The sequence below is a fragment of the Curcuma longa genome, chromosome 7 (genome assembly GCF_044706935.1).
Source record: "Curcuma longa cultivar G26 ecotype Majalengka, Jawa Barat chromosome 7, ITB_CL_G26_1.1, whole genome shotgun sequence".
Lineage (NCBI taxonomy): Eukaryota > Viridiplantae > Streptophyta > Magnoliopsida > Zingiberales > Zingiberaceae > Curcuma > Curcuma longa.
The window spans coordinates 2,748,115-2,820,203 of record NC_133867.1 but is presented as its reverse complement, the minus strand read 5'-3'; the positions used below and the strand labels follow the sequence as shown (position 1 = coordinate 2,820,203).

Sequence of the window (72,089 nt, the reverse complement as noted above, 5' to 3'; positions counted from 1 at the left end):
CTGTCATGGGTTGAATTGGGTAAGAGATTTTTCAACCCGTCAAGTTGGTGGGTTGGTCCATCTTGCCCTGCCCGCCCCCATCATATGATGGATTTTTGATAGATTGGTCAGTCCCGCCATGGATTGGCCCGTTTGATAGCTCTACTCACTGAATCACTAGTGGATTTTCCAGTAAAAAAAATCTGACACTACCTCACTCCCGCTTCATGGGCGAAATCGAAAACCCTAGTTCTCACCGATGAAATCGATATAAATTCCTACTTTTACTTCAGCAGTCCTCTATTTAGTGTTCACCGATACTTTCACTAACCTTGCTCATGCCACATCAACGAAATCGAGATGGTAGCTCTCAGTGCTTCATCAACAATCACATGATCTCCCTTTGATACAAGACTTCCATCCCTTCAGCTAGTGTTTATTCCCCGAAAGAATAAGGTCCGAGTGAGGGTTGACCCCAAGGCTACAGAATCATTAATATTCAAAATGTCGAAGAATCCATTATCTTGTTGAGTAAAATTATTTTGATTATATGTTTTTAAAAATTTTAAGAAAAATATATATACTTATAACTTAGTTTTTAAATGTTATGTAATTGAATTGACTTAAACAGTATTGTATAAATAGATCATCGAACTTAGTTAAAAAAATGTATTATCTCAATATCATCATCAACTAGGAATAATGTTTACAAATAGTTTGATTTGTACAATCAATTACGAAAACTAGTGTTGTCATATTTAGTTTGTATTTAGGTTTGTTAATTATATCTAGATGAATTTGCTAAAAAGTATATTATTTATTTTAACTTTTGTGTCATACTTCTTACCATTGAAGAATTGTCTAACAGAGTGATGTTGGTTTTCTAAATAGTTTAACTTAGTTTGACGAAAATCGTATTATTTGATTGATTATTTACAAAGCTCGAATATTTTATTTGTATACTGTAGGAAATGCGAACATCTACCTCAATGGTTGTAAAAAAGCTAAAAAATAAATTATCACATATGACAGAAAAGTTATATTAGATGAGTAAATTAGGTCATTTTATAGAATTCTTTTGTTAAATTTCCTCAAAGGGTAAGGACACACTACTAAAAAATCATGATTTTGCGGCAGTTATTTAGCGGCGGTTTTAAAAACCGCCGCTATTATTTTTTTCCCCGGCGGTTTCAAGCAACCGCCGCAAAAGTAAATTTTTTGTGGCGGTTTAAATTTGATTTGCGGCGGTTTAGTGATTAGCGGCAGTTTATAATTTATTTCGCGGCGGTTTAAAATTAAACTACCGTTATATTCTATTTTCTCGGCGGTTTAGAATAAATTATAAAACCGCCGCAAATCATCTTCCGCTAATAAATTATAACTCTCGCCCGAACCAACCTCACGCCGCGCCCCCAAACCCTAAACTTCACGTCTTCACGCCGCGGCTCCCTCTCGCCCGAATCAACTTCACGCCGCGGCTCCCTCTCGCCCGAACCCTACGAACTTCGCCGAGCCTTCCACCGCTGAGACTTCCTCTCTGAGACTTCGTCGCTTGCCACCCTACGAACTTCGCCGCTGAGACTTCCTCTCTGGACGCTGCGGCTTCCTGCGATTGCTTGCCGCCGAGCCTTCCAGACTTCGCCACCGAGACTTCCTCTCCGGCCTGCCGCCGAGACTTCGCCGACCATCTCGATAACTTTGGGTTTGATTTCTTTGTTTCTTGGTTTCAAGCTGCTGCATCTTAATCTCTGGGATTTTCCATCCAAATCAAGCTCATGTTATTTTGGGCCACGATCATGTTGCATCTTAATTGCTCCACCTTATTTTGGGCCACGATCATGTTTAAAATAGTAGGTCGTACCAATCAGAAACCCATCGGTTGCATTATTACACATATTATTGGTAGTTAATTGGTCCACCTTATTTAAATTTCAAGCAGTATTAGCTTAGATTAAAGTTGCTATCAGTAAACATAGTGCTTACGAGGATGAAATGTGGAGGTTCTAGTTTATTGTAGCCGTGTTTTGACTTGACTGTGAATTGTAAATTATAAGACATCCATGAGCCTTTTGCTTCTTGGAAGAAAATGATGTGTCCATTAACTTGAATCATATTCCTTGTCACATCTCTTAAGAATCAATTTAATCTTCAGATCTCTTTACTTCTTAATGTTGCATACTATTATTCTGCTTTAGAGAGAAAATTCAAAGAAGTTGCAGATGTCTTGAGGCCTATTATTTTTTTAAGAAAATGAGTTTTTTTTATTTCGTGTATGAGAGTTTCAGTCTCTCTGTGTGAGTTTTTTGTAATACTACTAATAGGATAAACATTAGTCTTGTTTAACACCTTCAATAAAGAGATAGATCTGCCTAGTTTTTTATCCAAAATAATTGAATCAAATTAAATTAAAAGTCCTTGATTTGGATGGAATGTCTATCCTTATTAGAGCCTTAGCCCTAGCCCTTTCCTTTTGTTTTAGCCCTAGCCCTTTCCGTTATCATATTATTAATGGTTCATGTTATTTTGGGCCACGATCTGTATAGTTTGGCATACTTGCAACAACAACATCTTGACAATATAAGTTTTCTGTGCTTAGCTAGTTTTTGAATGTTTGTTTAGTCTAATTAATTTTGATTTATATCTGCCACCTCTGTTTGTTGTTCACAAATTAAACCTTTTGGATGGCAACAAGCTATTTTAATCTCTGTTTGTTGTTCACAGTTTTTTCTACAGTGCTTTTGAATTTTAATCTCAATATCTCTTTTGTGTGGATAGTAACTCTCCCAAAGGATTGACTTAACTAAGGGTATTTATATTTTTTTGATCTACTGACAATAGCAATTAACAGGATTCAAACATAGAACTTGCTATTCTGATACCATGTTTTCAATTTTGGTAAATTTTTATCCCATAGATGTTGGATGTTTTAAAGGGCCAAGTCTATACTTCTATAATTAATCTAGTATTCTCCCAGATATTTTGAAGAAAAAACTAATTTTCTCACAGATTGTACTTGGAACTATGATTCTAATATGTCCATGTGTCGCTCTTAATTTTCACATTACTTCTTCTGATGTACTTAAAGAATTTAGCATGCTAGGGAACCTAAGAGGTTGCACACAAGTATGTGGCTTTAATATATGCAACTTGTAGTTAACTTGCATGCTAGGGAACCTAATAAGTGCCTCATCTCTCGAACTTGTAGTTAACTTGCTATGCCCCCTTTTTTATGTCTTATTTAATGGTCTTTTTTAACAACTACTATAGCGTGCTTTTAATTTAATTATCTATTATTGAATTAGATATGGACAAAAGTTGGATTTTGAAGCCGCGAGATACTCCCGAATATATAGATGGATTATTGAAATTTTTGGACTTTGCATTTGCTAATGCATCATCCGATAATAGGATAAAGTGTCCTTGTTCTCGTTGTGGATTCAGACTATTTCAGACTAGAGAAGAGGTGTACGATCACTTGTTGTTAAGGCCCTTTCCACCGGGTTATGGGTTATGTTGCACAAGAAAAAGGATGGTTCTTATATTCACGACAATGCTGAAGTCATTGGTGTAAGTTTAGTATTAATTACAACATGCTTCTTATATAATTGATAAAATCTAATGTATGCAGGAAAAAATTATCAACATTGAGCGTGAAGATGATTCCTCTAAGGGATTTTCAAAAATTGATTCACTTTCTCAAGCTATAGGGAAGGAGCACTCGGGCCGAGTTCGAGGTGTGGGTTCTGGGCCATGCCCTACTCAGGTCTTTGGTCAAACATCATGTTCAAATGCTCCTGTTGATTTTGGACTCCAAACATATATGACTGAGATGAAATCTGAATTAGAAGCTTCTCGAGTAAAAGTACAGAATTTGGAATCAATAATTGAAACAGAAAGATCAAGAAGACAAGCATTTGAGGGAGCTGTTAAATATATTCTGCAAATGCAAGGAAGCAATTTGCCACCTGAATTTGCCACTTTGATTGGTGTGATGGTATGTATGTTAACACCTTTAAAATTACTTTTAATTTTTTATATTCAATCAGTATTTTTAATTTTAGGCCCCAGATGAAGGGAGTGCACCTGCACTCTCACAAGGTGCAAGACCATCTTCCTCGGCTAGTCATGATGCTCAACAACTTGCTGATCATTCCAACCGTAGTCCAAATTAAATTAGTAGCTAGATTGCATCATAGCTTAGGTATGTTTTATTATTTACCTTTGCTTATGAGAAGTGTTTTATGTAGATACTGTTTTTTTTAAATATATAATCTATTGTTTATGTGCCTTTAGGTCTTGTCTACTGCATGGATTACTTGGAGAAGAACATTGATTGGTTAGAGTCCAAGCTGAAACCTTTTCTTGAGGGTGAGCACAAAAATTCCCAAATTTGTCTATGAAGTTATCAATTATTCTATCCATGCTCATTCCATATAATGAACTTCTATTGTTTATTTTTAAAGAGGGCACTATTTAATAAGAAATTTTAGAAACAAAGCTGCTGATTCCCAACTACTAGTGCACCTGCTGATTAGTGTGATTACTCCGTTTGTCTGCAAAGAAAAATTAGTATAGAAACAAAGCTGAATGTAAGATTATAGATCCTTTCTTTGCTTCTCACAACACTATTTAATATGTAATGTCTTGCTAAATAATATGATGTGGTTTATAATATGTAATGTCTTTCATTTCTTCATTGGGTAATGTCTTGCTTTATAATATGATGTGGTTTAAGAAATTTTGCTGGATAAGATTTGGGTATTTCTTAAGACATTCGATTATAAGTTGTGTCTGAACTGGGAGGTGAAATGGCAATGATTGTCAGTATGTTGAATAGCAGGCATGACTAATGTTTGCCAGACTCTGGAACTTCATTGTGAGAGGTACCAGTGACATAATTAGGCTGTGCACTTCCTGTGACAAATTTACTGTGTACTTCCAACATTTAGCTAGTTTCTGGGAAAGGATGGCGTGGCAGATAAGAAAACTATAACACATGAGGAACTGTTAACAGAAGTCGAGAACCAAAAGGAAGCCCTAGACGATTCTTGAACAGCTTTTGCTTAGATTACTTGTGCAAGACATAGTGCAAAATGTTAGTGTATACATTAATATCTTGCAGCTAGAGACCTCGATGATAATTAATAAATGACAATCCCAAACATAATTTCCATGGATAGTAGGCAACTATAACCAGGACCCCCTGATCCTACACTTGGAAAGGAGTTGATCAGGTGTGCATATCGGTTCCACCAACCATGTGCAGCCAATTAAAGCTTGCTGCCTTTAACTCCAAACCAAAGGACCACTGCACCAACAAACTTAAGCAAATGGCAGATAATTAAGTTGCAGCCCTGAACAGTCACCTTCCTACTCGCGGTTACACTTATTTCTCACCACCATAAGATTTACATGAAATGAAATAAGGAGAAATCGAATGGGCACTGTTTTTAGTGTGGCTTATCAGTCTCGCGCATTGGCCATGGCGTGCGGCTCCACTACTTTTTGCTGGATCAATTAATGAAAAACTGATTGTTTTTTCGTGGAATGATACTGTTGTTAAAAAATCAAAATAGATTTACCTGCTAGTATGAAATTAATGTTGTTAAAAATTGAAGTAGATTTCCTTGAATGATACTGTTGAAATTTTTTTCCTTGAATGATACTGTTGAAAATTGTTTCCTTGAATGATACTGTTGTTAAAAATTCTTTAGGTTATAGTTTGTCTCTTCTAATCTTTTTTTTTTGTACTTGTGCAGGCATGACTACTTTACAAGTTGAAGAGCTCTCCAAGGATGACTACTTTTCAAAAAAACAACGAATTTGCAATCTAGTTGAAGGAAAGAGAGGGATCTATTTCTAGGATTTTTGACATTTGAGAAAGAGATTTCTCAGTTTTTTTGTAACCAAGCAAACTTTCAGCTTTTTTGTAACCTAAATTCACTGTTTGTGATTTGACATCTGACAACTTTTGTAAGAAATTAATGCAAGTAAAATTTTCTATTTATTACAATTTTTGGTTTATTTTTCTATTTATTTGTAAAAATCATCGCATGCTGGAATTTTTGTAATTGCACACTCAAAGCTAAAACTGCCTGGAAATTATTTTGCGGCAGTTTTAGCAAATCGCCGGGAAACCATTTCGCGGCGGTTTGAACAAACCACTGGGAAACCATTTCGCGACGGTTTGAACAAACCGCCGGTAAAGTATTTCGAACCGCCGGTAAAAGAACCGCCGAGAAATTATTTGGAACCGCCGCAAAAAACAACCGCCGGGAAATCATTTCTAACCGCCGTTAAAAGAACCGCCGGGAAATTATCTCAAACCGCCGCAAATACAACCGCCGGAAAATCATTTCTAACCGCCACTAAACAAACCGCCGGGAAATATTTCGAACCGTCGCAAAAACAACCGCCGGAAAATTTACTTTAGCGGCGGTTATTCCAGCGGTTCTCTAGAACCGCCGCTAAATGGTTTAACGACACCGGTATCAGCGGCGGTTTGGTAAACCGCCGGGAAATGATTTTGCGGCGGTTCCAAACCGCCGCTAAACGATTTTTAAACCGCCGAGAAATCCTTTTTTCCTTGTAGTGACAAGGGAAAGGAGCTGAATCTCCATGAAAAACACATTAACATTATAAACAAGTAACCCCTTTGTGTCTTTCCTTAGCATACTAAAAATTCCACTTAGAGGATTACAAGTTAACATATTTGAGAATTGGGATCAAAAGTAAAAAATTTAAAATTTTGCAATGTGGTTGTGACCTTCACAACTAAAGACGTAGCACTATTGCTTGGAATCCCAAATACAAATATTCATGGAAATATGTATTCCAATATTGCTTCTAGAGAATTGTATAAAAGATATTTTATAAGGAAAGAGTTAAATCGATCTAGATTGGAATATCTACTGAAGAAATATTATCCCCACATGGAATCAGATGAGAATGTTAGGTTGTTTTATAAATTTTATATTTTGTATATTTTTTCTTCTATTTTATTTGCTTCTACTTATAAGCTATATATAGGAATTATAAATATTGGTGATGATATAGACAATCTAAGAAATTATAATTGAATTAAGGCAATATATAAATATGACACCTTAACTCTCAAAATTTGGATAAGTATTTGTCGCAAAGACTCATAGCCTTATCGTCGTGCTGCCTTATATGAAGGGATTTGCTAGTCTACTTGTTATAAGTCTTGAATATGTAGTTATTTATTTGCATAAATAGTTAATAGCATCCAATGATTTTGAAATGCAAGAATACAATACTATATTAGTCACCGACGAGATTGATGAAGAAGAGGAGGTCGAAAAAAAAATACAAAGAAGGGGCAAGGCACTCAACATAATGAGGTTAGATGCTATTAAAGTAAGTAGAGAATTATGCAGTAATTCTTAAATATTAATTACAATCCCATTAATATGAATTTCTCTTATGGGTGTTAAATATATTGAATTATTCTTATTTGCAGTATCTTAAAGGTAAATTTAAAATAAAAACCAAAAAGAATAGACAAGAAATAGATGTGGCCTACCTCATATCCAGTACTTCAGAAGTTGAGATGATCTATTTCTGACTTTGTATGGGAGGAAGGCTACTACATATTGAAAAGAAATGTCTTCCTTACATGTGTCTTAGGCATAATTTTTATGGACGTGGAAGTAATTGACACATACATTTCAATACTCTTAAAGGAAACATCCTCGTCTAGTAGGTCATACCAAATATCCATACATTGTTCAACCATATTTGAGGTAGAAATTCTATTTCATATGATAATCTATTAATTTATTTATGATATTATTACACTAAGTATGAATATATCTTGAATTTTACAGTCATACGTGAACACTTATGGGAAACTACTTTGTTATACATTATCAAAACAAATCCAGTTAATCGTGAAATTAGGTATACTTTTATACCAATGAATATTAATGGTGCTCATTATCATTTATTGGCCATGGACACCAACACGAAAACATTCTACCATTATAATTTGATGTCCTACAATAAAAACTATGATGACTATTTTATAGAGCTAGTTAGTAATGATTTTTTAAAATATTCTTTATTATACTATGACACATAATTATATTTTAATAATTTATAGTCATTCGATTGTGTATGATAGATATCTAGATTGAAAATTATTTCAAGCAGTAAACTAAGAGAAATGCATGACAGTCTACAAGATTATCTATCTTTTGATTATTGGACTTCTACTAAAGTTGATTGTCCCCAACAAATAATATCTAAGTAAATTTACGACATTATTAATTGCTTAATTTATATTACCATTTAACTAAGTTATTGAAAGTTTTAAAACTGCAGAAATGATTACGCCTTCTTTATAATGTAATATTACCAACATTGTTGTATGATATGAAGATGGATTTCACGTAAAAGGGCATTCATACATTTAGAGTGGAGATCACAGTCTCATTCCTAAAGGATAAGTTTAGTAGATTCGAACTAGAATGAGTATTCATCAATCTCGTTGGTGGTAATATTTAGTATGTTTGTATTTCTTGCATATCAAATGATGTATTATGTTTATGTTGTAAAAAGATACTTCTTCTACCTATTTGATATGAAACTATTTTAGTCTAAGTTAGTGTAAGTATAAATTGTTAATGTTATTGATGTAAATTGTTATTTGGTGTGGTAAATGTTGTATAAAATCTCATTGTTGTCAGATTGTTATTGTGGTTATTGTTGTCTACATAATTGAGATTGTGGTTTATTGGTATATAATTGTTGCTTTGTCTAAATTATTGCTCTCTTCTATTTTCTTATTATTGAAAACTCAATAAAACTATTGTTGTTGTTGTGTTCTGACTGATCGACAAGTGTAAATTGATGTTGTTTATAATATGCAAGTTGTTTTTCATTAGATTATTAGTGTTGTTCAGATATTGGAGTAGGTATGTTCGAAATTTAGATTTGGTATGTTAGAAATGATCTTGTACTTATTTGTTGAAATATTTGTATCTTAATATATGCTGGTAATGAATTATTGAAGAGATTGTATTAGACGAGTACATGTGTATAATGGTACATATTTTAAAAGATGAAAAAAAAATCTCTTTAGTGCTGAGCACCACAGCTTAAATACAACTTTTAGAACACTATAGTGTTGGTTTCCGAAGACCAACACCAATATGGTGTTGGTCTTTAAAAATTAGCACCACAGTGTTCTAAAAGTTTTAAATCATTTTAAGCACTGCTTGAAGGATTTTAATCGTCTTGTACTTTAAAAATGAAATAAAAAATCACTTTAGTATTATTTTTTAAAAATCAGTACCATGGCTTAAATACAACTTTTAGAACACTGTGGTGTTAGTTTCTGAGGACCCGTACAACAGTTGTACTGATCTTTAAAAACAAGCACCACAATATTGGTTATGATCACACACGGTGGTGTTGATTTCCAAAGACCAATACTATAGTGGTGTTGGTTTTTAGAAACCAACACCACAGTGTTGGTTTTGATCGCACACTATGGTATTGGTTTTCAAGACTAGCACTGTAGTGGTGCTAGTCTTCGGAAACCAATAACACAGTATTCTAAAAGTTTTAAATAATTTTGAATACTACTGGGAGGATTTTAAAATAGTAAAATAGGGCTTATTTGGACTCAAGTTCCCCTAATAAATCCACAGGAGTTGGAATGAGTCCGATTAGAGCTCTCTAGGTCCATCAATAAATTTTGATCGAAATCCATTGATACCTAGGTGACTCAGATTTCTAAAAACATGTAATGAGATGGAAGAAGAGAGTGTGTAGAAGGTAGATATGGTGAGAAATTCTAGTCCTGAAAACATAGTGGGGAACTTATTGGGTCACACGCATTATAAGTTTCTCTGAAGGACTTAAAATGAGTTTGAGAATTGGATTCTCAGATCGAGAGAAATAAAATCCAGTTGGACTGGATGAAGGACAAAGATGATGGATTTCATCTGATGAAGACGAAATAAATCAAACTGGTTTGGTTCTAATGAAAGATATGTTGGCAGATCAGAAGCGGTGATGGGCTTCGTCTTATAAAAATGAAATAAACTAAATTGGTTTAGTTTTAATTAGAGGTGTTTTGGTTATTGAACCAAAAATATTTGATTTTAAGCCAAACTGAACCAACTTGGTTTGATTTTGAACCAAACTTAAGTTAATCGATATATGGGTTTGGGTATTGAGCTAAGGGATGGAGTTTTGGATTGGATCCAAATCCAATAAGAAATGTTATATGAGATATAATATTGAAGTAGGAATGAATCGTTAGTATTAAATCCTAATTGTTAGGATTAATCAAGACCATTCATCCATCTAAATCGATTTGCTACATTAAACCTTAAACCTCAGTTTGCTATAGTAATGATAAAAAAAACTCGTGGCCACCGATTCTCTTCCTATTTCTTCACCCAAAATTGTGATTTTTCCCAAGGAAAAACCTAATCGTGATTTTTCCTAGCTCCGGCTTCCGAGCGATGGTCGTACCATCGAGCGCTAGCTTCCTTTGGCTTCTCCCTAGTGAAGACAAACCAATTGCCGCCTCCTTTTATTCTCCCCAATAAGACATGTGGCTGACCACAAGGAGGAGTGTCCTCATTGCCAGCGTTGGACACCAGCAGGCTGGTCTTCCCTATGAACAACCTCTCCTAGAGCTGTGGTGAAGGACCGCTGGCATTGAATGTCGGTGGTTGGTGCCATTTATGGCACCGATCATATCTGTGGTTGAAAGGTTCATTCGGCTGTCGGACCTGCTCTAGGGTCACTTTCAGAATCGCTGTCAGGTTGCTATCGGAGTCGTTGTCGGGTTACTATTGAGGTTTGCCGCCGAAAGCTTGTGAAGCTATCGGAGATCTTCCATTTTCATCGGAAAGGGTTTTCGACCATTTTTTCTTCATCGGTGGTCAAAGGTTGACCACTAGAGTTTACGCCGAAAATATCATTGTCGGCAATAATTAGAAAGTCCCGAAAAACTATTGCGACGTGTGTTGTTGTGTGTTATTTGATATTAGAGTTTTCTCTCGTATCGATCGTAGTCAATCGTCGACTAGTATCGAAAATGGTGACGTGACTCATGGATTGGGAAGTCGTCCAGATGAGAGCTTGGCATGGATCACTGATAGAGGCGAAATTTTGATAGAGTCGTTCGATTGATATCAATCTCGTTCCATGGCATCTGTTAGGTATACTTAGAATAAATGTTATTCTCAAAATTTTTAATTTTCAACTATGCTTTGTACTTGTTGTATCTTGCATACATGTGTTGCGAGTGCTGTAATAATTAGTCGTAATTATTAATTTTTCTTTCGTTGCATACATTTGTGAAATGTGTAAACAAGCGCAACGCACCGAGCTCAACACCTTTTGTCCACTACTTTTCGACAAAACAAACTTCAACTCTTGAAAAAGGCAAATGGAACAATTTCTAAAGATGGAAATTGATACGTGGATCATCATCAAGAAAGGATTCACCTTGCTCAACACCTTTTGTCCACTACTTTTCGATGAAACAAACTTCAACTCTTGAAAAAGGCAGATGGAACAATTTCTAAAGATGGAAATTGATACGTGGATCATCATCAAGAAAGGATTCACCTTGCCGATTGATGAACTCAAAGAAATGCTAGAAATGGAAAGGTTGACATCAAGAAGAAGGCACAAGTTGACGCTCGAGCCACACACATTATCTAGTATGGACTAATCAATGAAGAATTTGATTAAGTCAGAGGCTTCAACAATGCTAAGGAGCTTTGGGACAATCTAACCAAACTTCACAAGGAAACCAATAATTCCTAGGTAACAAAAATTCTCAATTTAAATATTTTATCTAATAATAAAATGTAGGAATACGAATCATCTACAGAGGAATCGGACATGGAGGAACTCAATCAAGTGAGCCTTCTAGCACTACTGACACAATATCAAGTGGTTAAAATCGAATCCAAGCCCAAGTCCAGATCTAAATCCAAAGCCGAGTCTGAAAGAAGCTACGGATTTGTATCCATTTTAGATGGTTCCAATAATGAAATAGACTCTCCCCTAGTTAAGAAGTTATACTCATTAATCTATGATTTGACTCATGAGCTAACCAAATCAAATATTCAGGTCATGTCTTTCCAAAAGAAGGTCAAAGCCCTCAAGGAGAAGACTGACCTAAGGATTTTAACTGAGTAAGTTTAAATCGAAACTTCAACTCAAGTCTAACAACTTGAGGAAGAAAATTCCAACTTGAAAATTCAACTTGAAAACCTTAAAGGGTCATTGGAATAGTTCACCTCGGGTTCTAAGTACTTTAATATGATACTTAAAACTCAAAGGGTCATATACAATGATTTGGACTTGGATATAAAGCTAAAACATGATTCAAATTGTGCTTATCATTAGTAAATCAAACTAATAGACAATATGTCTAAGCATGGGTTCTCAAGTCTCGCTTGACTAATCAAATCGGATTGAACCAACATTGAATCCCCAAGGTTTAGATTCACTATCTAACCAGATCTTATAAGGGTCATAATCCAGGGGAGCCAATAGAAAAATCATAATAGTTAAATAAATTGAGTGTTATTTTTTGTTTCTTTTTACTTTCTGAACTTTGACTGAACCTAGGCTAGATAAGGATAAAAACTTAACTAACACTTGCCCAACCTAGTATCAGAGGTGGGACGATATGATAGTACATTAGAGAAACTTGGTCTAGGTAGCCAAATAAGGTAAGGAGAACCCTACTTGATCTGTTTAGCTAAGAGAAACTAACTGAAGCTACCTTGCCAAACCCTAGACTAGTTAGATCAAAGTTTTCTATTAAATTAACTAAGTATATAATTTCACGAATTAGCTTTGTCTTAGAAAATGGTCATTACTCCGATACCCAAGAATGCTTCTATGCCTCGCCACGGCCTGGAAGCTAAAACTTGAAATGTATACTTAATTCATCAACGATTAAACTTGAATCTAATTTAAGGTCAATCAAATCTTAGAATTTTAAAATCAAATTAATTAAAAATAAAATTGACATCCATCTCACAAAATCTATAGGACTAACTTGCTTGACAATCTAGAATGGATGAGATGGAAAATAAGAAGTCAAAATCAATCTATCTTAAAATTCAAATACAAGTTGGATTCAAATCAAATATCTTATGTGTAGGAATATAAAAATTTGGATCAATGAATGTTGGATAGTAGTTTCTCCAAACACATGACTGGACAAATTGAAATTCACCAAATTAAAATTCAAAAAAATGAAATTCATCAAATTAAAATTCAAGAATCTAGGATTAGTCACATTTGATAATAATGAAAAACTTAAGATAATTAGAACAAGTAATATTGAACTAAGTTCCAATTTTATTATTTATAAAGTTATGTTAGTCAATAAATTAGAGTTTAATCTTCTTAGCATCAGTCATTTGTGTGATGCTAGTTACTTAGTAACATTTTCAAATTTTGAATACTTAATTAAAAATATTGAAACCCCTAAATTAACACTTAAAGAAATTAGAAAAAATAATATCTACACAATTGATCTACAAAACTCCTCAATTAAGTGTCTACTAACACAACAAGAGGAAACTAAGTTATGGCACAAGAGATTGGGTCACATTTACTTAAGACTCACTCAAAAATGATTCAAAATTGCTTAGTTAAAGGTCTACCAAAATTAGTCAACTTAGAAAACATAATCTATAATGCCTATCAATAAGAAAAACAAACCAAATCAACTAACTTGAATCAAACTAACTCAATACTTGAATTTCTACACTTAGACCTATTTGATTCACATGGGACTAGGTCACTAAGTGGAAACCAATACTACTTAATAATAATCAATGATAACTCTAGATTTACTTGGGTAAAATTCTTAAAAACTAAAGATGAAACATTTAAAAAATTCAATAACTTGTGTAAATTAATAAAAAAATGAAAAAATGTAAAAATTAAAAGAAAAAGACGTGATCACGATGGGGAATTTAAAAATGATAAATTTACTGAATATTATCAAAATAATGGATACCACTATGAATTTTCATACCCTAGAACCCCTCAATAAATTGGAATCATAGAAAGAAAAAATAGAATCTTACAAGAAGTACCTAGGATAATGATAAATGAATATAATTTATCTAATCAATTTTGGGTTGAGACAATAAGCACAACTTGCTACATTCAAAATAGGATCCTAGTTAATAAACATCACAATAAAACCCCTTATGAAATCTATTATAATAAAATACACTACCTAAAATACTTAAAAGTTTTTTGGATGTAAAGTATATATATACTAAACACAAAAGACTATTTAAGCAAATTTACATCTAAAACAATAAATGAAATCTTTCTAGGATATTCCACAATCAGTAGGGTGTATAGAGTATATAACAAAAAATAATCTAAAAGTTGGAAAACAACCAACCTTATATTTGATGAAGAAAATAATTTTGACCAACCTAATCAAAAACCAAATAGTAATCAAAATATCACAAATCAAGAAGAAGATGAAATCAGACCTGATCCAAATACGATCAAACCAGAAGAACCAAATACTGCTACTACCACATGAGCACCCGGATTAAGATCTAATCACCCAATTGACTAAATTTTAGGTGACCCAAATTTGGGAGTTCAAACCCGATCGGTCTATAAAAACTTGAATCAAATAGCTCTAATATCCAAAATTAAACCCAAAACTATAGAAGAAGCCCTACCTAACCCTGATTAGATCATTGTCATGCAAGAAGAATTAGCCCAATTTGAACAAAATCAAGTTTGGGACTTAGTACCTATGCCAAAAAATAAATCAATCATTGAAATCAAATGGGTCTTTTAGGAATAAAATAGATGACAAAGGTGAAATTGTTAGAAATAAATCCCGATTAGTAGCTAAGGGATTTAACTAAGTAGAAGGACTAGATTATGATGAAACCTATGCATTTATAGCTATACTTGAATCTATTAGAATGTTGCTAGCCTATGTAACACATAAATGACTCAAGCTATATCAAATAAATGTAAAGTCCTCATTTCTTAATAGTTTCATTAAGGAAGACATCTATGTAAGTCAATCACCTGTGTTAGTACCCTAGTGTAGAGTTTTTATGTGGGGTCAAATAAGTCTGAAATTACATCTTGTTGTATTTGACACATGTGTTTAAGTGTACAAGGACTTAGGAGATCACATGTAATATCTAGATGGTGAACCTTGCCAAAATACATAAGCGAGCGAGAAGGATGGCATAGGAAATGAGTCGACAAGCTCAGTGCATCCGAGGTACAAAGAGTTATGAAAGAGTACTTCGGTGAAGCGAGAAGATGCATGGGAGCGAGCAGGAAGGGCTCAATGCATTCGAGAGATGAGAAGCTGAGAGGAAAACTGTGCAAGGTGACTAAGGCAGAATGGAGAATGGAGTAGGAAAATGATCAACATGAAGTTGACCATTCCAGGCGCTTAAATCCATCCCGAGCACTCCCGCGTCTAGGCTCCCAAATCCATTTCGGGTGCCCCAGAGTCCAATTGCCTGGATCCATTCTGACTGCTTGGATACTTATCTAAGTCAGCATGAGCCATTGTTGAAGAGGATGAGAATAGAGTCAATGTCAGTAGAGTCCAGGTGCCTGGAGAGGTTCTAGGTGCTCAAATCGCAAGAAGTCATCTAGACCCGTTGAAGGACCGTTGCCAAAGTGGATTGGATTCGACAAATTCAGGCCCTTAGAAGGCTTCCAAGTGCCCGAAAGTGCCACATCAGCACAACGATCAGATCAAGGTGAAGGCTATAAATAGACTGAAGCTTGAAGAAAAAATACACACTCGATTTTAATTGTTTCATTCAGTCTACTTTAGTAGCTTTATTCTTAACCATTATGTGAGGTTTCTGGACCTCCAGAGTATTTTCAACAAGGAGATTTTGACAAGCACTTTCATAGTCTTGGACTAACAATCCGAGAGTAGTAACCAAGTAAATCCCTTGCCTCGTATTTTATTTCATGTTACATTTATATTTTAATTTGTGTGTCCTTAAAATGTTAGCAAGAGAAAAAGAGTTAATTGTATTTGCAAGTTGTTATTCACTCCTCCCTTTAATGATCCAAGAAAAGCTTCCATTGCACCAACAATTGGTATCAGAGCCAGACTGCTCAGAAGGACTAACCAATAATTAAGTGTCACGCCCCAGGAAGGCCGTCTGAAAAATTTCGGCAGCATCTCCTCTGTAACTGTGACAATTTCCCTGAATACATGCAAAAATACTCAGTCACAGGCGGCTGGAATAGGACTACTCGTCCAAACGATACACACAACCACATACAGCTATAAAATAAGGCTTACACGGCCACATAACACTATCACATGCACAATAACTAAGATATGCAAAGTCCATAAAGCAAAATCATCGAAAATCTGAACGTAATGAATACCCACAATGCGATCCAACATAACTACAGTCATAACAAATCCAAACCATAACTACATGTCCACAAAATAGTAAATATAACTAGAGACAACGACAAACCAAATGCAACCAACAGGAAAACCTTCCAAAGTGAGATAGCAGAAGCTGACCCAAATCTCCAAGCTCCAATTACCTATCTGTTATCTGGGGAGAAAATAAAACAATCCCCAGGGTCTGGGTGGTGAGCATTAGATGCTCAGTGGGTACAGAAAATAGCACTACAACAAAAACAGTCATAGACATCGGTGGAAAACCGATGTCTATGAGAAAATCGACTGATGTCTATGAAGGCGTTGTAAAAGGTCTGACATTTTAGACATCGGTTTGTAACCGATGTAATACAACTCAACGATATCGGTTTGTAACCGATGTAAAACCGATGTAATATCACTCAACGACATCGGTTTTGCAACGGTGTAAAACCGATGTAATATATGTTTAACATCAATTTTAACAACGGTTTTCGACCGATGTAATATCACAACGACATCGGTTTTGCAACGGTGTAAAACCGATGTAATATATGTTTAACATCAATTTTAACAACGGTTTTCGACCGATGTAATATCACTTAACGACAACGCTTCCAAACCGATGTCATTGAATTTAAAACTGTTGTAATAACACTTATTTTTTTATGTTGTTTGTCAATTATGATCAAGCAAGAATATAAAATTATCATAATATTATAAATTCACCAAACAAATCACAAATAGAAAAGCACCAATATATTTAATCACCTCAATATTTACAAATAACCAAAAGTAACTAACACAAATATTCTTCTTGCAACATATTACACATTCCCTCAGCGTTTTCATCCTCAGAAGGATCACCTTCAGCCCCATCGTCCTCTTCCTGGTCTTCGCCATCTTGTTCATCATCATCCTCTTCGTCCTCATCTGAATCATCATAACTGTGTTTTTTACAGCACTGCAATGGAAACACATAATATTAGGTACATTCTCATTAACTGATAAGGCTAGAAAAATCAGTTCCTTAAAAAAGTAATAGAAATAAGAATCTAGTAGGCGTTTCAATGGTTTTTTAAGTCATGGATAACACCACTGGCTTGTTTAAAGAGAATTGGTCTATATCTCGTGCTAATTGTCCAGATGCAGAACAAGAACATATATATATCTTGAAAGATTTGCATAAAAACATATGTATAATAGTAAGATCAAAAGAAAATAGATATCTTGAAAAGGAACTAAACCTTGGTTGGCAGCAAAAGAGACAGATTTAACAAGAAGCTGGATGCATAATACAGTCTTTAAGTCATGGATAACAAGAAGCAAGATACAAAAACTTGATTATTTCCAAAAGAATATATAGAAGATAAGCAGATATAAAATGAGATATGGGGATGTAAACTGACAAATGACATGGCATAAAATAGAGAGACATCAACATAATTCTAGTTGAATGAACAAATAAAACCGTTAAGCACTCTTAAAGTATAGCTCTGTACCACATAGATAGTAGAAGTTTGACCGAGGCTATACCACTAATTCCTACAGATTTTGTCTACGGAACACCTACACGAACCACTCCCGATATGAAATAAACCCAACCCGAATATCTTAGTCCATTAGAATGGATCCATGACAGTGCTGTGAATGTTTATAAAAACTTTAAGGTAATATATGCTGTCTTGACACCTATGGCAACTTCTTCCTTGCTTGAGAATTTTCAATAAATAAAGTTTAAAAAAAACAAATCTAGAAACTCCAACATAAAATATTATTCTCACCTTGGTGAACTAGATAATTTACGAGTAAATTGACCAAGCATGGACTTCAACATACCAAGGGCTTCCTCAGCGGCCTGTAGGAAAGATGCAATCTTAAGATTGGAAACACAAATGTACTGCAATGAACAAAAAATTAGAGCATTATCTCATGCAAACACCTGCCCATACTAGCAAATTAGTCCTATTAATACATACCAAGAGGTAAATTTCCCATGGTTATGATAGGAGACCCTATCCCCCACTCGCCAGTCCATGTCAACAATTTTAAAGGGTATTATGTATGTTATCCATATGCATACCGAAACTAATCCCACATAGCCTAAACATGATTAGAGTGACGAGGCTGAGTTCTTAAACAAGAGACTAGTTTTATCTAATCAATTAGTTGAACAAGAACTAGCCAGGTCAAATGCTACCAACTAATAGAAGGTTATCCATCAGGATTATGTTTAATCTGACTCAACCAAACAAATTTGAGCAACCCTAACAAAATCATCAACTTTGTCTAATTATGTAAATAACATAAATTTTCTTAGATGTACTAGTAAACAACAGTAGTTATAAGCAGACACCCGTCATCATTAAGCTAATAGCTCGATAAGTGGTGAAGAAATGAAGAATTGAACCAATTAATCCTTATCCTTGGTAGAGCAAGATACTGTTATCCAAGTAACGTGTGTTACAATTTTGCAGTAATATTTCAACCTCAGCAATATCATCAAGTTGTGTCGTTTCATCCTATGTGATGTTACGGTCTTTATATCACAATGCATGGGATGAAGAAAAAGCAAGTATAATACCTGGATCTTAGCTTCATGCCAGGTTGTTCCAACTCCTCTTCCTAATATCTGACCTGCTATTTCTACCTGAACAAGTAATCACATTTGAATTCAAACATACTTGTTTCACAAACACACATACCATTAGAAAAATATCTTTAAATCGTGATTGAAGATTTTGAAAATAAATGTCACCCTGATAGATATTGTTCATTCTATCACAATAAAAACATCTTTTAATGCATGATAGATATTGTTCAATTTATCATAATAAAATTTATTTAAATATAAGGATAGAACCCAATGGCATAGAAGTATAGTAGGGGATAGAACCCAATAAAAACATCTTTTAATTTATTTAAATATAAGGATAGATATTGTTCAATTTATCACAATAAAAACATCTTTTAATGCATGATAGATATTTCAACCTCAGAAATATAGTAGGGGATAGAACCACATGGCATAGAAGGATCCATATAGACGAGACCTCACTTAGTGGGACAAGACTTGATTGTTGTTGTTGTTGTATCACAATAAAAACAACTTTTACAATAATAACATCTTTTACTGTATACCCTGAAGATTTGAATCCAATCTATCACAGGTCACAGATCTGATAGATATTGTTCTTCCTAGCTACCAAGACCCAGAAAAAGAATAATTTTGGTCGATCGATCCCATATTGACAATTTAGTACATGAAATTGTAAAGGATATATCCCATAACCATAACAATTAGAAGAGTATGGATTCAGAAGAGGTTTAACAAGCAATTTATGAGTTTAATAGCCTCGGACAAATAAAATGGTTCACATTCCCACTCATACCTTGCCAATACTATGCAACCTCAGAAATGATATGCACCGCCGCCTCCTCTTCTTAAGCAAAAAAAAAAAAAAAAAAGGTAAATACTGGAAGTGGTGGTGAAGCCAGTTCTGCCGAATGCTTGGAAGCAGAGGAGGCGGCGTGATGAGGGAAGAAGTTTGTTGTTGTGATGAGGGAAGGAAAGGCGGCGGTGGTGAAGCAGTCTGCTTATCTTCGGAGCCGTCTGCTTCTCTTCGTCGGACCTTTTGAGCAGAGCGGTGCTGCGGTGCGGAAGGCTGCGGTGCGGAAGGAGCAGAGTGGTGCTGCGGTGCGGTGCGAAAAAAGGAGTAGAGCGGTGCGGAAGGTTGCGCGGCGGGAGAGAGCGGTACGGACGGCTACGGTGCGGAAGGGGTAGGAGACGGATGTGTTAGGGTTAATTAAATGTAAGTAACAATGAATTAAAATAATGTAAATATAATTAACGTAAAATGTATAATTAATGTAATAAAATTTATAATGAATTATTTATTTATTTATTAATTTGTAAAACATAAATGATTTATATTATTTATTTGTAATAAAACGTATGATTATTAATTAACGTATAACGTATAATTAACATAATGAATTAATATAATAAATTTATATTATTTATTTATTTATTTATTAATGTAAATATTTATAAAACATTTAATTAAAATAATTTTATAAAACATAAATGAAAATGAAATTTGTATAAACATAAATGAAATTTTTATTAATTTATAAATATTTATTTATATTTATATAAAGAGAATTTTTATTCATTTATTAATTTATAAATGAATAGTTAAATATCATAGAAAGTCAAAAAAACAAAACGAGTTTAAAGGGAGAGAGGGAATGAAAAAAAATAAAAATATACAACAGTTTTAAAACCGTTGTTGTAGCTTCCAAAACCGTTGTTGTCGTCCCACATAGACAACGGTTTTCAAACCGTTGTCGTGATCTTCAAAAACCGTTGTTATAGTCCCAAAATAGCGGACATAGACAACGGTTTTAAAACCGTTGTTGTTTCCTCCAAAAACTGTTGTCGTAGTCTCCAATCAACGGTTTTAAATTGTTATTATAGCTTTCAAAACCGTTGTTGAAAGCGCAAATAGACATCGATTTTAAATTGTTGTTATAGCTTCCAAAACCGTTGTTGAAACTGTAAATAGACAACGGTTTTCAAACTGTTGTCGTAGTCTTCAAAAATCGTTGTTGTAGGCGGACATAGACAACAGTTTTAAAACCGTTGTTGTATCCTCCAAAAACTGTTGTCGTAGTCTCCAATCAACCTCTCAAAGACAACGAAAATATACAACGGTTTTAAATTGTTGTTATAGCTTCCAAAACCGTTGTTGAAAGCGCAAATAGACATCGGTTTTAAAATGTTGTTATAGCTTCCAAAACCGTTGTTGAAAGCGCAAATAGACAACGGTTTTCAAACCGTTGTCGTAGTCTTCAAAAACCGTTGTTGAAAGCGCACATAGACATCGGTTTTAAAACCGTTGTTGTAGCCTCCAAAAATTGTTGTCGTAGGCTCCAACCGATGTCTCAAAGACATCGGTTTTTGTTAAAACCGTTGTTAAAAAGTAAAAGACATCGGTTTTGACATAAAACCGATGTCTTTTGAGTGTTGTTAAAGATCGATTTTCTTGTAGTGTTAATTTATTTACTTTGAATTATTCAATGTGAGACTATTCTATTTTTTTTTAAAGTTAATTTTTTAATCTATTTACCTTAAATTTTTTTTGATATGGGAATACTCTACCTTTAATTTTACAACTTATTTGACTTGAATTTGTTTATAAGGAGACTATTCTATCTTTAACTCATTGAATTTATTAATATTATTTAATTTTCTTAATTATTTGATAATGTTATTTTATTCATTTAATATTAAATTTATAAAAATTATTTGTATGATATATCAAATAATAAACTTATCAAGAAATATAATTTATTTAATAATAAAATTATATATATAGTGAAAGCTATCATTGAACATATAAAATTAATTAAAAGAGATAATTTATATGATATATATATTTAAACCTAACCCCAAGTCGGGTCTGAACCAGACCTTGGACAAGATTTGAATCGGACTCAATTCGAACTCGTAATTATGTGAACAGGTTAGTTCCGACCGTTGGGTTTCTTTTTATAATTTTTTATTTTGTAAATATTTTTTTAAAATAATAATAATCTTAAATCATCACGAACCGTGAACCATAACTATCTTAAATGGTTAAAGTTAAGGGTTGACATTTCAGGAATCGTCGAACTGTCGATTTTGAACCATGGTCAGGGCCGGGGCGGAGGTAGGTTTCCACGAGAGGGGGGCCACATTTTAAATATTTAATAATTAATTATTAATTTTAAAATAAATATATTAAAATATTAATAATTTCAAAAAACTGGAGGGGACGGTAGTCCCTACCTGCCCCCTCGTGGCTCCGCCCCTGGTCGGGGGCGATTTCATGGTGAACTTGTTATCTCAATTTATATCTCTAAATTTAGAGGCACGTGACATGACAAACCTAACTAATATCGATCCTTGTTAACCAAATCTAAATAGAAAGAACAAGAAATCTTGAAACCAAAATAATATAAAATCCTAGGTCAAGATGTAGAATCTAATGACCACGCTAGGGAGGAGAATCAAATGACCTTATTGGCGTCTCCACGTTGTCTGCTGATCTACCATCAACGTTGCTGATTCGATACTTCCAGGCGCCTGTATCCCTTTTCTGGTGCTGCTGACTCGATGTTATTCCGCAACGCTTATCTGGATCCGAGCGCCTGTATGCTGATGTGAAGGTTTTGGATGAACTTCGACTTCCGCAATGCTTATCCAAATCTGAGGACTTGGAATCACTCTGGGTCCTTGGAAGCTGAGGTGTCCCGACCACTGGGATTCTGCCACATCATTGCTTCGCTGGCCCAGTTTCGCTGATGTCCAGTCACCTCGAACCAATCTGGATGCCTGGACTCCGATCATCTGGATCCAGATAAGGGCACCCAGAATCAAAGTTCCCGCGCGCCCTCCTTTCCTGCATTACAAGTTAGCACAAACCAAAAGGTAACAAGAAAGAATAAATAATTTTGAAACTGTTTTTGGTTTTAACTTTGGATTTTCATTGAAATTCTGAGTTAGACCAATGCATACTGTTCCCACACTAGGAACGCACCCTTACCCACTCCACTCGGGAGAATTTACTTATTTTGCCAACCAAGTCCTCCAGACTTGTTGGACTTTCTACTTAACCTCGATCCTCGACCTCAGGATTTCCTACTAGACATCTGGTCTGCCTGACCTGCCTAGACCTCCACCGCTAGACATCTGGTTCACCTGACCTGCCTGGACTTCCACTGTCAGCAATCTAGTCTACCTGACCTGCCTGGACTTTCACCTAGTACACTTGATCCACCAAGACTTATGCCTAGTCCTCTAGACTAGGACTTCCACTGCCAGGCCTCCAGCCAGGACTTCTCTGTGTCTAGCCTCTAGCCAGGACTTCCATTGCCTAGTTTCCATTAGGACTTGACTGTGCCTAGTCTCAATTATGACTTTTTTGTGCTCCCTGCACACGTAGATCAATTCGTTAGTAATTACCACACACTTAACTTGAACCTCTTATCATTATCAAAACTAAAGTTTGATCATCTGGTGTTCCCTGCACTAACAGATTCCTCCCCCTTTAACATTGATTTCGATAATGCCCTTTTTAATTGCACAAGAAGCACACTATGTGCCCATGTTATAAGATTGTTGTTGGGGATTTTCACCTACCAATCAATTGCTTGCCATCATTAATCGATTGTCATATCAGATCCGACCGTTTAAATTTAAAAAATGACTCTTTTTTACTTTAGCAATCAATTACTAAGCTACAACAATCGATTTCTTGCTTCTAGTCAAACTAGCCAATCAATTTAGGAAGCTTCTATTTGCCTGACACATTCTGCCAATCAATTGCATTAATCGATTGGCATCCCAAAGTCAAACTAGGCAATCGATTTGGGAAGCTTCTATTCGCTACTACAATACCATCAATCAATTGCCACATTCCAATAATCGATTGCTAGCCTATCAATCGATTAATAAACCCCATCAATCGATTAATCATGCAGCAAACCCCATTTTCAGGGTTTAGAGTTTAACAATCGATTGCTATGACATAGTAATCGATTGTTACCCGTATTTTAGAATTTTCAAAGCTGAAATCTCATCTTATCTAGTATCCGATCGACCTCAACTTACTAAGACTTCCTTCACTCGACATCTTATCGAGACTTTTCATTGACAAACATCCGATCAACCTTTACCTATTGGAACTTCGTCATTGCCAAACATCTGATCTTCCTTGATCTGTTTGGACTTCTCATATTGCTAAATGTCAAGTCAACTATGATCCACTTAGACTTTCCTCTTTGTAGTGTTCAATTCTCCATGACCTATTTAGATTTTCTATCTCATATTAACTCTTTGTTGGTCAAGTGTCAAATTAACCATGACCTACTTGGACTTTCTTCCTTGTGCCAAGTATTGGTCCTCTATGACCCACTTGGAATTCCTCTTACATGTCAAGTATCCAGTCAACAGTAACTCACTTGAAGTTCTCCACTATCATGTATCTAATCAACCTTGACCTACTCGATTCTTCTTCACCGTCAAGTATCCGATCAACCTTGATCTGCTTGACTTTTTCTTACCATCTTGATCAAACACCATATTGATTAATTATCAAGAATTAGGTCAACCTTGCTCTACCTGACATCTAATTAACATATTGATCAAACATCAAAACCAAACTCAAGTCAACTTAAGCTTGGTTAACCTAGTCAATCTTGACTTGAGGTCAATTACATCAGCACATCTCCCATTAATGTTGTCCAAAGATATGAATGTGAGATTACAATTCACATATAATCTCTCATAGATTACCATTTTTTAGGTTTTCATTTGTCACACATCTTTATGTTGGCCCAAGTCAATGACTTGTTAAATCCTTAATCCTATCAATACATCAAACTCTCTAATTTTATTTCACATACCATCTTTCTCTAGATCACCTATATAGTCCACCTCTTATAAGATTCCCAAAAGTACACTTCCTATCAGGTCTTAGTTCTTCATATACATCAAACTCTCCAAGTTTGCTTTTCATTCAATCATTTGCTAAGTTACCTACCAAGCTCTCCTCATTCTAGGCAATCAAAACTATTAAACTATCAACTTATCTATTCCCATCATCTTAGAATACACAGTTAGAATTTTCTTGACCTTTGGATGTCTATTACCATTTTTCATCGATCACCTTAAGTCAACCTCATACCAGACCTTCTAGCTATCAAACAAATGAAATCAATTTGGCCACACCAAGTAAACCATCACAAGTTTACCACATAGAGTCACAAGCTTCTTGTGTAACTTACTAAGTTCCTACAAATGTGGACACATATCAATAAACTAGACAAATCTAACTTAAAGGATTTATCAAACACATCAAAACATCCTAATCAAACTTTACTACTTAGGACACAATTGCACCAACACTTACAACAATAATAGAGAAACCTCTCTAAAAATCACTAAAGAAAAAAATTTTACAACCCTTATATTGAGCTTCAAGAATGCTTTGATGGTCAATGATCATCTTATAATCAATGATCTCTCTACACTAAGTAACCATAAACTAAAAGAGCGATCAAACTCTAACCTTAAGGCCTCTTTCACCACTTCCTTCCTTATCATTGGTGTCATCACCATTCCTAGGGCATAATATAGTTGATTCTCATGTGGTAGATTCACTGCAATGGGCACAAATTGATTCGTGTAGATTTCATCATCCCAAATGTCTTCCCACCTGAGTCTATTGCGTAGTTAATTTATCTGTCTATATTTCACTGTAGGACCGATGATACAGACTATTTGAGGTGAATAAAATCATCTTTTACTGCAATTGATGTCATCACCTGTCCCTAAAGCAATGGCAGATGAGGGATTCTAACTTAAGCGAGAACACAAGTGAGGGAGGATTAAAGAGCGATCTATGAATAGAAAGAAGAAAAGGTTACCTTGTCTTCTGTAAAATGTAGAATCTGTCATCCTAGTGGTTCCACACGATCGGTCTCATGACTATTTATAAGAAGGTAAATCGAGAAACTGTAGTTAGTCATGATAGAGAAGAATATGAATACAAAAAAGAAAAGGTTAACTTGAGAGAGGAAAGAGTTCACCGATCTTTATTTAATCAAGAGGGGTGGAAGAAAGCAGATTGACACAAGATTGGGCGTGTGTGGATGAGAGAGAAGAGGTGTTGGTCTAACGTCACGGTCCACATAATTTCAAGCCCAACAACCTGTCGAATCCGCCGCTCCACTTTGACACGATCACATTTCGCATGCCGAGTCAAAGTCAAACCCGAGTGAGAAGGAGTCCAAGGGCGGTCGATGGGTCACGCGTTAATGGTCACTATAAATTAGCTATGGAAGCCTCCAGATTGCAGGAAGCAAATTTGAGCAGAGGAAGAGAGGAAGAGGAGCCGGTCGATAGCAGAGCAGTACGGAGATGGCGAAAGCAGCGACGTCGTTGTCCCTCGCCGGGCTCATCTTGGTGGCCGCCAACCTCGCGCTCGCCGTCTCGGCAGCAACAACTCACACCGTCGGCGGCAACTTCGGGTGGACCATTCCTTCCGGCGCCAATAACTACTCCGCTTGGGCTTCCACCCAGACCTTCGCCGTCGGCGATACCTTAGGTAACCACGAAGACAGCGTGTAATCATCTGCTGGATCGATCGTAATAGATCTTCCTGTAATTTACTGACAACTAACTAAATTTGTTCTTGATTCAGTTTTTAATTTTGTGAGCGGGGGACACGACGTGATCGAAGTGCCGAGGGCGAGCTTCAACTCCTGCTCCGCGGCCAATCAGATCGGCTCCACCATCAGCACCAGCCCCGCCACGGTGCCCATCACCACCGCCGGGATGCACTACTACATCTGCGGGTTCAGCGGCCACTGCACGGCTGGCCAGAGGCTGGCTATCGCCGTCACCGCCTCCTCCTCCTCTGCCTCCCCTCCCACCACCGCCGCTACGGCTGGCGGCAGCTCCGGCACCGGGTGGCGGCAGCCCTGGTGGTCGAGTGCCCAGTTCGGGCGCGATTTCGGTTCCATCTTGGGCGTTCATCGCCCTGTCGTCTCTGTTGGCCTCCCAATTCTTGTTCTAAATATACATCTACGACGATACATATGATCGTAGCTTTCGGATTGTAGTGTTGCTTTAAGAGTCATGATTGATTAATTTTCTCCCTTGTTAGAGATGATACGTTGATGCTTGTTGGTACACATTTTATAAAGGTGAATTCGATTGATCCTAATAGTTCTACACGATCAATTGATACAATCATTTGTGAATAGGTAAATCGAGAAACTGCAGTTGGTCACGACGGAAGAGAGTAATATCTCGACTTCGCTCATATTTAATCCTTGTCCATTTCAACAACTCTTATATATCTCGTAACGAACTCAACTATACTCCGGGAACGATGCTTGTTGGTACACACGATAACATAGTGGATGAATTCCATTGAGAAGGACTTTTTTTATATTTCTTGGATTGATTAGTTTCAAACATCTTATGATACTCCTTATTACAGATTTACATTTGATGAGAAATTTAGATATCCAAGATGAAACATTTGTGACACATATCTAAATAATTTGGATATCAACATATCATACTCATTTGTGATCTTTGACCATTTCCTAACCTCCTCCCCTCCTTGCCTATGCCTAGAGATGGTAAAACAAGGTGCATGACTGGATAAATTATGGTCTGAACCTGATTGACTCATTTTCTTACGAACTTGAGACCCAACTGCTGTGTCATGTTGGGCACAGTCCAAGTTGTGCCGGACCATATCACAATCTGTCCGGCTCTTTTTACACCTCTACCTTTTTCGGTGAACTTGTAGTTATGGCTCTAAATTTAGAGGCCTATGACATCCTTTAACAAACCATATTTAATATCAATTCTTGTTGACCGAATCAAAAGAGAAAGAAATAAAAGAAATCTTATAATCAAAATAACATAAAATCTTGAATCATGACCACTTTAGGGAGGAGGAGAGTCAAATAACCATATTGGGGAGAAGGGTGAGGAGAATCAAGTAACCTTATTGGGGAGTGATGCGGGTGTCATTGATCATGTGGCTCTCTCTAAAATAAAAAGTCAAGAGTTAAGTGAAGGACAGGGTTCAAGCTGACCTGGTAAGACCAGTCAACATGAACTTGGGAGAAACCATCCCATCAGGGTGAGATAGCTATCGCCTCCGGCTCGGACTGTATTTCGAGTTCAGTATGGACTCAGTCCTGGACCTCACTTGGGCCTCCAAAGCAATCTCGTCCGGCCCCACAGCTTCATCTCAGCCGTCTCGGTCTTGACCGTCTCGTCTCGACCATCTCATCTCAGCCACGCCACCTCAGCTGACTTCGTCATGAGATCCACTTTCACATCTTTTGTGAACCACTGTCTTATATGGATCCGATAAGAGGGAACGCGAATATTCTTCTAGACACGCGATGGTCCAGGAATACCAAATGATTACGAGGTTGTCAGACCTGGTCCTCTCGAATACGTATTTTTTTACACATAATGCCAAAATGAAACGGAAGCGATCAACACCCATTAGATTTGATCTACTCATACACTTTCATAATAATGTTTCTCTAGCCGACGTGGTGTAAAATACCAAAAATTTAGAGGAAATTTATAAATAAAATTAATCTTAATTTTAGAGGTTTAAGGAAAGATTAGGAAGGTTAAATAAATTAAAAATTAAGTGGATTAGGTTTAATTAATTAAACCCTAACTTATTTAATAAAATAATTAGATTAAACTCATAAATCATAAAAATAGACATTCATTAGATTATTAAATACGAAATATGGGAGAATGTGACTTGTCTAGTAAAGACGAAACCAACAAAACCAAACTAGGACAAATTAGAGATCGTTTGGTTAGTGAACCAAATGAACCAAGATTGAACCAAATGGAACCAACTTAGTTTGATTCGTGATGGAAGAAGTTTTATCAAAACAGATACAATGAGAAGATTCGTCTTATAAAGACGAATCTAACAAAATTGATTTGAGTCAAATCAGAGGTTGTTGGGTTAGTGAACCAAGTAAACTACGATTGAATCTGATTTGTTACAGTAATCGATTCAATTAGTCTAAGTTTTAAATCGGTTTAGACTAAATCCAACAACGGATTATTGTTACTCCTTTTTCTTCTCTCGCCGCGAGGAGCCGCTCCTCCGCGCGATCGAAAACGAGCCCACCCCGTGTCCGCCGAGGAGTAACAATAATCCGTGGGCTATAAAGGGGAACCCTAGCCGCCTCCTCTCGTCCTCCTACCTCTCGCCTCTGATCGCTGCTCTGCCGCCGCATGACGCCCGACGCCGCCCGAACCTGCACCGCCCGCCGCGTGAAGACCAAAGCCGCCGTCCCTCCCTGTGACGGAGAAGAAGAAAACAGCCCGAGCGCCGCCGCCCGCCGCGTGGAGAAGACCAGCGCCATCAACCCCGCCGCCGCCAGCCCTATCCGCCACCACTTGCCGCGATCGCTCCTTTGCACCGCCGCCAGTCAATCGCAGCTCTTACCACCCGACAACTTGGGAACCTAAAGTAAGTATTTCGGTGGAGACAGGTCAGAGATTGCGTGATGTCTATACCTTCCTTCTTCGTGTCTATGCTGCCCTGGTTTAGTTACTATTTTCTTTCTAATCGCTTGATTATGCTAGAATGCGACTTCTTTTGGGTTGCTCTTTTAACTTGATAATTGTCGGACTATGTTGGGACTGGTTAGAAAAAAAATCTCTGCCCCGTCGTTTAGTGCCACCACCCAATCTTTGTAGACGCCAACCTTTGAACACTTGATTTGGCTATAGTTTTAGTTAATAAAAGAAAAAAAAAACTATGTCTTTGCCCCAAAAGTTATCATGTCTCGGTTTCATAGATTTGGCAATTTTCTAATTATGCAATTTTCAGAATTATCCTATTTCAATGTATCATGTCTTTCGCCTTTCAAATATATCAATTCTACAGTATGTAAGCTTGATCTCCAGATTAATTAATAAATGATCCCTAAATAAAGGTTGAGGATTTTTAGATTTCTAATCTCCGGTTGGCTTCTAAATCTATTTTGGTGGATCAATTTAAAAGTTATATTGTGGTTGTATCTAGTGAACCTTACAAATTCATTACTTGTGAATCAGGGTTTGCAACAATAAAATAAATATAAATGACTAAGTTATTAATTGATTGAATTGGATTATTGGTAATTTAGTTAATTAATAAGGTAGTTAATATGATTAATTAATGTTTAATCTATTTATTAATTGGCTAATTAATGGTCTTCTTTATTGATTAAGTGAGGATTGAGCTAAATTGGAATGAGTTTAGTTAGATTAGGTTAGACTAACCTTAGAATTGGTTAGAATTTTTTTTGATGGAAATTTAATAAAATAGTATATTTAGAGGATGTTTTATTTTACAGGATCTTGACTTGTGAATCCGGTTGTATTTGAAGACGATTCGTTAATCAGGTGGGTAATCTCTGTATTTGGTCATCTATATTCTCTTTCCAGTGCTTATTTTTCTTTTCTATTGTTGTTGATTAGTCTCTTGATCACTTTCCTATACCTGTTGGTAGGTACCCTGTACTTGATCACTACAGGATTTCTCTCAGTGCATGATTTACTTTCGTTGTTGTCTACTCTATTGATACTGTTGCCACTTGTGCTACTTATCTAGTTGATACTTATTGATATTCGTTGTTTGATACCTTCCAATTGACCTTTGTAGGATCTGATATTATCCTGTTGCTATCGTTGCTTGATTATTAGTTGTTGATACTTAGACTTGAAACTTAATCTGATGCCAATGTCCTGTTTGGCCCCTCAGTTCACTGCCCGAGGGGGGGTGACTGGGGAGTGTAGAGTGCGGACAGGGACTTGCATTCAATTATGTCCTGTTTGGCCCCTCAGTTCATTGCCTCGAGGGGGGTGATTGGGGAGTGTAGAGTGCGGATAGGGACTTACATTCAATTATGTCCTATTTGGCCCCTCAGTTCACTGCCCTGAGGGGGGGGGGTGACTGGGGAGTGTAGAGTGCGGACAGTGACTTGCATTGTAATTATGTCTTGTTTGACCCCTCAGTTCACTGAGCTCTGGGAGAGTGACTGGGGAATGTAGAGTACGGACAGAGACTTGCATTTGTTTGCGATGGTTGCTGCGTGATTTTACATGCATTCGTTGGTAGGATTATTACATAGTTTACTTTACTCATGCGTTTGCGGTTGTTGCACTTATCTATCATGATTGTTGCACTTGTTGCTATATGATTATGAAAGTGTTGTTATATGACTGCTGCATTCGTATGACATGACATACATGATTAACATATTGCATATTGATTTTGCTCTTGTAGTATCATGTTGAACTGTATACCTGTTGATATCTATGCTTATACTCCTTTAATACCTTGACATATTGTGCACTTTCATTATAATACCCACTGAGTATTTTTATACTCACCACCCAGACCCTGGGATTTTCTGTCTCCCCAGGTAGCAGATAGGTTTACTTGGAGCTTGGAGATTGGTCGGCTGCTTCCATCTCACATCCGAAGATTTAGTATGTGTTGGTTTATTCATTTTTACTCGTAATTCGATATGGTTGTATATATAGATTTTTATACACTGATGTTGGTACTTGCGTAGATGTGATTCTTATCGTGTTTTTCCGGTGCATGGATTTTACAATTCATATGGAATTTCGCTTATACAATTTTGGTTTTCTCGTGGTAAGTTAATATAGTATGCATGTGTTAGTGGTTAGTTGTTGTGGTCGTGTAGGCCTTATACCTTCTATGTCATGTATATGTATGTGTGTTCATTGGACGTATTGTCCTTATTCCGGCCGCATGTGGTCGTATATTTTTGTTTGTATTCAGGAAAATTGTCATGGTTACTGGGAAGATGCTACCGAAATTTTTCGGACGGCCTCCCGGATCGTGACAATTTTCCGACAGAATCTCCCCAGTAACCATGACAATTTTCCTAAATACAAATAAAAATACATGGCCACATGCGGTCGGAATAAGGACAACACGTCCAATGAACACACATACACACGATATAGAAGGTATAAGGCTTACACGGCCACAACAACTAACCACTAACACATGCATACTATATTAACTTACCACGAGAAAACCAAAATCGTATAAGCGAAATTCCATATGAATTATAAAATCCATGCAGCGGAAAAACACGATAAGAACCACATCTATACAAGTACTAACGTCAGTGTATAAAAATCTATATATACAACCATATCGAATTACGAGTAAAAATGAATAAACCAACACATACTAAATCTTCGGATGTGAGATGGAAGCAGCCGGCCAATCTCCAAGCTCCAAGTAAACCTATCTTCTACTTGGGGAGACAAAAAATTTCAGGGTCTGAGTGGTGAGTATAAAAATACTTAGTGGGTATTAGAATGAAAGTACACAATATGTCAAGGTATTAAAGGAGTATAAGCATGGATATCAACAGGTATACAGTTCAACATGATACTACAAGAGCAAAATCAATATGCAATATGTTAATCATGTATGTCATGTCATACGAATGTAACAGTCATATAATAACAATTTCATAATCATATAGCAACAAGTGCAACAATCATGATAGATAAGTGCAACAACCGCAAACGCATGAGTAAAGTAAACTATGTAATAATCCTATCAACGAATGCATGTAAAATCACGCAGCAACCATTGCAAACAAATGCAAGTCTCTGTCCGCACTCTACATTCCCCAGTCACTCTCCCAGAGCTTAGTGAACTGAGGGGCCAGACAAGACATAATTGAATGCAAGTCCCTATTCGCACTCTACACTCCCCAGTCACCCCCCCTCGGACAGTGAACTGAGGGGCCAAACAACTAATAAGTTTGAACTGAGGGGCCAGATTAAGTTTCAAGTCTAAGTATCAACAACTAATAATCAAGCAACGATAGCAACAGGATAATATCAGATCCTACAAAGGTCAATTGGAAGGTATCAAACAACGAATATCAATAAGTATCAACTAGATAAGTAACACAAGTGGCAACAGTATCAATAGAGTAGACAATAACAAAAGTAAATCATGCACTGAAAGAAATCCTGTAGTGATCAAGTACAGGGTACCCACCAACAGGTATAGGAAAGTGATCAAGAGACTAATCAACAATAATAGAAAAGGAAAACATGCACTGAAAATAGAACAGATCTGTATCGATCAAATACAGAGATTACCCACCTGATTGACGAATCATCTCAATAAGAACCCTCAAATACCATTGGATTCACAAGTCTAGATCCTGTAAAATAGAACATCCTCTAAATATAATATTCTATCAAATTTCTATTAAAGAAAACCTTAGTCGATTCTAAGGTTAATTTAACCCAATTAGGATCAACACAAGTCAATCCAACTGTAACCCAAAAATCCAACCACTGATCAAATTAACCTATGTAATTAACCCTTTTTTGATCATAGCTTAGTCAACTATTAGTTAATCAAATTAACTAATAATTAAATCAGTAATACACAATTATTTAACTACATTAATTAAATCGATTAATAACCTAAATTAATAAATCTACCTTTTAATAAACCGGTTCAAGCTCTAATTAATTTTAATTAAATTCGTGCCAATTACATTTAAGCTAATTTCATTTCATACCAAACCTACTCAAATCAACACCAGTAAATTTAAACCTAAGTTAACTCTAATTAATTTTTTATTATCACTGTAAGATCATAATTCGAAACTCAATCTAATAGGTAACTCATATCAACATATCAATCTTAACCTCCTAATCGAACAAATCCTAATTTAATCATGGTAATTACAATCCAAATTGAATTCACAAGGAGCTTACCTTTGCTACCCTAATCCCTCCTCTCGGTTGGATACCTAGGATGGTGGCGCTGGTTAGTGGGGATCAGGAAGATGGCGTTGGCCTGTGCAGCGGCGAAGAGGAGGAAGGAAAAGGCGGCGGAGGTTTGTGGCAGCAGGGGCAGCAGTGATCGGCTCGGTGTCGGCATCGGGCAAGGGAGACGGCGACATCAGGCTGGGCAGCGACAATCGGGCAGGAGGCGCTGGCTCCACGCGGCAAGTGACGGCGTCGTCGTCCTCTTCTCCACGGTAGGCGGCGGCAGTGCCCGGCGGTGGAGGAAGGAGGTGCGACGGTGGTGGTGATGAGTTAGAGTTTTATGCATTTTTAATCGATTCAATTTTGAATTTTTGCATGAAAATAAATTGTTAAATGAATCGATTTGATTATATTTGTGTCATGTGGTATAATTGAAGGTTTGATTATAATTTCTGTGATTTAATGGTAAATTTTGCATTAATTAAGTTTAATTGATTGTAGGGTTCAAATCAGATCAAATTCGAGCTCAATCGTGGTCAAATCGAGCCAATTTACCCAAATTGATCAAGCCAACATGGAGGACATGACCTAGATCAAGCCCGATCAAGATCTCTCAAATTTTTGGAAGCCCTAAGCTGCTCTAGAGCCTAGATCAAGTTTTGACCGTTGGATTCAAAATCAAGGGCTGAGATGCAGTGATTAATCAACGGTATATAATCACAAAGCTTACCCGATGAACAGTGTCTGGCAGCACTGTTCATCGTCCCCATGGAAACAATCCCCTGCGCAAGGACGTAGCAGCTTGGTCATTCCCGTCCATTTCTTCCACTTCCGTTGCAATCCTGGATCCCTGAGGAGCTTCAATCCGGTTTGTTGGGCGACAATCGGCGACTGGACGATGCGCGACAGCAGGGGTTCTTCCGGCGGCGCCAATCCCTGTTTCTTCGAGTTCAGGCGAAGTGCTGAGAAATTCGAAGCCGCAAGCTGAAGAGGGGTTCTCTGAAGGTTGCGGAACACATCCAAAGGGTCAGAAACTTCAACAACTCCTTCTCCCACACAAATCAGCCCCGAAATAGATTTTACAGTGTCACGGGTTGAGTTTAGTTTGGAGGATGCATTGGTTACTGAGGAAGATGATATAGAGCCTATTTCCGATGCAATTGCAGTTGAAGATGTTCAAATGGGTGTAGGGGATTGCACTGAGCCCCATGGACCACCACTTTTGATTGATGTATCAGAGGATTTAGAGGATAAATGTATGAGTGTAGGGGATTGCATGGAGGCAATACCCTGAGAATCACTTCCTTTTAGTATGTATTCACTTGAGTTAGAGCAGGAACCCTCATCTGAGGAGGATGAAGTTGTGGAGCCACACAGTCAGTAATTAGGGCTTATTTGTGATCACTCCAGTATTTATCATGCTTCAGGTACCTCTTATTCATCCATGGTTAGTATTTATGCCCATCATTCAGAAAATGTCATAGAGGTACCAATTTTTGATTTTGTTGGATGTGATTCATTTCTTTATGCATGCCCTACACAGTCTGATATTGTTATTTTTGCTCTTTCTTACTCCACATGCGTGTGGAAGATGGGTTCTGTCTTTGGCTTTACAGATTTATTTGAAAAATCAGATTGCATACTTCCAAGGTTGATAAAGTCTCCATTTATGCTGAAAAAGGCCCTAATAATTCAAGCAACAATCGAGCTTCCCAAGTGGGTGCTCCATCTGAATCTTCTCCGACCACCAGAAAGAATATTTGAGGAGATTATATCAGAGGAAGTTCGATTCACATCACCCACAGCAATTCCACCTCCAGGCTGGGAGATATTTCTGAGTCGACTTCGACCACCTGAGATGCCATCCAAGGAGGTAAAGAATTCTAAGGAAGTAACTCAGCACATTCATGACCATATTATGAAGATGCTTACCTCTCCCCGATCCATTCCATTACTGGCGTGGATTTTATTACTGAATCGTCTACAACCGTCAGGACTTAGGGGAGTTTGTTTCAACTATACACTTTCTTTTCATTGTTAATATCATGTTTAGTTTTTATTTTGCATTTTCAGTTTAAATCAGTAATAAAAATCATTTTCATGAGCATTTTTAGTTAGTTAACTCATTGTAAATACCTTTGTATGCATGGTTTAGGGTAGGGAATAAATGTATCCCCCCTAGGACTTCTTTATATCATGTTAGAAGCTCTTGAAAGAGAGTTAAATTTGATTGATTATTCTAGAAATTTAAGTCCATGGATGAACACTTTTGAACGCTTGAATGACCCTTAGTAATGGAACCTAGAATGATGAAATTGAGAAAATGTGATTTTTATACCTAGTGAGATTAGCCATTTTGTGTGATGCACTTAGGTGATTGCCACACTAGAACTTGCTTGTTTTCTTTCAAGGTTACAATATCTATGATGGGTCCACATTTATCTAGGTTTTTTAAATTTTTCCATAACCCATACAATTCCATGTTTCATTCATGCTTCACCACTTATTTTTAACCCTTTTTCACCTCTATTTTTGGCTTAATTTTTATATTCTCTTGGACATGGGTATTTTTGATTGTTATTAATGTTTCTTTGCCCGAGACGGTCAAAGATTTAAATGTGGGAGAGGAGGTGTTCTTTATCATAAAATTTTTTAAAAATTTTCAAAATTGGAGCTAATTTTGGATTTAATGCTACAAGATTTTGGATGTTTCAATTTTTTATGATTGACCTACTGTTTTGAGATGAGATTTGAAGTGTTTCAAGTTAAGATGAGTTGGCATTAGAGAAGATCAATGAATGTGGCATTTAGTGATGTTTGATCAAAAAAAAAAAGAAAAAAAAAGAAAGAATCAATGTGCTAAAATGGGATTGTGTGTGGCAAATTCTGATTTTTCAAGGGTTTTATGGATTGATTTAAATGACAATTGACTGATCTATATTGCTGGAAATGAGTCAAGTTGAGAAGGCAAAGAATTCAGAATGCCAAGTGGTTGGATTGAAGTCCAAACAAATGAAAAAAAAAGAAAAAGAAGAAGAAGAAAAAGAAGTGTTATCTTCATGAGTTGGTGTGGATTGTTTCCAATAATTCGATTGCAAATCAATTGAAGAAGCTGAATTGGAATGCAAGAACTTGTGAAGCAAGATCAGCAAGATCAGCAAGATCAGATTGAAGACAAAAAATCAGAAAAAATGAGAAGAAAACAGTTTGAAAAGAAAAATTGATGAGGAAGCTGTTAACAACAACAAATCTTGATTGGATTGTTTTTAACAAATCAGTTGAAGCTCATTTGAAGAAATAGGATTGAGATGTGAGAATTATGGATGCAAATCAAATTCAAAATGCATCAGATCAGCAGAAAAAAAAGAAACAGAATCAGAAAAAAAATCAGGAAACAGAATTATGTCAATTGGTTGAATGGTTTATCAAAAATATGATCAATTGATGAATCCAAGGAAACCTACTTCAATTCAGTAGCTTTCTAAACAACAAATTCAGATGTCAAGTTGCCCAAATTGTCGATGGCAGCATCAAGAAAAATCAGAAACAAAACAGTATGAAAAAAATAAAGAAAACCAGATTTGCAGTTTGGTTTTTTCAACCCATTCCTACAATTTTTGAACCACTGATCTGAGCTCGAATTGCAGGGGAATTTGCATGTTGATGAGCATTAGTAATCAAGCTACAATGTGGAAAAAGAATGGATGAAAAACAGTGAGAAAATAGAGAGAAAAAGGAAAGTTTCACTTTGATTTTGAATTGTTTTTGACATTGAATGTGCCATTGATACATTGAAATTGTGGTTTCATGTGAAGTGAATTTTGGTTCCTAATGATTCGGTGCTATTTCTCAGCTCTTGTCAAACTTAAATGTGAAGAAATTGGGCTTGGTTTCAAAGGAAATCAAAAGATGGCACATATATGACAACATTTGAAGCAAAATGAAGGAGGAAGAGAACTATGTATCAAGGAGGAGAATTTCAAAGATTTAGATCAGAATTTCTTCATGGATTCGAAGAACACACTTAAACAAATAGAATACAAGAGAAAGAAATCAGAAAAAGGGCAAGGTTCATTGATTAGCATTTAACTATACCCATGTCTACCACTTGCATCCACTCTCTTATTTGAATTTCTTTTCTCTTGAATTTTTATTTCTAAATTCTTATATCAATTGCCTCAGTTCATGAACTTTTCTATGTCTTCAATAAACCTAGTAGATGTGGATTCCAAATCAAGAATGGTAGTGGAGAGTCGAAAACAAGCAAGCCTATGGTAATGCATGAACTTGAGTTGTTTGAGTGAGCTCCATTTCCTTTTGATCATGAATTAGAATGTAGGATGAGAGCCACTGATATTATTTGCTAAAAATAACCTCGTGAGATTTAGTGTGATACATTTATCTCAATTAATCATAAAGGGTGAAACTTGCTTTGTAGTTAACCGAGTACAAGAGTCTAATCCATGGGTTTAAGCTTTTGAGACTTTACAACTTAGATAATTCCCTTTTAATTGTTTCTAATCATGATTAAGAATGACCTAGGCGGGGGTATGATTTTAGTTTATTTTGTTGACTTGAACGAGACGCTCAAGGGCAAGTGTGGGGGAATTTGATGAGTTAGAGTTTTATGCATTTTTAATCGATTCAATTTTGAATTTTTGCATGAAAATAAATTGTTAAATGAATCGATCACTCTGATTCCAAATAACACAACCTCTTCGACTCATTCATCGGTACGATCACCTCGACTCTAGAAGATACAACCTCCTCGACTCTTTCATTGACTTGGTTATCCCGACTCCTAAGGACACAACCTTCTTAACTCCCATATCATCTCAGTCACCCTGACTCCAGAGGGCACATCCTCCTCGACTCCTCCATCAGCTCAGCCACTCTGATTCTAAAAGATGTAGACTCCACGATTCCTTTAAAACCTAATCATCCTATAGGGGGCCTACTAACGGTTATTGCGAATATTCTTGAATATATCACCATGAGTGAATAGAGGAGCAATCAAAGAAATGTTTGACTTGGTCCCCTAGATGCCCAATCGGATACACGTGGCAGGCAATGAATGAAGAAGCAAGTAATAGCTATCGGATCTGGTCTCCTATTATCACTGACGTGGAGATGCTCTTTTCAGTGAATATATAAATCTTGGAGAAAACATGCAAGGGTAACATTATCCTGTTTTCCTTCTTCTTCTTCCTCCACTGTTCTACTATTTCCACTTTTCCAAAAACCCTTATACTAACATAAACGTTAGAGTGGTCACACCAAGCTCCCTCGATGATCATTTAATTCTCATCGAAGTGTTACAGGTATCTTTGGCATTTTTCCTCTCTCTAAGACCTTCAATATTGCTGCCTCCACTGTTCTATCCTACTGACTCACTAGATCGAGGTCTCATATAGAAACAAATTGATGTCGTATGTGGGTAATTCTCTCGCCTAAATTAAGACGTCAAGATGGTGGAACAGAAAAAAACTATTAGAGGCCCTAACACCTCAAGAGATGCAGCTCGTGGTGAAGTTATCACTATGTCAAGAGAAGATTTTCGAGCATTGGATGTGGACGAAGCAGTTTGCACAGACTGTTAGATTTGAGGGGTGTCCTAAGGCCATCGCCTTACGGTTATATTATTTATTGGACAAATATCAATTCACTATTTGAGTGCACATTCCATATATGTTTGATTGGATCTTAAACTCAAATACTAAATGTCTGCAATACAATTCATAGCATAAGAGAATTTATGATTGGATCACAACTCGTAAGCATTTCTACATGTGCAATTATGAATGTATTGAAATTATCCCTAGTCGAGAAATTGATGAGCACGGACGTCATCGATTCGGTCGAGACTAGCACGTTTAGACTCCTTAGTTAACCAAGCAGCTGATCTCACTGCTGGAGACATTGGATGTTGAGAGTTAAACGTGAATACTGGTTAAAGGTAACCAGTTCATTGGAGTGACCTGCCTTGAGACTTCATATGGTTCGATATATATATATGTCAATGAATATCTCAGTACAGCTTAAGTGCGAGTTTCCTTTGACTTGCGGTATTCAAGTCACTTTGGTCATGGAGACTTATACTTTGACATCTTAAGCAAGCATCTCCGAGGAGGTGTGGATATGAAATGATTGGGTATAAGTCGAAGTATCCGAAGGTGTTTGAATAGCCCACAAAGGATTTACCACTCCTTGGAAAAGGAGATGTATACCTTACGGTCGCTTGTCAGGATTGTTACTGAAAGTCTTTGGTCAAAGTATTACATGTCAAGAGTACGGTACTCTTGGACACATGTACAAGTAACTTGAATCCACAGGACAAGAAAGTTAGTTTGAGCTAGGTGTGACGTAGTCAACCTAGTAAGGACCGACACATAGACCATGTCCTGAACCAAGCGGGTATAAGACGGTCGAACGAAACATGTTTAATTGGAGCTGCTGAAAGGTTTAGAAGTATTCTGAAATCAATTATTGATTTTTTAATCAATTGGGGATCATGATGTACTATTAGGTGTCACTCATCATCGTTCCGTAAATAATGGTTAATTAAAGACGACCAACATAACCGGAAACTTATTAGGTCACACGCACTACAAGTTTTTCGAAGGACTTAAAATGAGTTTGAGAATTGGATTCTCAGAACGAGAGAAATGAAATCTGGTTGGACCAGACAAAGGACAAAATGATGGAACTCATCTTGCGAAGATGAAATGAACGAAATTGATTTCGTTCAAATTAGAGGTCGTTTGGTTAGTGAACCAAATGATTGAGTTTTGAATCAAAATTGAATCAACTTAGTTTGGTTCATGATGGAAGATGTTTTGACAGAACGGATGTGACGAGAAGCTTCGTCTTGTGAAGACGAATTGAACAAAACTGATTTGGACCAAATGATTCAGTTTTGAATCAAAATTGAATCAACTTAGTTTGGTTCATGATGGAAGATGTTTTGACAGAACGGATGTGACGAGAAGCTTCGTCTTGTGAAGACGAATTGAACAAAACTGATTTGGATCAAATTGAAGATAGTTTGATTAGTGAACCAAGCAAACCAAAATTGAATCTGATTTGATACAGTAAACCATAGAAATTTGGTTTGCTACAGTAACCGGTCGGTTCAACCCTAACCCAAATTCCAATTTAGGGTTTTCTTGTTTCGGTTTCCTTTTACCTCCGCATGGCACCTCAGAAAAGAAAGCAGTCGCGACTGCTTCTCCCTGCCCGAGTTTGCCGGCGCCGAAATCGGGAGAAGCTGGGATATAAGGGCTCGTTGGTTGTGATCGAAGAGGGGTGAAGAAACCCTAATCGTGGAGATGAGAAGCTCTAGGGTCGCTAGCCGCAATTTCCCTTCTTCCCTTTTCTCTGTTCGCCGCCACCTCTGCTTGCCGATTCCTTGGAGAAGATGAGGTGGAGAAACCCTAGATCCCGAGCCACCGACCATGGTGTAGATCGACGGAGGAGACGACTGCGACAAGAAACCCTAGGAGAGGAGCTCTGTCGACCACTGCCTACCTGCTCGACTTGTAAAATACCGGAAATTCATAAGAAATTTATAAATAAAATTAACCTTAATGTTAAGAGTTTGAGGGAAGATTAGGAAGGCTAATTATGTTAAACACTAGAGTAGATTAGGTTTAATAAGACAATTAGATTAAACTCGTAAATCATCAAAATAGAAATCCATTAGGTTATTAAATATAAGATACGGGAGAATGAGACTCGTCTTGCAAAGACGAAACCAAATTGGATCAAATCAGAGATCGTTTGGTTAGAGAATCAAACGAACCAAGATTGAATCAAATTGAACCAAGTTGGTTTGGCCTGTACGGGAAGAGGTTTGATAAAATAAAATGGATGAAAAGATTCGTCTTGCGAAGTCGAATCCAACAAAACTGGTTTGAGTCAAATCGGAGATCGTTTGGTTAGTAAACCAAACGAACCAAGATTTAAACCGGTTTGTTACAGTAACCGATTCCGCCGTATAATAAACCCTAGGTTTTAAGTTGGTTTAGCCCAAGTTACTGTTACTCCTTGTTAAAACATGAAGTTGGCGATTTCCCCTACCCCGCGACCTCGTCCTACCCCTCCCCACGACAGCGACGCCGACGCCCGCGTCCGGCGCCGGGATTTTCGCGGAGGAAGGGCTATAAAGGTGGTGGACGAAACCCTAACTCTGTACCCTCTCTTCCTCCTCGCTGCCGCCGAGGTCTTCTCCCTTAGCCGCACGCCGTCGCCCGACACCCGAGGCCGCCTCTTCTCCCTCGCCCTTAGCCGTCGATCGCAATCGCCCTCAAGCCCTGTCGTTGCCTTTGATTCCTCTTCCTCTCTGCCCACCTGACAACCCTAGATTTGCAATGTGTCACGAGTAGGGTTGCAAATTAGAATTTATAAATTTATCGAAAATCCACGATAAATACAAACAAATGAAGTATAGGGGCCTCGAGTCGTATTTTTTCAAGGACTAGTAGACAATTGTTCAATTTAAGCTTACGTATCGTTCTTTTTGGGTTTTTCGATATAAATGGGGGTTTTGGTGTTTTTCGAATGAAATGTAAATTTAAAAATCAGTAAATGAAATAAATTGCAAGTTATCAATCTAATCTATAAAGAAAAATCTAACAAGGGTAATGAATCAGCAATTCATGAAATTAGGAAAGAAAGAACCTAGGCTTAGTTAAATTTCTAAGAAACTAATCTAGCTTGCAAAACAAAATGCAATCTAACTATCAAATGCAATTAACTCGTGGAACAACCCTTGCTTAAGCAAAACAACCCTAAAACCTTGATACTGTACAGTATTGGCTGATACTGCACAGTATCAGTTCTATCAGTTCAGTCCAAATGCAGAAGTTAAAATGAACATTCTAAAATCAATCTGAATCCAAACAAAAAGAATTACAACATTAACCTAATAATCAAATTAACAAAGTTGTTAAAGATTTAGATTAGCAACAACTCAGAAATTGGAATTTTAGAAACAATCAGAAACCGAAAGTTCAGAAACGAAGAATCAAGAACAGTAAACATCCATCCTCCCTTATCCGATTGTTTCTCCTCAAATTGGTGTCAACAACTTGTTGAATCCACAATGTGGCTTCAATAATCCATAAGGAGTCTTCACGTCGGTTGTTGGTGCGGTTTACTTGCTGCCCGAGCCACGAACAGCCGAAGAAACCCTCTCCGAACAGAACAGCATGTGCAGAAGCTTGTTTTCAGCTGGCAAAATTGGATTTCTCTCCTCCTCCTTGCGCCGGCAAAGTTTCTGACCCTTTGGATGTGTTCCGCAACCTTCAGAGAACCCCTCTTCAGCTTGCGGCTTCGAATTTCTCAGCACTTCATCGGAACTCGAAGAAACAAGGCTTGGCGCCGCCGGAAGAACCCCCGCCGTCGCGCGCCGTCTGGTCGCCGATTGTCGCCCAACGAATCGGATTGAAGCTCCTCAGGGATCCAGGATTGCAACGGAAGTGGAAGAAATGGGCGGGAATGACCGAGCTGCTACGTCCTTGCGCAGGGGATTGTTTCTGCGGGGACGATGAACAGTGCAGCTAGACACTGTTCATCGGGTAAGCTTTGTGATTATATATCGCTGATTAATCACTGCATCTCAGCCCTTGATTTTGAATCCAACGGTCAAAACTTGATCTAGACTCTAGGGCAGCTTAGGGTTTCCAAAAATTTGAGAGATCTTGATCGGGCTTGATCTAGGTCATGTCCTCCATATTGCCTTGATCAATTTGGGCAAATTGGCTCGATTTGACCATGATTGTGCTCGAATTTGATCCGATTTGAATCCTACAATCAATTAAACTCAATTAATACAAAATTTATCATTAAATCACAGAAATTAATCAGGATGATCGAGCCGATGAAGGAGTTGAAGAGGTTATTGTGTCCTCTAGAGTCAGGATGATCAAGCCGATGAAGGAGTCAAAGAAATTGTGTTCTCTAGAGTCGAGGTGACCGAGTCAGTAAGGTAATTGAGGAGACTGTCCTCCAGAGTCGAGGTGTCCGAATCAATGGATGGAGGAGCCGAAGTTCTCGAACCAAGCTAATAATGTCGAAACTAGCTCTTTGACTTCCATCAAATTTTGATTTTTAACCTCCACCAAAACTTGGCTATTAACTTGACTTTCTCTTGTCTGATTCTCTCTTCTTACCAAATCAGTATCAATTCATTGAGCACATCAAGCGCTACAAGGAAGAGAACATGTCACTTACGTGGGGGAGAATTTCATAACCCGTCCAATTTCAACCCTAAGAAAAATTCTTGATCCACCCTTAGGCCACTCTCCTGACTCATGGCTAATCCTTCCTTGAGATCATTCTAGATAACTTTCTAAAATCTTATTGTCATTTAATAGTGTAGGAATCTTCTAGACTAGTAATATACACCTTGGATCAAATTGATCTCACCTAGCTATTTAGGAGGAGGATGTCTACAAACTCCTCCCTCCCCTTCATTTGCATTCATTCTTAAAAATGATGATTTCTCTGTACTTATATTAATCTCTTAGGCATTAGGCAAGGGCGGAGGCAGGTTTCCACGAGAGGGGGGCCACAGTTTAAATATTTAACAATTAATTATTAAATTTAAAATAAATATATTAAAATATTAATAATTTATTTCAAAAAAATAAAAAGTTGAGGGGGGGGGGGGGGGGGGGGGGGGGGGGCGGTGGCCCCTACCTGCCCCCCTCGTGGCTCTGCCCTTGCTCTTAGGGTCTCTCAATTAACCTCTCTTGTGTGGGGTTTATAATGCGTTAGTCTTAATTAGCAATTTTGTTAGAAGAAGTCCGTCACACTAAGCTCCTCAAAAATACCACAAACTAACAAATTAACCTCACGTTCCCCTTTGAAGTGAACCAAAATACTTGTCCATTCAACCATGGTTCAATCATAATTGAACCAAATAATATAATTCCAACTCAAGCCAAGCTAAGTCATATAAAAGCCAATGCATAATCTTAATTTTTGAATCGGTTCCCACATATAATCCATGTATATCTCCACAATGATATGATATTATCCATTTTGAACCCAAGTTTTCATTGTTTTATTTTTAAATTTTACTCATAAAGTCTCATACCAATAAAGAAGATATCTTCTATTTTATAATTTCAAGATCTTTTTTATATATTTCTAATGGAATTTTAATTGTATCCCAATGTTGACATGCCAAACTTGGTCACAATCCCTATCCCACTTCATGATTCACTCCTTAAAATACTTGTCACAGTCGATATATACATCGATCCACATGCAGTGGAAACACTACCTCATGTGCAAGTGGCATGCACACAGATTCGTACAGGAAAACCCTAGCTATGAAACTTAAACTATCACCTAGACAGACATCGATCAGACTGCATGTGAAGCACCACTTAGCTTGTTCCCATTGTGATCATGAACGCTGCTTATGACTTTTATTCCCCAGAAGTACGTACGCTCGTGAGACTGCACTGATCTGTGTGCACCCCCTAGCTAGTCACATGTCCACTCTCCATCTTAGTTAAGTTGGTAGCATAGTCGTGACTCTGGAGTATAGTTGGGTACGATGCAGCAGAGTTACAGAAGAGGACAAGGGACATTCGAATCTTGCCGAAGTCAGGCAATACCTTCCTACGTTATAATCAATTGTAATTTCTCGATTTACCTCCTCACATATGGTCGTGGGATCAACTGTGTAGGACTGCTATAAGGTAGCAGATTCTATTTTTTACATAAGAGATAAGCATAGTCACATGTTCAAGTTAAATCTGCAGTGACAATTAAACACAACAAGGAGGCTTAATTACTCCATGGCATCAAATTTCAGTGACTTCTTTAGTGCGTTGAGATGCAAGTTTAATGAACCACTTCACTTCCCCTGACGGTGAAGGAGAATAATAGGAGCATATGTATGGCACCGCAGTCACGCAAACACCCTTTATGCAAAGTTAAGAGGAGAGCAGGAAAAAGCAAAGGCTGCCGCGTTATGATTAAGACAAGGCTTCGTGGAACTGCATGCGGAATTAAGGCGTAGGCTTTATCAGTTGTTTAGGAGAATTTGGTGGCCATTTTTAATTTCAGTGCTCAAAAACAAAAGTTGTAGAGCCTTTCGGCGTCGGAAAATGCTAGCTAGCCCGACGTAAAGCAAGAAGATCAGAGAAGTGTCTGAATTTGTGAGACGATCAAATTAAAAGATGGCCGGCACCGGCGATCAGTACTTCCAGTAGAATACATATTTTCAAACTAAACGCATCCGGACGACAGAACGCAGTTGGTCATCCTCGGTAGAGTGGCCCGGCGAACCGAGCCGAGAAGGACCTCGACAAGTTGTCCGGCTCCGCCGACGCGAATCCCTCGTCGAAGTTCTGCGCGTAGGTGTACGGGTCGTAGCACGGAGCGTGCGTCGGATTCGAGGAGCGGAGCATCCTCCTCTTCTCCTCCATCATCCTCCTCAACGCCCCGCGCAGCCTCGCCCACCGCCCGGGCTGCCGGTGGGGAAATGGGTCGTCGGCGGCCCGGGTGAAGCTGGAGGCCCTCCGGAAGCCGCTGCACAAGTTGCTGACGTGGAGATCAGGAGGGCGCGCGTAGGACCTCTGCCTTGTAAGGGAAGGGATGCAGTCCATGGCGCAGTCGACCCCGTCGGCCATGGCGACTGGCCTTGATATATAGAGATCGAAGGTGATTGATTAGCACAGTAGTGAAGAATATTAAAGGTTAATTACGGCGGAATTACATTAAAAAGAAAAAGAAAATCATAATTTCAAATATTAAATGTTGTCATGCTTTTAAAAGCCAGCGAGGGATGCAGCGGCTGCCAAGAAGAAGACGCAAATCATGTGAAAGGCAGTTATTGCAATTCATCGTAAAATTCTCCTAATAAGGGAAGAAATAAGGAGAGGTTGAAAATAAATAAAAATTATTAAATTTAGATTTTTCTAGTAATGGATTTGATCTGCTAAACTCCGAGCACATGCACGTGGGAATGGAAGGCCAAGACTGCAGCTCAGGGACATATTGTGCGAACAAACTGGCACAACGCGGCAAGCACAGGAGATGCCGGTCAATTGGTACCAATCTGTCCAACGGGATTCAGCAACAGCATTCGAGTTTTTTCGACCAAGAAATTAGCACAAAGCTTGGGCGAAGGTGATGTGGGAGCCTTACTTTATGCCAAAGCATCAATTTGCTCTTAATTTTTGATTCCTTGCAAATGGCAGCCTACGCACCAACGGTCAGTTCTCGTATCAACCGTGCAATATCTATCCGCTATGTACGCTTGTAGATGATTTAGGTGTCCCGGGGCCATGGTGCCACGGTAGGACATCCATACGAACCCGCGGTTCGATCCCTAGCTACGGTGTATTTGCAGGAATTTTTCTCCAAATGAGGATCGCAATCAAAGGATGCGGGCATCTGGGTTGGCCGCTGTGTGCGCTTCCCGATTTATCCTGGTGGCCGGTGGGAAACTTCCGTGGGACCGGGCCGGTCACCCCCAGGGATTGAGTCAATGCGACTAACTAGGATTATCATTTTTTTTTAGATGATTTAGGGATCTTACACAAAAAATCAAAATAAACATGATGAAAAAATCGATCCCTCTAGAGATATAGTATACACGTTTATTATCTAGTTGTCACCTTTGTTGCGTGAATGTAATAATCCTGGAAGCAACTTTGATTCGGCAGAACTTAGCACGATCAGAATGATCGTGTCTTTTCGATGTCCACACGAATATGCCCTTCGTTCATCCCATGAATTCAGCCTTCAAAGAAGAACCACTTCGTTGTGCTAGCAACTTGGATGGTTTGGTCAAGAGGAGAAGAAGAGGAGACTAGAAAATGATCATCCACCAAATGTATAAAAAATAATTTTTTATACTCATCTAATGAATACAAAAGGTTATCTAATGAATACAAAAAGTCATTCAATGAATACAAAAATTTTTTACTTTTTGCTCTCCTTTTCATCAATGCTATTAATGCTCCATTAATTTCTATTAATAGACATTAATCCTCTTTAGTGATTGAGTCTAATCCAATGAATCTAATTCGGAATAGACTCAATCCAATAATCCAATAGTTGGATTCATTTGAGTCTAACTCAATAAGTCTAATTCAGATTAGACTCAACCCTATAATCTTAGGATTCATCATATTTTAATCAAACTAAAATAAACTCATCTTCAAATTAATATGTTCTTTGTGTGTGACCTAATAAATTCTTATAACGTTGGCAATGTATCTAAAATAACATTTTAGATATATAAACAATGAGTGACATCTAGATATGCATCATTGCTACCCAAGTGATGAGAATGTTAAGATCCGACCTAACATTTCTATGTGTATTATCTTATATAACTTGGTCCTTCTATCCTCAATATCTAGATTGATCCATGAGGCATAAACCGTGTCATCCCTTTATCAATCTTTGTGTTTCTTGATCTCCAAGTAGACTCATTTAACCAAATGAGCTCAATATCTCATATTGACTTATTTGAGCATGTTTATGCATTTTAGTAGTCCTATTTAATCAAGGGGTCGACAGATATCACTTCCATCATATGGAAGGGATAGATCTCATCTACATCACTCACATCTCTCCGCATAAATTATTATATACTAAGTGATCAACTTTATAGTTCACCTTATTACAGGTGATATTTGTCGATACTAAAGTACACAACTCCTTATATAGGGAACCGTAATGACTTCAGGTCTAAGGACTATTTATACTAGTAGTCACTATGAAAATGTTTATAACACTCATATAACAATTCATGAAACATACTCATAGCGGGTCAATTCAGTAGATATTTTCTAATATATACTCATGTATCAACTTGATATTTTATATCCATGACTTGTGAGATTAAGTCATCAGTTGATCTACATGCTAGTCTCAACACATTAATATTGCCCTTGTATATTAAACCTTAACAAGGAATAGTTAAAAGTAATATTCTATATATATCTATAATCTCTCACTATCAATTCAATCAATTAATATATTGTAGACTAAAACCTATTACCCTAAGATATTATTATACCTATTCATCTACACAGATCTGAAGTATATATAATAATCATAAACTTTATCTTTTATTAATGAAATATAATAAAAAAATTTTCTTATCAATTATCTCATAATTGGCTCTAAAGGCTAACACTAACAGATGAAACACTGGATTATACTTTCTTCAGGTGTCCTATTAGCAGCACCCTTTGGGAAAAGGTGAAGACATGGTTGCAACTATGAAACGAGATTGTTAGTGCAATCTGTAAGATCGTTGAGAGCACTAGAGGGGGGTGAATAGCGCTTTCGTAGCATTTTTGAATTTCATAAAATGCTCGTAAAACCTTGCAATCAGAGAAGTGTAGAATGTAGTGGAATAATAAACGATGCAAGGAAAGAGCACATCGATATTTACTTAGTTGACAGCCACAGGTTGCTACTCCAAGGCCCACGATTAAATGATCGTTTTCGATGGACAATCAATTATATAACTCCCCTCTTACGAAAGGGAGTTAACGATTACAAAATGTAGGATCGGTAATAACGATACCATCCTTATAAAATTAAGCACAAATTAGATTACTGAAAGAGTGAAGATGTCGACTTCTGGTGCAGCTCTTCGGTGTTACGATGACATTCCTGGGGGATGCTTCGCGTGCAAATGGTCGTCGCTTGAGTGTTGAATGATACTCTAAGGGGTCTCCCTCGAAGATCTTTTATTAGGCTTTCTGGGTTCCTGGAAGCCTTTCTAGGCGTCTCCATGTTGTCCATCGATCCACCATCGGTGCTGCTGACTCTGTATTTTCAGGCGCATGTATCCCTTTTCAGGCGTCTCTATGCTGATATAGAGGTTTCGGATGAACCTTTGACTACGTAATGCCTATCCAGATCCGGGGCGCCTGGAACAGATCCAGAGGCCTGAAAGCTGAAGTGTCTCGGCCATTAGGACTCTGCCACCTCACTACTTCGCTGGCCCCGTTCCTTTGACGTCCAATCACCTAGAACCCTATCTGGGCGCCTGGAGTCCGATCGTCTAGATCCAGATAAGGGCGCCAGAAGCATAAAATTCCTGCCCCTCCTTTCCTGCATTATAAGTTAGCACAAAAGCAAAAGATAACATGAAAGTTAAACAGTTGTTAAACTGTTTTGGTCTTGACTTTGGATTTTCAATAAAATCCTGTGTCAGACGTCTACTGTTCCCCTTACCTGGAACGCGCCCTCACCCACTCCACTCGGGAGAATTTACCTGTTGCCAACCAAGTCCTCTAGACTTATTGGACTTTTGCTTAGCCTCGATCCTCGACCCTCAAGATTTTCTACTAGACATCTGGTCCACCTGATATGCCTAGACTTCTACTGCTAAACATCTGGTCCACCTGACTTGCCTATACTTCCACTACTGGACATCTGGTCTACCTAACCTATCTAGACTTCCACCTGGTGCACTTGATCTGCTAAGTCTTCTTGCCTAGTCCTTGAGACCAAGACTTCCCACCTAACCCTCCAAGTTAGGTCTGCCTAGTCTCTAGCCAGGACTTCCACTACCTAGTATCCACTAGGTTTTGCTTGTGTCTAGCCTCAACTAGGGCTTTCCTGTGCTACTTGCACACTTAGATCAGCTCATCAGTAAACATCACACACTTAACTTGAACCTCTTACCATTATTAAAACTAAGGTTCGATCATCTGGTGCTCCCTGCACCAACACAATCTACCTCCAGGGTTTCGATGTTTGATGATATACATAGGTCTGGTCAGTTTGACTAAGGATTGATTCAAATAAGACTTAATATTTGGATGTGAGTAAAGTCTAGTCAGGTCAAAGTTGACTAGATGACTAGCAAGGGAAGTTCTAGTTGGAGGCTAGTCAAAAAGTCCTGGTCAGTGAGATTAAGCAAGAAGTCTTGGCAGATCAAGGACACCAGGCGGGAAACCTAGGCGGGTCAATGGATCGAATTTCTAGTAGGTTGATGGGTTAGCGAGAATCGGACATCGAAAGGAAAGTCCTGAGGGTCAGAGGATCGGATGCTGAGTTAGAAGTCCAAGCAGGTAAAGGGTGACCGAATGTTTAGCAGGTGGAAAGTCTACCGAGTGATTAATCATAACTAGAGATTAGGTACTCTAAGTGGGTTAAGGGTGATCGAATGTTTGCAAAAGGAAATCTTGAGAGAGTGACCCTCAGGTAAGCCTAGTAGGTTAGACCTACAGGGTAAGGCTTAGGTAAGCCTAGTAGGTCAGACAGATTGCAATTAGGTTTAGGTTATTTGCTTGTTTGCTATATACTTATCTTATAGGAACCAAGACTTGAAAGCAAGACTAAGGAAGCATGATAGAAGCAGCAAAACCAAGCCTGGAGTCAACTCAGGTCAAACCGGGTTGAACCAGCTCCGAGCGCTTGGATCATATTCTAGGCGCTTGGATAGTCCAGGCGCCCTAGTCTGGTCTAAGCACCTGAACCAAGAGTAGCTCCGGGCACCCGAATCTTATTCCAAGCACCCGGATGATCCAGGAGCCCTAGGCTGATCCAGGCACCTGGGCTAGGATGAGAATTAGCTTGGATAAAGACCGACAGAGCTGGATCAAATTGAATCAGTCCGAGGCACCCAAAAAGGGATCTGGATGCCCGAAAGAGTCTTTATAAAGCCTCATCAAGCAGCATCAAAGAACAATCAACTCACAACTACTCACAGATTCTATGGTGCTTGTGAACATGACCGAAGCTCTGCTCGTACAACTATGGAAGTTCCAGGAGGGGTGCACTGTACTCAGGACTTCCACATCGACTCGACTTGAGTGTTTGTATTTAATTTGACCTCAATGTATTCTTTATGCTTCATATTTTCTCTTGTACTTCGACTGTAAGATGAGTTCTTCACCTCTAGAAAGAGTTTCAAAAAGAAGACCACTAGTGGGCGGACACCTCTCATACTTAGGTTTGTTTCAACAGTGACATAAAAATTTGACATAAAAGAAGTTCTTCATGACATTATCAAATTTTTATGTCACTGTTTTAGAGCTTCTTTTATGCCATATAATGACTTCACTAATCTACAAACTTTATTTTCTACATTAGGACAAAGAACCATTCAGATTGCTCCATATCAATTTCCTCTTCTAAAATCTCATTTAGAAAAATTATTTTTATATCCATTTGATATATTTCCATATTCCATAGAGTGGCAAAATATCAAAGTAATCAAAGTATTCTCGTTGTCGATAACCTTTAATTACTAATCTTGCCTTGTACTTATCAATAGTTCTATCTGATTTCATTTTCTTCTTGAAAATTCACTTATAACCCAATGATTTACTTTCTGGAGGGAGATCCATCGGTCCCAAGTATGATTTTACAAGATTAAATCAATCTGAGATGCAATTACCTATTTCCATTGAGGTCCAATAGAAGAACTTATTGCTTCTAAATAGCTTTGAGGTTTGCTTTCCATCGTGAAAGAAAGAAAATCTAAACCAAAGGATTTTTCTACACAAGCTCTTTTACTTCATCTGAGCTTAACCTCATCTAGTTCATCTTGTTCTTTTGTTTCATATGCTCATTTTTAGGAACTTACTTCCTCTTTGGAGTTAAGCAGAAACACATGTTCAAAGAATGAAGCTTTCCTTGATTCTATTTTCGTGTTCTTGTGTATTTTAAGTATTTGAGATTCATACACAAAGAACCAATAAATAATGTTGTTGTGTGCACATCCTACAAATATGCAATCAATAGTCTTTGGTTCTATCTTCATCTTTTTTGGGTTAGGCACAATCACTTTGGTAAGACACCCTCTCACTCATAAGTATTTGTAAGAGAGTTTTCTTTGTTTCCACAACTCATATGGGTGTTTATCTATTTTCTTCTAGGGTATCTTATTTAAAAGGTAATTAGCTATTAATACAGCTTCCCATTACATGTTTTCTGATAAACATGCGCCAACCTCCCCTAGATCCATGGTCGAGGTTGGGACCCAACCGAGCAGAGGTTAGCGTAAAAGATTGAGTAGAGGTCGACGCATGAGATCGAGCAGATGTTGGTGCATGAGATCAAGGTTGGGACCCAAGACCAGGATGAGGTCGGTGTAGGAGCCCGAGGTTGAAACCCGAGTCTGGGGAGAGGTCGGCGCACGAGGCCAAGGTCGAGTCCCATGGATCCAGGGCTAAGGTTTATCAACTAGCTACCCTTCGGGATTTGTCTAATCCTCCTTGATCTTGCCAAATAGCTTCACATCACTCCAAATCTAGAGCCACATGCCAACTTTGGGTTTCCACTGTATCATTGTGCATGCAGGATGATTGGTCATTCCTAAGCCATGGGAGGCCATTTTTTTTATCAATGTTTGTTTTCATTGCGGTATATGTTTCTGGGTCTCTATATCTTAGCTCCCGTAAAAGCCTAAGAAGGTCATCATAATCCTTTTTGAAATCATCTATCACCTTTGTTAGAGCTTTTTGATGTGCATTGTATGCTTTTCGATATAATATGTCTACTATAAATCATCATCCTCTCATCTCTCTCTGAATCATTTTGGGTTTATAATCATCTATAGATAGAAAATGACTTTCAATCTGAGAAGCTATAAAAGAAGTTATGCATGTAGGATGATCGACCATTCCTAAGCCAAGACCACACTGGTGTTCATTTAAATATTTTATAATAGTTAACTCTATTTCTCCCTTTGCAATTATTTCCTATGTACAATTTTCTTCATCACAAATTGCTTTAACTTTGGTTTTTCTAAGTCCTTTATTTTGTAAATGAACTACATCTTCATAGCATACTTAGCAAGTGCATCTTTAAAATATTTTTAGGTTGTGAATACCTACACAAGAATCTATAGTTTTTCAAGTTAATACTACTGCAACTAAGTGGAGTGAAGAATATGAAAGTTAAAGAAAAATACATTACATGACTACTTCAATTGTGTGCAGATTACAACGTCATTGAACAAGTCAAGAACCCTTTTGTAGCAACTACGATTTCATACTTGATACAACGTCAAGTCTATGATATAGCAGTTACGGTTCAGTAGCTGCTATAACATGATTGAACAAGTCAAGTTTGCATTGTAGCAACTACAACACAGTAACTACTACAATGTCAAGTTTGTGTTGTAGCAGTTATGGTTCACTAGCTGCTATAATGAGACTAACCAAGTCGAGTCCATATTGTACAACACTCACCCATACACTCCATGCAAGCATACCAGACAAATGGGCCACTCAACCATACCAATAACCAAAGCAGACATTACACTAGTATTTCAAATAAAGTTTTTTTAACTTATTAAAGATTAAGCTTTACATTATCTTATCCACAAAAAAACATCACTCCCGTCTGGTTCTTGCCCTTGCAAAGTAATAAGTGTTGAGTTTATTACGTAGGCATCTTCAACTAATAGAAAAGCATCTTCAAGGTCACTATTACTAACAGATCTATTGAATAGTATATATCATTCACTATAAATTCATCAGTGAAGATTTCTCTTTCAATTTTTGCTAGCATTCTAATGTTGTAATATTTTGGTTTAGTCCACACTTTTTCTTTCAAATTGTATCTAAAATTTATACTTTCTCCAGTACTCACCACAATACTAGCAGAACTGGAAGATGACATTTTACTATCATTGGTATTTATGTTTGATGTACCATCACTGAGTTGATTTTGTTTTTGTGAATCACTCAATTCCATCTTATGCAAGAGCAATTCATCAAAAAATGGATCCTTGCATTGATGCAACCCCAAATAATAATTACAAGACATTGCACTATTCGCCAAAAAATATTAGGCACCAGCTTGACATTTGCCAACTTCTCTCCATTCGGCTTTTTTGCTCATTAGAAGATCACCCTTCGTTAGATATTATGTTGCACCATTTGTCAACTGTTGAAGATCATCGTTCGTCAGAAAATAAGTTGCACCGTTCGTTGGCCGTCACTTTTGGTTTAGACGAAGGTTACTTTCTCCGAGAAATACTTTAGAACGCAGTTCAGAGTGGTCTTTGCTTTGGACGCATGTGATATTATCATGCCAACAGGATCAAGGGTAAAATGGAAAATAAACCCACTCTAGACTAAATAATTTGGACAATCTCAAAACTACCTATGCAATTTAGATAAATCACATAACCACCTACGCGGTTTGGGAAATTATCATTATCATTTGAAAGGTTCTTTTTGTTTTGTATTCTATTTTTATTTTCTCTTATATTTAACTATTTTAATCTTTTGTAATGAGAAAAAAAGGTTTTTTATATGAGGTTTCTCCACCTATTTAAAGGAGAATTTTATTAAAGTGAGGTCTTCAAAGAATGACACACCTAACGAGATAAGTAGGGTGCAGAGTAAGATTAGGGTTATGAACCATTTTAAATGATTTGATAGCATTGGTTTTATTTTCATTTATGATTCCACTACATATTAACTGATTGGTAATGCATTTTGAGTCTCGTTTTAAGAATAGTTGATCAAATTTCAAGTTTTGACCATTCACCCTTAGTCATGTCACTATCCTATAAGGTCATTACACTAAAAAAAAATAAATTTGGGACGAATTTAGTAATGAATTTTATAAACAAATTTGTCATAAAAGTATTTACATAGTGTTGGGATCGTCCCGGTGCAATGCGCGTGTCTACACGTTTCGTAAACGTGCGCAGCGGAAATAAACAGATAATTAAAACTAATTATTATCATACAACACACGCATGCATAAGTGGAAATAACATGTACAAGGCATGGCAAGAAATTAAAATTTTACAGAATAAAATTTATTCTACTTGCATAATTAAAATTTGCAGAATAAAATTATTCTAAACGTGTACCTCGCGATGACGATGTTGAGCCGTGTTGAATCAATCGAGCGATCCTCGTCCGAGTTCCGCCTCTACTGGTGATCCACGCCAAGCTCCCGTCTGGACGGCTTCGTAAGCCACGAGTCGCGTCATCGTCTTCGGTACTAGCCGATGATCGATGACGATCGAATCGAGAGAAGCCTTATTCCGGAACTACGCAACAACGGTTGTCGCGATCGTTCCGAGGCTTTCTAACTATCATCAAGAATCCATATTCTCGATGTAGTTTATAATGATCAACTATTGACCGTTAATTTAAGACAAAATCGAAATACTATTTTCGATCATGATGGAATAATTTCCAGAAACTTCACAAGCTTCCGGAACTAACCCTAACAACAAACCATGACCTTTTCGGTGGTTGAAACATATTTTCAACAAACCATGATCATGTGGTCTTCCCACGGAAACAACCAAAATTGGGTCTCTGTTCTTTTGTTGTCAACAACACAAAGCACAAGACATCTCTTTGGCTTGCGGTCGGCAGCACAGAAAACGCACAGCGTCTCTCCTCCCTCTCTCGCGTTCAACCCCAAAGCACAGGATGCTCGGCTGAAACATGGATGCTGGGGTCCTAATTTCCGGCGGAGAGGGAAGACGGCAGCCTTGGGTTCCTCCGGTCGCTCAGCCTTCGAAAGCTCCCTCTAGAAGAAGGCCAGGGCATTCCTCTGGTTTCAGCAGCTTGCGGCCGGCGCATCTTCGGGCGGAGAAGGCAGGGCAAGCTCGGCGCGTCTTCGGGAGGAAGAAGCAGGGCAAGCTCGCGTGTCCTCGGGAGGAAGAAGCAGGGCAAGCTCGGCGCGTCTTCACTCCTCAAGGCGGCCTTCGAGCAGCGACGCCGGCAGAGGGCGGCGCGTCCAAAGGGCGGAGCAGTCGCGGGAAGTTTCAGATCCGCGGCGATCCCTCTTTGCTCGCGAAGAGGGAGAGGGCGAGGGCGGCGCCGTTCAGCTCGCGAAGAGGGAGAGAGGCCGGCGCCGTTCAGCTCGCGAAGTGGGATAGGGCGACGCCTTCTGCTCGCGTGGAGAGAGAGGGCCGGCGCCGTTCTGCTCGCGAAGAAGAAGATCTCCCAGAGTTGGCGCCGCGCGGTTGAGAACGAGGAGGAACAGGGAAAAATCGCTATCTTTATTCTGATGAGAAAGCTACAGTATTTTAAACCCCTTTTTCTCAATCGGCTAGGGTTTATTAACCGGGTATGCAATCAAACCCAACCTAGGTTTTTCCTGTTTGAACCAAAGCCAAACACTGTAGCGAACCAGACCGGGTTCAATTTGATTCGTTCGGTTCATTAACCAAACGAACTCCGATTTGACTCAAACCAATTTTGTTCGATTCGTCTTCAGAAGACAAAGCTTCTCATCTCTTCCATTTTGCCAAAATCTCTTCCATCATGAACCAAATCAAGTTGGTTCAATTCGGTTCAAATCCGAATCATTTGGTTCAGTAACCAAACGGTCTCTGATTTATACGAAATCAGTTTCGTTCGTTTCGTCTTCATAAGACGAGTTCCATCATTTTGTCCATTGTCTGATTCAACCAGATTTTATTTCTCTCATTCTGAGAATCTAATTCTCAAACTCGTTTTAAGTCCTTCGGAGAACTTGTAGTGCGTGTGACCCAATAGGTTCCCGGCTATGTTGGTCGTCCGTAATTAACCATTAATTACAGAACGATCATGAGTGACACCTAGTAGTATGTCATGATCCCCAATTGACCGAAAAATCAACGATTGATTCCAGAACGTCTTCTAAACCCTTCAGCAGCTACACTGAATCGTGTCTCGTTCCTTTCACCGTCTTATACCCGCTTGGTTCAGGACATGGTCTATGTGTCGGTCCCCACTAGGCTGACTACGTCACACCTAGCCCAAGCTGCTTTCTTGTCCTGTGGATTCAAGTTACTTGTACATGTGTCCAAGAGTCTCGTACTCTTAACATGTAATGCTTTGGCCAAAGACTTTTAGTAACAATCCTGACAAGCGGCCGCAAGGTATACGTCTCCCTTTTCAAGGAGCGGTGAATCCTCTGTGGGCTATTCAAACACCTTCGGACACTTCGACTTATACCCAATCATCTCGGATCCACACCTCCTTGGAGATGCTTACTTAAGATGTCAAAGTATAAGCCTCCATGACCAAGGTGACTTGAATACCGCAAGTCAAAGGAAACTCGCACTTAAGCTGCATTGAGATCTTCATTGACATATATATATATATAGAACCATATGAAGTCTCAAGACAGGTCACTCCAATGAACTGGTTACCTTTAACCAGCATCCACGTTTAACTCTCAACATCTAATGTTGACAACAGTGAGATCGGCTGCTTGGCTAACCAAGAAGTCTAAACGTGCTAGTCTCGACAGAATTGATGACGTCCGTGCTCATCAATTCCTTGACTAGGGATAATTTCAATACATTCATAATTGCACATGTAGAGATGCTCACGAGTTGTGATCCAATCACAAATTCTCTCATGCTATGAATCGTATTGCGGACATTCAGTATTCGAGTTTAAGATCCGATCAAACACATATGGAATGTGCACTCAAATAGTGAATTGCTATTTATCTAATAAATAGTATAACCGTAAGGCGATTGCCTTAGGACACCTCTCAAATCAACATATACATACAACACAATAACTTACATAATATCTAAAACAAATATAAAATAGTATCAAACATTTAACAATACAATTTCAACTTAAATGGTTGCGGTCGGGCGAGCTCATAGTGGGTGGCGATCTTGCTGCCAAAGGGGAGCTTGCCTCGCGTAGGGCTTGCGGCTAGCATGGGGCTCGCTGCCAGTGTAGGCCTCGTGGCCATCTGCCAGTAGCCAACAGGTTGCTGCCAGCGCCCGATTGCCCGCAGTCATCGACCCGCGGTCTACTGTGATCGCCTTGCAACTTGCGGTCATTGGCCCGTGGCCACCGGCCTAAGGTTGGCTGCTTGTGGCCACCAACCCTAGGCCGGCTACCAGTCGACCACCAACCTAAGGTTGGCTGTCAAGGGCCATCGCCCCGCGGCCTCGCGATTGACCACCGGCCTGTGGCCACTAGCCCAAGGGCGGCTACCAGTTGCCAACGTTGTGCAGGCCTGGGCCGATGATCATCTCGATGGGCAGAGGGGGTGGAGACGAGGGGAAAGGAGAGGGGGAAGTACCATTAAGTTGTCGCGTGCTTCGCTCGTTGGAGAGAACCGGTAGCTAACAAGTGGAGAGGGTGACGACGGCATTGGGAGATCGATCGAGAGTGGGAAAGAAGAGAAAACGTGGATTGAGGATTTAGGGCTTAATGCCCTAAATTTGACGGTGAATTAGGATTCATCGCAAAATTGATGACGAATTTGATTTTCATCGCCAATTTAGAGACGAATTTGATTTTGATCGCCAATGTGGTGACGAATTTGATTTTCATTGCATATTTTCGATGAATTTTCTTTCGTCGTCAAATTTATAATGAATTAATTTTTCATTACCAAATTGACAACAAATGTTTTATTCATCGTAAATTGGCAACGAAAAATTAATTTGTCGCAAATTTGCGATGATTTTTGTGACAAAAATAAATTTCACGATGATTTTAATGGCGAAATTATTATATTGCTAATTCTGCAACTAAATTATTTTTATCGTAAAAGTTATCATCAATTAACGATGAAATAGTATTTTGTCACAATTTTTATTACTAATTAGCGACAAAAATTATTCGTCGCTAACATTCGTCCTAAATTTGCTATTTTTTGTAGTGAATTAATGTGTTTCCAAACTTTAATACTTGCTTGTCTTTCATTGTTTGTTTTGGATAGGTATGTCCATAAATGGACTCTTAGATATCCAAAATTGTATTGGAAAGTCTACTCCTACAAAATGAATAGTGGAAGACAAAGATCCTCAATGGTTTTAAATTGGCTCCTCCCCTATAAATAATGTTAATCATGGATTTTGACCTACAATGACTAAGTTACCTATTCATATTTGATATACTATTTGAGTGAGCAAGTTTTGATAAGCCAATTTTGTGATTAAGATTGAGTGAATTGGACTCATGGGTACTAGCTAGCTTGCTAAGGAGATTGAACTCGAGGGTAGGTAGCCTAGATTGAGATGAAGCTTAGATGATAGACATCATGGATTGATTGTGGTGATTGAGTTGGGCTTGAAACTTGAAGATTGTCATCAATCTTGGATGTAAACCTGAAGACATGTGACCCATGTATTATGCTTATGATATTTTTATTTTTGAGATTGTTTTATGTAGCGATTGTATTAGATGAATTCAAGTTACTAGGTAGAATTGTTAAAGATCATCTTGGATTATATGTGGAGACCTAGAGGATCATAGGCAGCCTCGTGTTAGTATCTCAGAGCTCTAGGGTAGGCTATGAGGTCAGTGATCACCTAGATGAGGCATTAGGGCGATCAAGTTCTCTTTGGTCAACCAAATATTTTTCCTTGGCCGAACAAATTCAAAAGTCATAGATTCCAACGATTCCATTTATTGATTTTGTCTACCAAAGCACTTTGTTTGATTGATCTAAATTGGACAGACAACCTCATTTGAGAGCTATTGGAGTCTTAGTTTAACATGCTTTTTGGATACTTTGGACCATAACTAACATAAAAGATACTCTCAATAGTGCTCCATTATTCTCAAGTGTCCAAAGCAACTAAGGAGCCCATACACATCAATTGAAGGTCTCATCATTCATCCTTGATAGTTGGAATCGAAGGGAAGCCTACTTTAGAATTAGAGGAAGAAAGAGAAAAGGTTAAAGGAAATCTTGTTCTCCTCTAAAGGTTAAAAGAATTAGCTTCTTTTATGTCGCCATGTCTTCTCTAGTAGGTCTTAGTAACTTTGCAAGCATAAATCGCTTAAATGTTGCATGGTTAGATGATACTAAAATAAGCCCATGGCACAATGGTCATATATATGAAATGCTTGACTTGTTTATCAACGGTTCTTTTAGGATTCCTCCCATAATAATAATCTGTCATCCAATTGAATGTTATCACACTTGATCTAAAGAATTAGTAAACTCGTGCATCTTCACAAAACCATGTATTCTGCCAAAAATAGAAACAAAAAGATAAGCAAGAACATTACTAGATGCGAAGAGTAGCATCATTTGATGGCCTATGTATTGCAAAGTCCTTAAACAAGAATGGAGTGATGAACAATTTTAAGTACTTTTGAAAGATGGAACAATATTAGCTACTGTCACTATGACACGATTTATTTCTCCTAATAAATTTTTCGACAAGTTGCTCGTCAATCTAGTTTCAAGTTGTTAGAGTAGTTCGCTAACTCGGTTGCAGTTCATCACCCATGCAACCATTTCCATGCACAATTTTCAATATTTTAAATACAGAATGGGAATGGCATGGATCAAGTTGTATAGTTGATCAGGGGAAGGTTTTCAGTGGAACTAGTAATGTTCAAATGCTGCTACTGAAACTCTTATTACTTTCAGTATTGCTAAAAGTTTGATCTACTAACCATAGCTCTTGGGAAGCTTCACTAGTGGTTTTCTACTTGAGCTAGCTATGCCAGATTGAAGTCGAATGTTTCTGAAATTATAACTGTTTCAGACTCAGGAATTGACACCAGACTTGATACTGATTAAGTATCGAAAGTTTCTACCAGATTGAAAAAACTGGAGCTTTTGTGTTTGGCTTTGGAGTTGGTTACTGCAAAGGTTATATCTGCTGAAACAATTCAGATTTGGTTGCATCTGCTAGTTGTATTTTGGTTTATTGAATGTTGTCTTTGAGTGAGGTTTAAAGTGTGTTTATCAGTATATATGTTGATTGCTTGACTGAAAGGTTACTGAGTGAGTTCATCATTCTTTGTTGAGTTGTAGAAAGGCATAACAAATTTTCTTTCGGACCTTTGATTTTGGTTTGTGTGAATTCATGATGTGTCTGAATGTTGTTATTTACTGGGAGTTTGATATTGTAAATTATGGGGATTTTTTTTTTTGCTTTACAGATGCTAAATGCTAATGGAGCAATGAGGACTTTTACAATCTTTTGAGCTTTTGTTCTGTATCTTATTGATTTTTACATGAATGATGATCATTCCTTTCGAGATTTGCAACTTGAATAGATAATCCAAGGATAGATTTTGTATAAATCTTAAAATTCTGCAAATAGGAAAAAAATTTGAAAGTTTAGGATAGTTTTTATCAAAATTTCTTTAAAATAATGAAAATATTCCTAGTTCTTTTAGCCTCCAACACATCATTCAATCCTTTTTGAATTTGATGATATTATTTATAGTTATCCATGTTGATGTTGATGTCCTTCCGTAAGCTCAGGCTCCTCCTCTCCCTTTCTCCTTGTATCCACAACTACGTCATTCTTCCGACGGATTGAATTTCGATCGCTTGTGATTCAAAGCACATCAGGGTGCTCGCTTGGTCAGTATGACCCCTTCAACGGTCAAGTCAACTCAGAGTCAAGGAATGGAGCTCACGGGAGAACGAGATGAAAAAGGGATAAGAAACAAACCAGCAAGGAAGAAGAGTAGCATTTACGTGCGAGAAAAAAAAATCATACATTTGCTTACCTTCATCAGGCCTTATATAGCCGTTGAATGTGGGCTGCCACGTGATCCCTAGGCGAGTCACGTAGGTGATTGCACAAGCGCAAGTGTCACCCATCGACTAGCCGCACGTGAGGAGATAGTTTGTTAAGGGTGACAACCGTTGGGTCATACCTCTAGTATTGTTGAGCTATTAGTTAGATGTTGCGCTGCCTCACTAAAGTCGTATCGCTTCAGAAAATATGGAAATTGAGGCCAAAAAGGGCTCTTTTGGGATCCCTCATCGAGAGATTGTTGTAGCTGAGAGTGGGTCAAGGAAAGTTAGATTCGGCTAGGACCATTAGAAGGCATTAGCCGTGCGGGGTGGTAAAGAAGGCGTGATCCGATGGATTTAATGACATTCTTTTAAAAGCTAGTCGTCCTTTATTCCTTGTCGAATTTCTAAGTATTCCTGTGCACCAAATAAAATAAAGAAATACATACTTTTTGGTTATTTTATTGATTGGAATAACTTTTCTATTTTTTTTTTATATATTGATTTGATTAATCTATATATATATTTTTTGTATATCTCATTTGATTAATCTATGAACCAACCATATGAAAAATAAATTATTAGATTTAGGAAGAGGTGGCGTGGATATATGAGTTAGCAAAATGTTACACTTGATTTTAGCCTAAAGGCCGAGAAAGGTATTAAAAAAAATAACACCTTAATTAATAGGTACATGCTGCTAAGAGCACTCAAACCCAGGACCTCAAGCAACATATATCTTAATGCTTACCACTTAGGCAGGAGCGGAGCCAGGATTTTTATCAGGGGGGTCATTTTTTTAATATCGCATTGTCACACTAATAAAATAAATTTTGAATTAACTAAGAAATAAGTTACATTCAACGCAATATAAATTGTGCTCTTCACTTTTTTATAGACTCAAATTCATCTATGACAGAATTGACATCAAAACTGCGAACAATATCCTTCTCAATATACATTATCAAAGAATTTGATAAGAAATCATTTTCTATTTTGTTCGATTCTTCACAATTTTCATTACAGAAAATACACGCTTTGATGTTGCAGTAGAAACTGATAGGCGGCGACGATGGTGGCGTCAAGTATACATTAGTCTTTGAGATCCCTTTCAATCTACATTTGATAAAGATATTTTTTTTAAATGATGATCTTCAAGTAATTTAATCTGTGAATCAAGAATAATTTCTATATTGATTTACAAGGACCGTTTGAATTCCTTTAATTTGATGAAGATTTAGTATCGAATTATATTCCTTTAATTTTATTATGTACCTTTTATTTAGTTCGACTATGTCTTTTTTATTTAATTCAAACAAATGCACTCATTTATTTTATTTTATGGTTTTCATGAGTGACTTTATTTCTTTTAATTCAATTAGGTGTTTTCATTTAGTTTATCTAGACTTTAACTAGACTCCTTCATATAATTTACTATTTATATAAGATAAAAGTATTTTAATCATATTACCCTGTGCAACAGAGTTATCAATTAGGTGTTTTCATTTTTTCATAATTTACCTCTTCCATCATGGTTAATTGTAATTTTTCAATTTACTTCCTTATAGATGGTCGTGTGATATAGACTGTTGGGATATACCTTTTACAAAAGATCAGTTAGCAAAATGTTGATTAGACATGATCCCTAACAGATTTATTAACTTTTCAATTAGGCAAGGTTTCAATTTGATCGAATATATCAAAATTTTCGTTCACTCGCGTAAAACCAATCATGGCCGTTGGCCGGGCGGACGCTTCCAAATTCCATCCCAACCGTTCAACTGGAATCAAGAACCAAAGCGAAAACCGGGGCCACCCACCGTGTGAGTGTAAGCTCAGGATTCGGGAATCGGATTCGTTGCTGCGGTTTTTTATTTGGTAATAAGGAGAAAGAAAAGAGTAAAGAAGGCAGGAATTCGCCGCCGCTTCTCCTCTCCATTTTGTTCCAGGGAAATCGTCGTTTCTCTTCCTCTTCTTCTCCATCGATTCCGCGACGAAGAGCAGATATCATCGTTGTTACCACAAATTGCTTCCTTGGCGTCAATTTGGTGGGTGTAGGTGTTCGTAGGTTGGGAGATCTTTTGGTTGATGCTAGATCTGGACGCGGACGCTGGATAGATGCTACTCTGCAGATCCTTCTTCACTTGGATCGGCCAGCTTCTCGCCTGCATGGGGTACATACGTACACCGACCTGCCAACATGCTTCTCTCTCTCTTTTTTTCTCTTTGTTATCGATATCTTTGTTTTCTCAGCGTCCATTAGCTAAATTGTCAATTATTACGGTTTCATGATTTGTAGCGGAGGGTTAGTTCTGGAATCGAGAGGGGAGGGGGAAAATCTATTGAAAATATTGCTTTTCCCGCAACGTAATCTCGTTACTTTGATTTCTCCAGCTATAATGTTACTCCTCTTTGATGTTATTGGTGCTCCAAGTGATGCTTTCCCTCTGATCCTCTTGGATTGTGTTTCATCCTCTTGGTGATTGGCAAACAAAATTAAAGGAATCATGATAAGTTAATTTTCTTATCTTATTTCAGATGACTTTGGCCTAGAAAAGGCTTGTCTCTATGGATACCATCACAGCTATGTGTGACATTTACTTGTGCCTATAGAGTATCAGTATCAGTCAAGATCAGGATGATACGATTAGTTTGAGCTGGCCCATACGGACTGACACTTGAAACCATGCATATGTGAGAGTGCTAAATGAAACGATAAAAATTCTCGAGACTACTAGTCTGACTTGGGGTTCTATTCATGTTGATGTTATTTATTTAGATTTAAAATTCCCTCGAAACTTCAGTTCTGAGTCTGGATTTATTTTGTTTATATGATGACTTGTTTGAATTCCATGGGCCCATTATGGTATATTATACTAATTGTCAGCTTGGTTAAACCTGCTTTGTAACAGAGCAGAGGTTGTTTTGGATGTTGTACTAAGCCCACACCAATTATTGCTGTGGATGAGCCGTCCAAAAGTTTGAAAATCCAAGGCCAGACAGTTAGAAAACCTAACTTTTCTGAAGACTTTTGGAGTACGAGCACTCATGAGATGGAAAATAGTGGAGTTCAATCACAGAGGAGTATTTCTTCAATCAGCACATCAGCGCAACCCTTTGACCACCATGGTGGAGCAGGAAGCACGAACAACCCTTCAGAATTTGTGAATCATGGCAAGTTTGACTGATCTACCTGGGTCTTTTGTGCGTATTAAACTCCTATGCTTGTGACTGAAATGCATTCCCTATTTTAAAATCTTCTACAATTTAATTGTGTTTGATGACTGAAATCCTCAGAACAGTATTATTATGATTCCCAAGTGTTTGTTATGGGATAGAAAATGTTGTTAGGCCAATAAAAAAATCAATTTGATTTCTTTGCTACTAGATTCGTAGACAAATTTTGATGCATGTAGTTTTTAAGACACTATGACCTGTGTCAATCAATATGGTCTTACACCATTTGTTTTAGAAGGGACCTCTTCTACAAGTAAAGAAACATGTGTTTAGTTTGCTACAACTGAGTATGAACTTAACTATAAAATTGAAATTGAATAGGATGGTAAAGATACATAATTTCACCTTTTTTCAGTGATTACAAATTACAATACAGAATCTAACGTGCATCAGAAGATTTCCTGGATGGACACTGATATGTTTTTTTTTTGTTCTCTGTTTTTATCCAACACTTGGAATGTTCACTCAGGTCTTCTTCTATGGACTCAAACCAGACAGCATTGGACTGGAAATAAAAAGTCGGAGACCCAGTCACAGCAACTCCGAGAACCAAGATTAAGGTACATCCATCTGCATGCTGAAAAAGCAAATTTACTGTTTACATTAGGTGCCACTACATGTAAATTTTAGCTATCCGCCGACCCGTAGATGAGTTTATGATCTTGAGGCACGACTTATTGTATATACAGTCAGCCTTTGTTTTGATACTTGGAATCAATTGACTACCGAGTGAATCTCATTTCGGTAAAGGTCAAATTGACACTATGCAGGCTTACTTGCTAACTTTGCTGAATTATTTTTGGAAAGATAGGGGCTGCATTTCCGTTGAAATCATCTTTACATTTCCAAATTGACTAGTTAATCGGTTAGATATGATCTATGACAAACAAAACACTTTTCATACTTATTAGCAATTGGATCTGAATTTGCCTTTCATGGTGATTAAGAATTTCTCATGTGTTCATTATTGAGAAATGATTTTTTATACCTTTATCAAATAGTTTAAATTTTAGAGCTTGCTACTTGGAAGGAAAGAACAACAAATTATACAAAAGTTTTGTTCTTGACGATACAAACAATTTATTATTCCTTTTATGCCTATTTCCTTTCCTCTCATTTCTTTCCAAGTTAGCTGGTCATCAAAGCAAAATTGGGAAAGGGAAGATAAATAAAAGTTGGTCACTAGAAGTTTGTTGCTAATCTATCTTGGTTCTAGATTGCTGTTCTACTGAATATATCTCATATCTAAATTATTCTGACTACAAATTTGGTGAAATGTGAGAAAGCCATGTCTCTTTTTAGGACTAAGAAATGCACCATTTATTATTGTCTGGCTAGCATCAGCTTAAATTGAAACTACGTAAAGCAAGTGTAGCTAGTCTCTATCTTTTTCTACTAAGATGATAAATACAATTTTGTAATCATACTTGGATCTAGCAACTTAAGAACATAAAGGGCATTAAGAAGGGAAGAAGAAGTAGACTCTTCTAGACATCAGGTTGCTGACCTTTGTTATTTGCATTAGGATTGGGCTTAGCATCAAATTTACACATTGTCAGTTAAAAAAAAAAATACTGATTTCCAACAGCTCGTTGATCTTTGGAACAAACGAAGTGATTTTAGGTTATTGTGTTCAGTAACCTCTACCTGGCATTTGAAAGAGCAAAAGAAGCAGAATAGAAATAGCAAAAAGACAACAGGGTAGTAAAGGACATGATAAACAAAGAGTTAACACTCTATCAGTCTCCCTGATATCATATTATAATTTATTTGAATTACCGGGGTATTTCTCTAGTAGCATTTTGCCATATCAGGTTTTAGTTAAGTTCAGATGGATCCAGCATTTATGAATGTAATAACATCAGTGAGCACATGAAGCTGAAATTATGTGTTTGCTTTCAAGATGTTTGGATGACAAGCAAAACTAATATAAAACATAAAACTACAAGACAAAACTAGAAATCCAAATAGATTTTTAGTTGCACTTGCATCACTAACTTTATTAACTTATGAGTTTAAATAACAGAACAAAATTTATATCATTTGATGTATCTAGTTGCATAGTTTTTTTACTTATAAATGCTTCCTATGCACTTTCTTATTTCTTTTAGTTATTTGAAGTTTATATTATTTTTTAAAAAATTCATTTTGTCTTCTTAGCTCAGCATCAATTGTTGCCATTGTCCTATGCATTCCTGATTTGCACTATGGGGTTGCAACTTCATGTATGATTTGGATGTCCTTGGTGACACGCCTTGCATGAAGTTGGCTCATTGAGGGGCAAGCTTCGCTTGCCACATATGGTCTATAAAAAAGCAAGAGCAAAGCACAATAAACTATCACATACCACAGGAGAAACACAACTCAAAATGCAATTGCTACACCAATCAAAGGCCAAAAAAATTACAAAGTGAGCATAACAATAATTAAAATTCACATATAAGAATTTTTATCTTGTATTTAGAGTTCAAGAGAATAACAATAATTAAAATTACATTAAAGCATCAACATATTATTTAAGCATACAATTACATTAAGAATTGTTACTCTTTAGCATACTAAGCAATATTTCCACTTATTCATAATCACTTTAATTTAGTTTTGCATGAATTTATTCATCTTCACATTATATTAAGCAAAATTGATCTACCAAGGGAATCACTAGAGCCAAGTCCATAGCCTATGAGTGATATTATTTGACATGTTTCGATGATAGATAGTGATATAGCATAACATTGGATAGTGACTGCATGCAACATGCACGCCCATGTAAGGCGATCAGTTGCTCATACTTGAAGGCTTCACTTTTTAGTTTTGGTTCACCAATTTAAAGTCACACATTCTTTTATGGTTTCATAATAAATGATGTTTCACTTTTGAGATTACACATTGTACAACTAATTCACTTTTAAGTGTGGCTAGTGACTAACCCAGGTCACCATTTAATACAAATTACACTATTTAGATAATATTTTACAAGATGTTCATGATCTAGTTAAGCAGAAACTATAGAAACATGTACTATCAAAGTAAAACAATGCTGAACATGAAAGGAGTGGACATGTACTATCAAAGTAAAACAATTCTGAACATGAAAGGAGTGGTAATTAAAGGGCATGTATCAACAGACAACTAATCCCACCTGATAGCCCACATGATAAGCATGAAAGGCAAGCCATTTGCTATCCCCATTAGTTAAACCCCCCGCATTTTAATACAAGTAGATCCCATTCCACTAATTAAACATCATTCTCTGATATGCTATAGAAAACTCTTAGCAATTCATTAGGTCAGAAGATGCAAGTAGAGAAATCATATCTTTAGACCCATAAACATTTGAAAGGACATCTTCTCATGGTTCAGCTTATATAATTATAAGAAAATTGAGCAATTAGCAAAATAAAATTTCAGATCCTTGGTTTTCACCCACTAGATGTCTAAGTAACTTTGATAAACTATAATTGACAAACTCAGTTTGACCTTTACTTTGTGGTTGAGGTGCCAATGAAAACTCAAGTTGATGTCATTTATGGCTTGGGCTTGGTTTAATTGAATTATGTTTGGTCTGGTTGACTTGATATTTTTTTCATTGTATTGAAATGAGTGTTCATTAACGAGTTATTAGGAAGTTATAAAGCTAGGACCTATAAAGCATGATTTGAACAATGTTTATGGGAAGACTGCCACTATATTTTTTTTAGGAACTTATTTAGATAGGGATTAGATATCTCTACATAAATTGAGGTGATGTTTGGTCCGTCTGTTCAGCTCTGTAAGGACTCTATTAAGGTTCTGGTGTAGAAGGATTATAGTGACTTTAGCGAAAACTGCATCATACAACAGTAACTATTTATGACAATTTTGAATATTCTATCCCAACGTTTAGTGAAATATGGAAAATGTCGATGTGTTTTATCAGATGTGGCCATGGACAAATACAATTTTCCTCTGGGAAAGATTCATTTTCTTATTCGTCCATTGTCCTACATCATGAAGTAGCTGATATGTTTTGCAAGAGAGCTATGAAACTGCATATTAAATGTACTGAATTATGATACAACTGATTTTGCATGGAGTCTAACATGAAACTCACAAAGAACATAAACTAACATAAATTTTACTGAACTGTAAGATGTTTTTCATGTAAATTGAGGATCATTTATACAGCAAATAATGGTCTATTCTTCTAAAATTGGGATATAATTTACCCAGTTTATTATGACTAGTAAAAGTATAATATAGGTTATACATAATATTTTTAGAAATAAAAAAAATGATAAGTAGCGTGTTCCATGTGGGCATCCATAACATTGTTGTCACTAGATGGGATTGATGCTTCTTGTTAAAATTTGACAAAATATGTTCCATGGTGTAGGTAATTACTTTGGTACCTATTATTTCATATATGCGACTAAAACTATAGAAAATTATTTTGTTAAAAATTGAACATCATTTTGCTCAAATTGGTAATATTACATGTTGAGTACAAACATCTAAAAATTGATATTGCATTGTTTCCTTATAAATGTTCAACTTATGTGGATGCAGTTGGAATGCAACGTATGAAAGTTTACTTGGAAGCAATAAGCCATTTCCGCAACCCATTCCCCTATCAGTAAGACTTGTAATGTGTTCCTTTCGTGACTCAAATTAACTTTGGTGTTTAATATGAAAATGGTGGCAGGAAATGGTAGATTTTCTCGTGGATATCTGGGAGCAAGAGGGATTATATGACTAAGCTTGAGATTTGTCTATTAAATGCTATTGTGATTTGTGGTGTAAAAAAGGAATGGTTTACCGTTGAACCACACTGACTATCCAAGAGTTAAAGGTGGGGTGTTCAAGTATTTCAAACCGGAACGTTACAGTAATGATAAATACTGCTCCTGATGTAGTGTTTGCATAACTAAATATACTTAAGAACTGTGTGGCAGCTGCCTCGGCCATGTGCTTGCTGATGTTAGACCTCAGATGTAATTTCTGTTTCTATAGATGGATTCACTCTTCAATGTCTAATTAATCAATACTAATGTAGCCACTCTTGTGAGGTGCTGAATGTTTATTTCATTTGCTACAGGTAATTGATTCTAACAATTATCGCGAAGAAACTGTGCCTGAACTTATGCTTATTCATGGAGGTCATTTATATCAACTCCGGGATCAGCTAGGGGAAAAAAGTCAGGTTTTGTTTAATAAACTTCACTCCATTAGTGCTTCTGTAGTCTTCTAGTCGCCATCATCTTAAACTTAGTGAATTCAAGCCAATTATGGTGAGAATGAGGGAAACCAAATACTTTCTCCAGTTCAGATCAATGCCTCATTTTGCAGTTCTTTCCATCTTCTTGAGGAGTCTATAGCTTCATCTTCTCTCTATTGTTTAGATATGAATCTCAGTCCCTCCGTCAATATCCACCTTTCCACAACCATCAAATGCCTGTTTGAATGCTGCTTGTCTCAATGTGTTAGGGTTACTAATATCCTTGCTTTCTGCTCAAAGTTAATGATCACTCAAGGTTCTTTGCTTTGTGCCATCCTTTTTAGGAGACTGTGCAATTCCTATCTCGTAAATCCTTCAAGGTTAGGATATACTCACATCCATCACCCACCCTTGATCTTACTTCCATTCACGTCAGTAAACTTGCCATTTACTAAGTGTTCCAGTATAAACACTATTCAATGATGCGCGGGAAACCAGTCTCAGGCCTGGAGAAAGCCTAAGGGTAAGGTTCATTTGGTGGATAATGCCGCTAAATGGAAAAGAAATGGAAAATCCAAGTCTCATGGAATGCTAAAAAAAATGAAAGGATACACTTCTATTACAAGAAATCGAGTAAATACAAATGCAATCGCAAGGAGTTTCTTGACGAGGCAAAGAAAAAAACTTTGGATGCTTCTACTTAAAATATCTAGTGATTGAAGTGAATGTCTGTACCTCTAATTATCGACATCCTAGGTATTAAATATTAAATGGTTAGGATAAATGAACCTTGTCCATGGCAACGATGAGATGGTTAGACCCACCAATGACAGATTAAACATCTGGAGTTCGGTATTAATTCAATTGCGATTAATTTGTAGGGATATTCTTTTTAATGGGTAGTGGATTTGAGAACGTTGATGATGGATTATCATCTTTACTTCCTGATTTACCCTAGTGGTCAGTATAAAACTTTCATAGGATTAGATCGATCACCCTCAGGATTAGGATTCGAGAACGTTAGCTATTAGGTTCGATCGTCATCTTGACTTTCTGATTTATCTTAGTGGTCGGTGGGGAATTTCTAATCGATTGGTCCGAATGATGATTCGAGAACATTAGCTATTAGGTTGGACAGTCATTTTCACTTTTTGATTGGTCGGACCGATCACTTTTAGGATTAATTGGTCTGAATAGTTAGATACTTGATGTCAACTAAAAATAAATATTAAATGTAATGCCCATATTTGTACTTTTGTGTAAGGATTTAAGGCGATAAGGAGGTTCTTTTCTAGAGAGGCCAACCTAACACATGGGAATGATTAAGAGTAGCAATATTAGTTATAGGAACATACCATTTAGTTGCAAAATTGTAGAAAGAATTTAGATTGTTGTGTTCATCTCCTTATCTT

The 72,089-nt window shown here is 37.4% G+C and overlaps 1 protein-coding gene and 1 pseudogene across 1 annotated transcript; both read left to right on the top strand.

Moving 5' to 3' along the window:
• Window positions 1-26,333: 26,333 nt before the first annotated feature.
• LOC141832186 (mavicyanin-like) lies at window positions 26,334-27,140 on the top strand (annotated as a pseudogene).
• A 37,138-nt stretch (window positions 27,141-64,278) lies between these two features.
• On the top strand, window positions 64,279-70,518 carry LOC141832142 (uncharacterized). The gene is made up of 5 exons (XM_074719628.1): window positions 64,279-64,417; window positions 65,161-65,417; window positions 65,950-66,040; window positions 70,029-70,095; window positions 70,165-70,518. Exons 1-5 carry the CDS (start codon window positions 64,362-64,364, stop codon window positions 70,216-70,218), a joined length of 525 nt encoding a protein of 174 aa, XP_074575729.1. The 5' UTR covers window positions 64,279-64,361; the 3' UTR covers window positions 70,219-70,518.
• The last annotated feature ends 1,571 nt before the right edge of the window (window positions 70,519-72,089 follow it).

What these genes read in the sequence shown, in the direction of transcription:
- LOC141832142 (XM_074719628.1), top strand. Translation starts at nt 64,362, where the DNA reads ATGCTACTCTGCAGATCCTTCTTCACTTGGATCGGCCAGCTTCTCGCC. An exon ending in CAGCTTCTCGCCTGCATGGG is followed by an intron (nt 64,418 to 65,160) that starts GTACATACGTAC and finishes GTAACAGAGCAG; the next exon opens with AGGTTGTTTTGGATGTTGTA. An exon ending in TTCAGAATTTGTGAATCATG is followed by an intron (nt 65,418 to 65,949) that starts GCAAGTTTGACT and finishes ATGTTCACTCAG; the next exon opens with GTCTTCTTCTATGGACTCAA.